This window comes from Leptodactylus fuscus, chromosome 3 (genome assembly GCF_031893055.1).
Source record: "Leptodactylus fuscus isolate aLepFus1 chromosome 3, aLepFus1.hap2, whole genome shotgun sequence".
Taxonomy (NCBI): domain Eukaryota; kingdom Metazoa; phylum Chordata; class Amphibia; order Anura; family Leptodactylidae; genus Leptodactylus; species Leptodactylus fuscus.
Window position 1 is genome coordinate 195,145,282 of NC_134267.1, and position 72,089 is coordinate 195,217,370.

At 44.4% G+C, this 72,089-nt stretch overlaps 2 protein-coding genes across 3 annotated transcripts; one reads left to right on the forward strand and one right to left on the reverse strand.

Moving 5' to 3' along the window:
• Positions 1-22,823: 22,823 nt before the first annotated feature.
• Positions 22,824-29,267, reverse strand: WDR53 (WD repeat domain 53). Of its 2 annotated transcripts, none has more exons than XM_075266766.1 (4): positions 29,205-29,267; positions 27,030-27,101; positions 25,138-25,621; positions 22,824-24,533 (listed from the first exon to the last, which is right to left on the reverse strand). In XM_075266766.1, exons 3-4 carry the CDS (start codon positions 25,615-25,617, stop codon positions 23,952-23,954), a joined length of 1,062 nt encoding a protein of 353 aa, XP_075122867.1. In that variant the 5' UTR covers positions 25,618-25,621; positions 27,030-27,101; positions 29,205-29,267; the 3' UTR covers positions 22,824-23,951. The 2 variants fall into 2 exon arrangements, with proteins under 2 accessions (XP_075122867.1, XP_075122868.1); XM_075266767.1 differs by having other exon boundaries at positions 27,020-27,101.
• Positions 29,268-29,579: 312 nt separating this feature from the next.
• On the forward strand, positions 29,580-34,719 carry FBXO45 (F-box protein 45). The gene is made up of 3 exons (XM_075266768.1): positions 29,580-29,928; positions 31,889-32,245; positions 33,944-34,719. The coding sequence occupies exons 1-3, from the start codon at positions 29,650-29,652 to the stop codon at positions 34,127-34,129; spliced, it is 822 nt and encodes a 273-aa protein (XP_075122869.1). The 5' UTR covers positions 29,580-29,649; the 3' UTR covers positions 34,130-34,719.
• The last annotated feature ends 37,370 nt before the right edge of the window (positions 34,720-72,089 follow it).

Consider the following 72,089-nt stretch of genomic DNA (forward strand, 5'->3'; position numbering starts at 1 on the left):
TGTAAAAATATTTTAGATTATGCTCTACTGATCCCTTTTTCTCAGTTCATTTCTATGCACCCTGTCCTAATAGCATGTTCTTAGCTTTCTTTTTTCTTCCCCTCTCCTCATACTCTAGTTTAAAGCCCTCCAAACAAGTGTGGCAAGTCTTCTGGCAAACATGCTTTTACCAAATTTTGTGAGATGTATCCCGTCTCTAGCAAAAAGTCCATCATATTTAAAGGGATTCTAACATTAAAACACATTTTTTTTTCTCGTTGACACGCAGGAATAGCCTTAAGAAAGGCTATTAGATGTCTTCTCCATGCCGCCATTCCGTAGAAATCCCGGTATGAGAAAACTCGGTATGCAAATGAGTTCTCTCACAGCACTGGGGGCGGGCCCCAGCACTCAAACAGCAATGCCGCAGGTGTCCCCAATGCTGCGAGAGAACTCTCCAGCGACGCCTCCATTTTCTTAGGAACATCCTCTTCACGTGCCTTCTTCCGGCACAGCTGGTCAAACTTGTAGGCCTCGGGCAGAACCAACTGTGCATGCCCACGGCCACATAAAAAATGGCTGCTTACACAGTAAGTAAGCGGCCATTTTCTTGCAGCCTGTGGGCATGCGCAGTCGGCTCTGCCCGAAGCCTACAGGTTTGACTGTCTGCGCCGGAAGAAGACGCGTGAAGAGGACGTTCCTGAAGAAGATGGAGGCGTCGCTGGAGAGTTCTCTCGCAGCATTAGGGACACCTCCAGTGCTGTTTGAGCGCTGGGGCTCGCCCCCAGTGCTGTGAGAGAACTCATTTACATACTGGCAAAAAACGGGATTTTAACCGAACGGTGGGGCGGAGAAGACATGTAAAGGTCGGAGAAGAATAGCCTTTCTTAAGGCTATTCTGTTGTCTCAACGAGAAAAAAAGGTTTTTAATTGTAGAATCCCTTTAAGAAAAGTCTTCAATTTACAGAAGCTACCAGCATAGATAAGATCCTTGAGAGGGGACAACCCCTTTAAGGCCAGGAGCTGGTGTAGATTTCAGCTATAGTTATAGTAAATCTGACATGCTGAGGCATCTCTGTTACCATCCACTATATTAGAAATCAGTGAGTGGATTAAAAAATAACAAATAGGCACATATTTAGCTCAAATCCAGGTGCACAACTAATTCTTCTTCCTCTTCTTCAAGTTTTCTGGTGTCCGTATTTTTTTTGTAAATTCCCCCTCTGTGTCCAGGTCTGTGAACAGAAACAACTTTTGTCAGACCAGAAACTACATGTATAGATATCCTTTAACATCAAGTCCACAAACCACAGCTCTTATAAAGATGACATAGGGGTGTCAATATAGATACAGTCCTATGAAAAAGTTTGGGCACCCCTATTAATCTTAATCATTTTTAGTTCTAAATATTTTGGTGTTTGCAGCCGCCATTTCAGTTTGATATACCGTATTTTTCGGACTATAAGACGCACTAAGGTTTTAGAGGAGGAAAATAGGGGGAAAAAAAAATTAAGGAAAAAAAATTGGTGAAATATTTAATAACCTAATAATATAATATTTCACCAATGTAAATAGAACCGGGGGCTTTCGGACACAGGGATACCAAATGTGTATGTGTTTCACAGTAATGTTTTTGTTTTATATGTATTCTAGGGATATGGGGGTGATTTGAACATATATCTCTATCTATCTATCTATCTATCTATCTATCTATCTATCTATCTATCTATCTATCTATCCGTCTATCTGTCTGTCTGTCTGTGTCTGTCTTTCTGTCTATCTATCTATCTATCTATCTATCTATCTATCTATCTATCTATCTATATCTAATCTATCTCATCCATGGATGGAGAGAGACACCCTGCAGTGAAGCTATGCAAGAAGAGAAAAAGGGGCGGGCCAGACGGGTGAAGGAGGTGTGGTTTTCTAAGCAAACTTGAAAACATGCCTCTTTCACCTGTCTGGCTCGTCCCTCCTTCACTGCCTCTCACATCTTGCTCCGGCAATGAAGCCACACAGACAGGGAAGTAGGGGCGGTCCAGACGGGTGAAGGAGGCGTGGTTTCAAGCTTGCCGAGAAAACCACGCCTCCTCCTCCCGTTTGGCCCGCCCCTCCTTCCCTGTCTGTGTGGCTTCATTGCCAGAGCCAGATCTGAGAGGCAGTGAAGGAGGGGCGGGCCAGACGGGAGAAGGAGGCGTGGTTTTCTCGGCAAGCTTGAAACCACGCCTCCTTCACCTGTCTGGCCCGCCCCTACTTCCCTGCCTCTCATATCTCGCTCCTGCAAAGACGCGACACAGACAGGGAAGGAGGGGCAGAGCAGGCAGGCACCGTGCTGCTCTCCTTTTGATTCACACAGACGGGACACAGACGCTGCACACGCTGCATTCGGACTATAAGACGCACACACATTTTCCTCCCATATTGGGAGGAAAAAAAGTGCGTCTTATAGTCCGAAAAATACGGTATCTAATAACTGATGGACACAGTAATATTTCAGGATTGAAATGAGGTTTATTGTACTAACAGAAAATGTGCAATATGCATTAAACCAAAATTTGACCGGTGCAAAAGTATGGGCACCTCAACAGAAAAGTGACATTAATATTTAGTAGATCCTCCTTTTGCAAAGATAACAGCCTCTAGTCGCTTCCTGTAGCTTTTAATCAGTTCCTGGATCCTGGATGAAGGTATTTTGGACCATTCCTCTTTACAAAACAATTCAAGTTCAGTTAAGTTTGATGGTCGCCGAGCATGGACAGCCCGCTTCAAATCATCCCACAGATGTTCAATGATATTCAGGTCTGGGGACTGGGATGGCCATTCCAGAACATTGTAATTGTTCCTCTGCATGAATGCCTGAGTCGATTTGGAGCGGTGTTTTAGATCATTCTCTTGCTGAAATATCCATCCCTGGCGTAACTTCAACTTCGTCACTGATTCTTGAACATTATTCTCAAGAATCTGCTGATACTGAGTGGAATCCATGCGACCCTCAACTTTAACAAGATTCCCGGTGCCGGCATTGGCCACACAGCCCCAAAGCATGATGGAACCTCCACCAAATTTTACAGTGATTAGCAAGTGTTTTTCTTGGAATGCTGTTTTTTTGGACGCCATGCATAACGCCTTTTTGTATGACCAAACAACTCAATCTTTGTTTCATCAGTCCACAGGACCTTCTTCCAAAATGAAGCTGGCTTGTCCAAATGTGCTTTTGCATACCTCAGGCGACTCTGTTTGTGGCGTTCTTGCAGAAACGGCTTCTTTCTCATCACTCTCACATACAGCTTCTCCTTGTGCAAAGTGTGCTGTATAGTTGACCGATGCACAGTGACACCATCTGCAGCAAGATGATGCTGCAGCTCTTTGGAGGTGGTCTGTGGATTGTCCTTGACTGTTCTCACCATTCTTCTTCTCTGCCTTTCTGATATTTTTCTTGGCCTGCCACTTCTGGGCTTAACAAGAACTGTCCCTGTGGTCTTCCATTTCCTTACTATGTTCCTCACAGTGGAAACTGACAGGTTAAATCTCCGAGACAACTTTTTGTATCCTTCCCCTGAACAACTGTGTTGAACAATCTTTGTTTTCAGATCATTTGAGAGCGAGATGTCCATGTTCGGCGACCATCAAACTTAACTGAACTTGAATTGTTTTGTAAAGAGGAATGGTCCAAAATCTCTTCATCCAGGATCCAGGAACTGATTAAAAGCTACAGGAAGCGACTAGAGGCTGTTATCTTTGCAAAAGGAGGATCTACTAAATATTAATGTCACTTTTCTGTTGAGGTGCCCATACTTTCGCAACGGCCAATTTTTGTTTAATGCATATTGCACATTTTCTGTTAGTACAATAAACCTCATTTCAATCCTGAAATATTACTGTGTCCATCAGTTATTAGATATATCAAACTGAAATGGCTGCTGCAAACACCAAAATATTTAGAACTAAAAATGATTAAGATTAATAGGGGTGCCCAAACTTTTTCATAGGACTGTATACCTGTATGGTGCTCCAATAATTGCCCATCATGGTGAACGTCTCATTATCCTCATGAGGCATAGGGGTCTTTTGGCCACTCAGGCAACTAAGCCCTCATGTAACCTCCACCTTTGCACCCCCAATAGTTATGACACGGTAAGCTCTTCACAGCTGTTCATACTGTCACAGACGTTACAACAGAGGCAGATACATTTTTTAGTACGCTGCGTACGCTTTCAGCATAATTTTGTTCCATATTCACATTTATATACTGTAACATTGGGCGTTCCAGCTTTCACTTCTGTATTACCATTCCTGTACCACCATGATGGGGACATACAGACAGTATTTGCAACGTGTTGTTCATGGTCTTTGTTAAAATCTATTTTGGATCATTTTGAGTGAAACAGATAAGACTAACAAATCTTTCTTTTTATTATTCTCTTTTCATGTAGTCGGCTGACTGTATCGAAGAAATGATAAAGAATTTTAGCACATGGTTGTACCATATGGAAGACATCATCAAATTCTTACAAATCTCAGATGATTTGAGCAAGTCCCACAAAGAAGCCGCCGCAATGATGAACAAAGGACGTTCTATTGTGTTCGGGTCATGCGTTCTAGGCCATGTTTTCATCACATTCACTGATCATATCTGCTTCAGTATGTTGTGCCTGTATTTAGTTTTACTTGGAGCAACTCTAGCAGCAGTGGCTTTTATCATTGATGCTGTAAATAGGAAGAAGAAATGGAGCAAAATAGTTGAGATTATAAGGAAAATTCATGAGGGGGTGGATGGTTTTGAAAAGATGTCTAAAGAATTGGATTCAATAGTTAAGACTTTAGAGTCTAAGCAGGAGAGAGGCGAGATTCCTGATACAGCGGGGGTTACAGGGGACAGTGTATTTGGTGCATCAGAGGCTGACAGCAGGATTGCACCAGACGTGGTAACTGCAGTAACTGAATTGGTACAGGTGGCAACTCAGGCGGCCGCGTCACTTAGTTTCGGTGTACACTGTTTATCACAAAAGTTTCTCCTTACGATTCCTGATTTTGCTGTTAATGGAACAAAGGAGCTTCGCACTAGGAGAAGTGAATGGGCTTCGATACAAGTAACAGAAATCTCTACGAAAACCACTAAAATATTTCAACATATCTTTAACATATATAAAGATTTGGTGCTACTGGATGAAACTAAATTATCAGAGGATGCACCTTATGTAGCTTAAGAAGGGCACGGTTTTTCTCCTTAACACTATGCTTTACGGCATCCCTACATCCTACTATCAATCTATCTATCTATCTATCTATCTATCTATCTATCTATCTATCTATCTATCTATCTATCTATCTATCTATCTATCTATCTATCGTATGTATATATCCTTGTATCTATCTATCTATCTATCTATCTATCTATCTATCTATCTATCTATCTATCTATCTATCTATCTATCTATCTATCTGGATGGCTTCGGACTTCTCTGGGCAGTAGAACACAGTGGTAAGAAGAAAGGAGGGGGAGGAGGAGGGCTTGTGATGAAGGACATTTGGGGCATTTTTTGTGGTTAATGGACAATAGTGCTGATGCAAGATACCGAACTATCAGCTGTGAGCAGGAGATCTCACTACCTACTAAAGGAACTGCCACATGTTATCATGATAGCTGCATATGTCCCCCACCTCTGCAAAAAACGTTTCTGCCTGTTATATCTACATGCTGTGACCCCCCCTCCTTGTGTCCTCCAACCACAGTCGGCTGTATTATTATTATTATTAACATCACTCCGCACAGAGAACTAAATGATCCTGCAGTGTGTCTGTTTCTGTGTTTTCTCTCTTGTTATATACTACTGTGCCATCTATGAAACTGTATCACTGAAATTTCCCCATTGTGGGACTATTAAAGGAATATCTTATCTCATCTTATATGTATGTACAGTATATATCCTTGTATCTATCTATCTATCTATCATATGTATGTGTATATCCTTGTATCTATCTATCTGAGTGATTATTATCTTCATCTCCACGGTGCATGTTTCGATAAATTCTTTAAGGTATATAAAAACAAACGTCTATAATTTCTATACAATTTTTATTGCTCTATAGAAGGCTATTTAAAGGAAATCTATAAATTAGAAAAGGACGTTCTGAAGAAATGGCACATCTTTAAACAGGCTATTCTACTCCTTCCTCTCACTCTCTTGTGCTCTCCGCAGTTTCTGTAAAAAAGTGTTTCTTCTGACATGCAAATTCTGCTCAGGAAGTATAGGGGGCGTTCCCCTGTGCTTTGAGCACACCAGCATCATCAACTGCTCACTGCCCCTTAGTGCCTCCTGTTCACTCCCCCCCCCCCCCCACATCTTCACTTTGTCTTCAGCCTTGTGTAGCCATCCAATACTGCGCTATATGTGGTTGAAATCATGTAACAGACCACCGCAAAATGGCCGATGGTGCATGCACAGTCGGACCTGCCTGAACCCGAAGTGGCTGACTCTGACTACTCTAATTTCCTGCAACCTAACCCTTGACTTCAACTTCTTCATAAAGGGCTTAGAGGGAACCCATCAGGTGTTTTTCCACCATAAATTGTCCCCATCATGTACAGGATGAATTACTTGCCTTTCCATTGATGTCCCTCTGTAATCTTTCTGTCTTTTACAATCTATCTTGAAGTATATCAATAAAAAGAACCTTATAACACACAGACGGCATGGGTTTATGAGGAATTGGTCTTGTCACACTAATCTGATCAACTTCTATAAAGAGGTCAGTTCTAGACTGGACATGAGTAATGTGGTAGATGTAGTACATCTAGCCTGGACATGGGTAATGCGGTAGATGTAGTACATCTAGACTGGACATGGGTAATGCGGTAGATGTAGTACATCTAGACTGGACATGGGTAATGTGGTAGATGTAGTACATCTAGCCTGGACATGGGTAATGCGGTAGATGTAGTACATCTAGACTGGACATGGGTAATGCGGTAGATGTAGTACATCTAGACTGGACATGGGTAATGTGGTAGATGTATATCTGGATTGGACATGAGTAATGCGGTAGATGTAGTACATCTAGACTGGACATGGGTAATGCGGTAGATGTAGTACATCTAGACTGGACATGGGTAATGTGGTAGATGTATATCTGGATTGGACATGAGTAATGCGGTAGATGTAGTACATCTAGACTGGACATGGGTAATGCGGTAGATGTAGTACATCTAGACTGGACATGGGTAATGTGGTAGATGTATATCTGGATTGGACATGAGTAATGCAGTAGATGTAGTATATCTAGACTGGACATGGGTAATGCGGTAGATGTATATCTGGATTGGACATGAGTAATGCGGTAGATGTAGTACATCTGGACTGGACAGGGGTAATGTGGTAGATGTAGTATATTTGGCCTGGACATGGGTAATGCGGTAGATAGTATATCTAGACTGGACATGGGTAATGCGGTAGATAGTATATCTAGACTGGACATGGGTAATGCGGTAGATGTAGTACATCTGGACTGGACAGGGGTAATGTGGTAGATGTAGTATATTTGGCCTGGACATGGGTAATGCGGTAGATGTAGTATATCTAGACTGGACATGGGTAATGCGGTAGATGTAGTACATCTGGACTGGACATGGGTAATGTGGTAGATGTAGTATATTTGGCCTGGACATGGGTAATGCGGTAAATGTAGTATATCTAGACTGGACATGGGTAATGCGGTAGTTAGTATATCTAGATTGGACATGGGTAATACTGTAGATGTAGTACATCTGCACTGGACATGAGTAATGTGGTAGATGTAGTATATTTCCTGGACATGGGTAATGTGGTAGATGTATATCTAGACTGAACATGGGTAATGCGGTAGATGTAGTTCTCTCTGACTCCTAGTTAATGTTAATAGAGCAGCTATAGGGGATTGGGGGGTAGCAGTCACACCTGCGCTCTGTTGTCACATAAGAAGAGACTAGTGTAATGGTAATTGGGGGACAGTTACACATTTTATAATGGAAATTCTGCTTCATGCTTTGTATAACGCAATACTTTTCCCCGCTTCCTAGTATGAGGCTGAGTTCACAAGTAGTAAAGTGGAGTGCAATCTGGCACGTATACGGCGTGTCAGAGTTTGCGTGCTCAAAAAGATCCCATTGATTTCAATGGGAGTTACGAGTGTATACACCGTGTAATTTTGCAGCCGCAAAACAAAGCACTGGGCCCGTATACGTTCTGGGCCCAGTACTTTTTAATATCTTTATAAATGATCTGGACGATGGAATTATTGGGGAACTCATAAAATTTGCAGATGATACGAAGATAGGAGGAATAGCCAACACTAGAGAGGAGAGAGAGTGTATTCAAAAGGACTTAGACACACTGGAACAATGGGCTGAAGCGAACAAAATGGTATTTAACAGGGACAAATGCAAAGTTCTACATCTGGGTAACAGAAATGTAAAAAACATATATAGTATGGGAGGAATAGAACTAAGTGATAGCATAGGGGAAAAGGACTTGGGCATAATAGTAGATCACAAATTCAACATGAGCCAACAGTGCGGTGCTGCTGCAAAAAAGGCTAATAAAATTCTGGGATGTATTAAGACAAGCATTGATTCTAGATCAAGAGAGGTCATTATTCCGCTGTACTCTTCCCTGGTCAGACCACACCTGGAATACTGTGTACAGTTCTGGGCGCCTCAATTCAAGAAAGACATCGATATATTGGAGCAAGTCCAGAGAAGAGCAACCAAAATGGTGGAAGGTCTGCAAACCATGTCCTATGAGGAGCGGCTAAAAGAACTGGGATTGGGGGGCCACACGGTGGCTCAGTGGTTAGCACTGCAGCCTTGCAGCGCTGGAGTCCTGGTGTTCAAATCCCACCAAGGGCAAAAAACCATCTGCAAGGAGTTTGTATGTTCTCCCCGTGTTTGCATGGATTTCCAGCCCATATTCCAAAAAAGACATACTGATAGGGAAAAATGTACATTGTGAGCTCTATGTGGGGCTCACAATCTACATTTAATAAAAAAAAAATAAAAAAAAAATAAAAGAACTGGGATTGTTTAGTTTGCAGAAGAGAAGGCTGAGGGGAGATTTAATAGCAGTCTACAAATATCTGAAAGGTAGTCACAGTGCAGAGGGATCTACCCTATTCTCATTAGCACAAGGAAGTACAAGAAGCAATGGGATGAAACTAAAGGGAAAGAGATACAGATTAGACATTAGGAAAAACTTTCTGACAGTGAGGGTAGTGAGAGAGTGGAATAGGCTGCCACGGGAGGTGGTGGGCGCTCCATCAATGGAAATCTTCAAGCGGAATCTGGATAAACATATAGCTGGGATGATTTAGGAAAACCTGCACTCGCAGGGGGTTGGACCCGATGGCCCTTGAGGTCCCTTCCAACTCTACCAAAAAGAAAAAAGAAAAGAAAGATGCAGTATATTTGGCCTGGACATGGGTAATGTGGTATATCTAGACTGAACATGGATAATGCGGTAGATGTATATCTGGATTGGACATGAGTAATGTGGTAGATGTGGTATATTTGGCCTGGACATGGGTAATGTGGTAGATGTACTATATCTTGACTTGACATGGGTAATGTAGTACATGTAGTATATCTGGACTACATCTATGTGAGATTGACTACCTGTAGGTTGGTGCCCCCTAGTGTACATCAAGTGCAATTCAAAATCAAACAAAAATGGAAATCGTTCTGAAAATTAGAAACTACAAAGGCCGGTTAAAGGGGAAGTGTACACTTTTTATTCATTAATACGGTTTATTGAAGCAAATATTCATTGTTCTAAAGGAATATTTTTGTTTCATTTTCTGTATATGTTATTAGGGGGTGGTCTCTATGATGAGCTGCTGGTCTCAGCGCTGAACAGTTCAGAGATCTGTCTACTTTACAGCAGATACCTGGATATTAAAAACTTAAGTCAGAAAATTACTAACTGACCTCAGTGGAAGAGGACTGTTGTGACCTATGAAGAAAGCTGCTGTGACATCACAATAGATTTCTATCAGGTAATCTGCAGTGACATCACAATAGATTTCTATCAGGTAATCTGCAGTGACATCACAAATGGTTTTCAGTCACGTTAGCTGCTGTGACTTCATAGCTGGGTTTCTGTCAAATAGCTACTGTGACACCACAAGATTTCAATCAACAACACTACTGTGACATGATAATGCCGGGGACCGGCGTTACGAAAATGCAACATTTTGGCCGCACTGGAAACACCATGGCAAAAAAACGCTGCGTTTTTACATTACCTGCAAAGTGGATGGGATTCTGACTAATCCCTTTCACACATTGAAGAAAAAAAAAATCAGTTTTTTGAAAATCGCTGAATGTCATATATACCTACAGAAATGCTTGCGTTTTCGGTATAGGCATAATAGAGGCAGGAAGTCTGCAGAGAAAAACTCTTGCGGACTTTGTGAAAAAAAATGCGGATGAAAACCAAAATGCTTTTCCATCACGGTCTTTCCGCAGCGGTTTTTCTCACTACTTGGGACCTAAAAAGGTTTTAGGTGAGGTAACCTGCTATAAAATCACAATCATCTTTCAGTTATGTAACCTATCCAGTTGTTGTCCAGGGATCTACTGTGACATCACAATTACATTTTAGGTCAGGTAAGGCTATGCTTGCATCTGAGCCCACGTGTCCATCGGTCTGGTCTGTCAGAGGAATGTGAGCGGCAGCACCATGGATAACCGAAATACATTGAAGTGACTAAAGGACACATAGGTGTTAGAGATGAGCGAACAGTGTTCTATCGAACTCATGTTCGATCGGATATTAGGCTGTTCGGCATGTTCGAATCGAATCGAACACCGCGTGGTAAAGTGCGCCATTACTCGATTCCCCTCCCACCTTCCCTGGCGCCTTTTTTGCTCCAATAACAGCGCTGGGTAGGTGGGACAGGAACTACGACACCGGTGACGTTGAAAAAAGTAGGCAAAACCCATTGGCTGCCGAAAACATGTGACCTCTAATTTAAAAGAACAGCGACGCCCAGCTTCGCGTCATTCTGAGCTTGCAATTCACCGAGGACGGAGGTTTCCGTCCAGCTAGCTAGGGCTTAGATTCTGGGTAGGCAGGGACAGGCTAGGATAGGAAGGAGAAGACAACCAACAGCTCTTGTAAGAGCTAAATTCCAGGGAGAAGCTTGTCAGTGTAACGTGGCACTGACGGGCTCAATCGCCGCAACCCAGCTTTCCCAGGATCCTGAATGGAATACACTGTCAGTGTATTCCCGTATACCCGATATATACCCCGATACCCGTTCCAACGGTGTGCCCCCCCACCTTCACCCCAGAAATACCCTGCAAGTCCCCTAGCAATAGAATTGGGGCTATATACACCCACAATTTTTACTACTGGTATACAGTGCCATTGTCTGACTGGGAATTCAAAGAATATATTGGGAATACAAATACCCTCATTTCTTGCTACTGCCATATAGTGCCAGTTTCTGACTGGTAATTCAAAGAATATATTGGGGTTACGTGCACCCACAATTTTTACTACTGGTATACAGTGCCATTGTCTGACTGGGAATTCAAAGAATATATTGGGAATACAAATACCCTCATTTCTTGCTACTGCCATATAGTGCCAGTGTCTGACTGGGAATTCAAAGAATATATTGGGGTTACGTGCACCCACAATTTTTACTACTGGTATACAGTGCCATTGTCTGACTGGGAATTCAAAGAGTATATTGGGAATACAAATACCCTCATTTCTTGCTACTGCCATATAGTGCCAGTTTCTGACTGGGAATTCAAAGAATATATTGGGGTTACGTGCACCCACAATTTTTACTACTGGTATACAGTGCCATTGTCTGACTGGGAATTCAAAGAATATATTGGGGTTATAAATACCCTCATTTCTTGCTACTGCCATATAGTGCCAGTTTCTGACTGGTAATTCAAAGAATATATTGGGGTTACGTGCACCCACAATTTTTACTACTGGTATACAGTGCCATTGTCTGACTGGGAATTCAAAGAATATATTGGGAATACAAATACCCTCATTTCTTGCTACTGCCATATAGTGCCAGTTTCTGACTGGTAATTCAAAGAATATATTGGGGTTACGTGCACCCACAATTTTTACTACTGGTATACAGTGCCATTGTCTGACTGGGAATTCAAAGAATATATTGGGAATACAAATACCCTCATTTCTTGCTACTGCCATATAGTGCCAGTGTCTGACTGGGAATTCAAAGAATATATTGGGGTTACGTGCACCCACAATTTTTACTACTGGTATACAGTGCCATTGTCTGACTGGGAATTCAAAGAGTATATTGGGAATACAAATACCCTCATTTCTTGCTACTGCCATATAGTGCCAGTTTCTGACTGGGAATTCAAAGAATATATTGGGGTTACGTGCACCCACAATTTTTACTACTGGTATACAGTGCCATTGTCTGACTGGGAATTCAAAGAATATATTGGGGTTATAAATACCCTCATTTCTTGCTACTGCCATATAGTGCCAGTTTCTGACTGGTAATTCAAAGAATATATTGGGGTTACGTGCACCCACAATTTTTACTACTGGTATACAGTGCCATTGTCTGACTGGGAATTCAAAGAGTATATTGGGAATACAAATACCCTCATTTCTTGCTACTGCCATATAGTGCCAGTGTCTGACTGGGAATTCAAAGAATATATTGGGGTTACGTGCACCCACAATTTTTACTACTGGTATACAGTGCCATTGTCTGACTGGGAATTCAAAGAGTATATTGGGAATACAAATACCCTCATTTCTTGCTACTGCCATATAGTGCCAGTTTCTGACTGGGAATTCAAAGAATATATTGGGGTTACGTGCACCCACAATTTTTACTACTGGTATACAGTGCCATTGTCTGACTGGGAATTCAAAGAGTATATTGGGAATACAAATACCCTCATTTCTTGCTACTGCCATATAGTGCCAGTTTCTGACTGGGAATTCAAAGAATATATTGGGGTTACGTGCACCCACAATTTTTACTACTGGTATACAGTGCCATTGTCTGACTGGGAATTCAAAGAATATATTGGGGTTATAAATACCCTCATTTCTTGCTACTGCCATATAGTGCCAGTTTCTGACTGGGAATTCAAAGAATATATTGGGGTTACGTGCACCCACAATTTTTACTACTGGTATACAGTGCCATTGTCTGACTGGGAATTCAAAGAATATATTGGGGTTATAAATACCCTCATTTCTTGCTACTGCCATATAGTGCCAGTTTCTGACTGGTAATTCAAAGAATATATTGGGGTTACGTGCACCCACAATTTTTACTACTGGTATACAGTGCCATTGTCTGACTGGGAATTCAAAGAATATATTGGGAATACAAATACCCTCATTTCTTGCTACTGCCATATAGTGCCAGTGTCTGACTGGGAATTCAAAGAATATATTGGGGTTACGTGCACCCACAATTTTTACTACTGGTATACAGTGCCATTGTCTGACTGGGAATTCAAAGAGTATATTGGGAATACAAATACCCTCATTTCTTGCTACTGCCATATAGTGCCAGTTTCTGACTGGGAATTCAAAGAATATATTGGGGTTACGTGCACCCACAATTTTTACTACTGGTATACAGTGCCATTGTCTGACTGGGAATTCAAAGAATATATTGGGGTTATAAATACCCTCATTTCTTGCTACTGCCATATAGTGCCAGTTTCTGACTGGTAATTCAAAGAATATATTGGGGTTACGTGCACCCACAATTTTTACTACTGGTATACAGTGCCATTGTCTGACTGGGAATTCAAAGAGTATATTGGGAATACAAATACCCTCATTTCTTGCTACTGCCATATAGTGCCAGTTTCTGACTGGGAATTCAAAGAATATATTGGGGTTACGTGCACCCACAATTTTTACTACTGGTATACAGTGCCAATTTCTAACTAGGAATTCAAAATGCGCAAGGCTCCCGGAAAGGGACGTGGACGAGGCCGTGGGCGAGGTCGGGGGAATGGTTCTGGGGAGCAAGGTAGCAGTGAAGCCACAGGGCGTCCCGTGCCTACTCCTGTGGGGCAGCAAGCATTGCGCCACTCCACAGTGCCAGGGTTGCTTGCCACATTAACTAAACTGCAGGGTACAAACCTTAGTAGGCCCGAGAACCAGGAACAGGTCTTGCAATGGCTGTCAGAGAACGCTTACAGCACATTGTCCAGCAGCCAGTCAGACTCTGCCTCCTCTCCTCCTATTACCCAACAGTCTTGTCTTCCTTCCTCCCAAAATTCCGAAGCTTTACAGAACAATAACCCAAACTGTCCCTGCTCCCCAGAGCTGTTCTCCGCTCCTTTCATTGTCCCTCAACCTGCCTCTCCACGTCACGATTCCACGAACCTAACAGAGGAGCATCTGTATCCAGATGCTCAAACACTAGAGTCTCCTCCATCTCCGTTCGATTTGGTGGTGGATGACCAGCAACCCACCCTCATCGACGATGATGTGACGCAGTTGCCGTCAGGGCATCCAGTTGACCGGCGCATTGTGCGGGAGGAGGAGATGAGACAGGAGTTGGAAGAGGAAGTGGTGGATGATGAGGACACTGACCCGACCTGGACAGGGGGGATGTCAAGCGGGGAAAGTAGTGTGGATGTTGAGGCAGGTGCAGCACCAAAAAGGGTAGCTAGAGGCAGAGGCAGAGGTCAGCAGCTTAGGCGAAGCCAGGCCACACCCGGAATCTCCCAAGATGTTCCAGTTCGTACCCAGCCCCGAAAAACTCCCACCTCGAGGGCACGTTTCTCGAAGGTGTGGAGTTTTTTCAAGGAATGCGCCGAGGACAGATATAGTGTTGTCTGCACAATTTGCCTCTCGAAATTGATTAGGGGCTCTGAGAAGAGCAACCTGTCCACCACTTCAATGCGCCGTCATTTGGAATCCAAGCACTGGAATCAGTGGCAGGCAGCAACGGCAGGACAAAGGCCGACTGCCGTTCACGCCACTGCCACTGCCTCTGCCTCTGCCACTGCCACTGCTGACTGTGCTGGCGATGCACTCCAGAGGACGAGCCAGGACACCACTTCATCTGCCTCCGCCACTTTGTTGACTTCTACCTCATCCTCCCCTGGTCCTGTCTTATCTCCTTCTCCTGCACCATCAAAGGCACCATCAGGCGTTTCTTTACAACAACCCACCATCTCTCAGACATTGGAGCGGCGGCAGAAATACACTGCTAACCACCCACACGCGCAAGCCTTGAACGCCAACATCGCTAAACTGCTGGCCCAGGAGATGTTGGCGTTCCGGCTTGTTGAAACTCCCGCCTTCCTGGACCTGATGGCAACTGCGGCACCTCGCTATGCCGTCCCTAGCCGTCACTACTTCTCCCGGTGTGCCGTCCCCGCCTTGCACCAGCACGTGTCACTCAACATCAGGCGGGCCCTTAGTTCCGCGCTTTGCACAAAGGTCCACTTGACCACCGACGCGTGGACAAGTGCATGCGGACAGGGACGCTACATTTCACTGACGGCACACTGGGTGAATGTAGTTGAGGCTGGGACTGCTTCCCAAACTGGCCCGGTGTACCTCGTCTCCCCGCCTAACATTCCTGGCAGGGACACGAGAAGAACACCCCCCTCCTCCTCCTCCTCTACCGCCTCCTCCTCCGCCACCGCCTCCTCCTCCGCCACCGCCTCCTCCTCCGCTGTTAGATTGACCCCAGCTACGAGTTGGAAACGTTGCAGCACTGGCGTTGGTAGACGTCAGCAGGCTGTGCTGAAGCTGATCAGCTTGGGGGACAGACAGCACACTGCCTCCGAGGTGAGGGATGCCCTCCTCGATGAGACGGCAATATGGTTTGAGCCGCTGCACCTGGGCCCAGGCATGGTCGTTTGTGATAACGGCCGGAACCTGGTAGCAGCTCTGGAGCTTGCCGGACTCCAACATGTTCCATGCCTGGCCCACGTCTTCAACCTAGTGGTGCAACGTTTCCTAAAGAGCTACCCCAATGTTCCAGAGCTACTGGTGAAAGTGCGGCGCATGTGCGCCCACTTTCGCAAGTCGACAGTAGCCGCTGCTAGCTTAAAATCTCTCCAGCAACGCCTGCATGTGCCACAACACCGGCTTTTGTGCGACGTCCCCACACGCTGGAACTCAACGTTTCAGATGTTGAATAGAGTGGTTGAGCAGCAGAGACCTTTGATGGAATACCAGCTACAAAACCCTAGGGTGCCACAAAGTCAGCTGCCTCAGTTTCACATCCATGAGTGGCCATGGATGAGAGACCTTTGTGACATCCTACGGGTCTTTGAGGAGTCCACAAGGAGGGTGAGCTCTGAGGATGCGATGGTGAGCCTTACAATCCCGCTCTTGTGTGTTCTGAGAGAATCCCTGATTGACATCAGGGATAACTCAGATCACACAGAGGAGTTAGGGATAGCATCCGATCCGTCACAGCTGGAGAGTAGGTCCACACATCTGTCCGCTTCACTGCGTTTAATGGAGGAGGAGGAGGAGGAGGAGGAGGAAGAAGAGTTGTCCGATGATGTGATGGTGATACAGGAGGCTTCCGGGCAACTTCGAATCGTCCCATTGTTGCAGCGCGGATGGGTAGACATGGAGGATGAGGAGGAAATGGAGATTGAACTTTCCGGTGGGGCCAGAGGAGTCATGCCAACTAACACTGTGGCAGACATGGCTGAGTTCATGTTGGGGTGCTTTACAACCGACAAGCGTATTGTCAAAATCATGGAGGACAACCAGTACTGGATCTTTGCTATCCTTGACCCCCGGTATAAAAACAACATCTCGTCTTTTATTCTGGTAGAGGGGAGGGCCAATCGCATCAATGCTTGCCACAGGCAATTGGTGCAGAATATGATGGAGATGTTTCCAGCATGTGACGTTGGCGGCAGGGAGGGCAGTTCCTCCAGTAGGCAACCAAGTTCTCACCGGTCCACACAAACGAGGGGCACACTGTCTAAGGTCTGGGACACCTTGATGGCACCCCCTCGCCAAAGTGCCGCCACGGAGGGTCCTAGTGTCACCAGGCGTGAGAAGTATAGGCGCATGTTGCGGGAATACCTTTCCGACCACAGCCCTGTCCTCTCCGACCCCTCTGCGCCCTACACGTATTGGGTGTCGAAGTTGGACCTGTGGCTTGAACTTGCCCTATATGCCTTGGAGGTGCTGTCCTGTCCTGCCGCCAGCGTCCTATCTGAGAGGGTGTTCAGTGCAGCCGGTGGCATCATCACTGACAAGCGCACCCGTCTGTCAGCTGAGAGTGCCGACCGGCTCACTTTGATAAAAATGAACCACCACTGGGTAGAGCCGTCATTTTTGTGCCCACCTGTGTAAAGCACCCCAACATGAAACTCCATGTCTGTACTCAACCTCTCCAATTCCTCCGCATCCTCATACTCATCCACCATAAGCGTTGCACAATTCTGCTAATACTAGGCTCCCTCCACCCTGATTTCCCCCAACTCTGCTGGTTAGAGGCTCCCTCCACCATGAATTTGCCCAAACTGGGCTGTTTAGAGGCTCCCTCCACCATGAATTGGTCCAAACTGGGGTGGTTAGAGGCTCCCTCCACCATGAATTGGTCCAAACTGGGGTGGTTAGAGGCTCCCTCCACCATTAATTGGTCCAAACTGGGCTGGTTAGAGGCTCCCTCCACAATTAATTGGTCCAAACTGGGCTAATTAGAGGCTCCCTCCACCATGAATTGGTCCAAACTGGGTTTTTTAGAGGCTCCCTCCACCATTAATTGGTCCAAACTGGGCTGGTTAGAGGCTCCCTCCACAATTAATTGGTCCAAACTGGGCTAATTAGAGGCTCCCTCCACCATGAATTGGTCCAAACTGGGTTTTTTAGAGGCTCCCTCCACCATGAATTTGCCCAAACTGGGCTGTTTAGAGGCTCCCTCCACCATGAATTGGTCCAAACTGGGCTGGTTAGAGGCTCCCTCCACCATGAATTTCCCAAAACTTGGCTGTTTAGAGGCTCCCTCCACCATGAATTTGCCCAAACTGGGCTGTTTAGAGGCTCCCTCCACCATTAATTGGTCCAAACTGGGCTGGTTAGAGGCTCCCTCCACCATGAATTTGCCCAAACTGGGGTGGTTAGAGGCTCCCTCCACCATTAATTGGTCCAAACTGGGCTGGTTAGAGGCTCCCTCCACCATGAATTTCCCAAAACTTGGCTGTTTAGAGGCTCCCTCCACCATTAATTGGTCCAAACTGGGCTGGTTAGAGGCTCCCTCCACCATGAATTTGCCCAAACTGGGCTGTTTAGAGGCTCCCTCCACCATTAATTGGTCCAAACTGGGCTGGTTAGAGGCTCCCTCCACCATGAATTTGCCCAAACTGGGCTGTTTAGAGGCTCCCTCCACCATGAATTGGTCCAAACTGGGGTGGTTAGAGGCTCCCTCCACCATGAATTGGTCCAAACTGGGGTGGTTAGAGGCTCCCTCCACCATTAATTGGTCCAAACTGGGCTGGTTAGAGGCTCCCTCCACAATTAATTGGTCCAAACTGGGCTAATTAGAGGCTCCCTCCACCATGAATTGGTCCAAACTGGGTTTTTTAGAGGCTCCCTCCACCATTAATTGGTCCAAACTGGGCTGGTTAGAGGCTCCCTCCACAATTAATTGGTCCAAACTGGGCTAATTAGAGGCTCCCTCCACCATGAATTGGTCCAAACTGGGTTTTTTAGAGGCTCCCTCCACCATGAATTTGCCCAAACTGGGCTGTTTAGAGGCTCCCTCCACCATGAATTGGTCCAAACTGGGCTGGTTAGAGGCTCCCTCCACCATGAATTTCCCAAAACTTGGCTGTTTAGAGGCTCCCTCCACCATTAATTGGTCCAAACTGGGCTGGTTAGAGGCTCCCTCCACCATTAATTGGTCCAAACTGGGCTGGTTAGAGGCTCCCTCCACCATTAATTGGTCCAAACTGGGCTGGTTAGAGGCTCCCTCCACCATGAATTTCCCAAAACTTGGCTGTTTAGAGGCTCCCTCCACCATTAATTGGTCCAAACTGGGCTGGTTAGAGGCTCCCTCCACCATGAATTTGCCCAAACTGGGCTGTTTAGAGGCTCCCTCCACCATGAATTGGTCCAAACTGGGCTGGTTAGAGGCTCCCTCCACCATGAATTTCCCAAAACTTGGCTGTTTAGAGGCTCCCTCCACCATTAATTGGTCCAAACTGGGCTGGTTAGAGGCTCCCTCCACCATGAATTTGCCCAAACTGGGGTGGTTAGAGGCTCCCTCCACCATTAATTGGTCCAAACTGGGCTGGTTAGAGGCTCCCTCCACAATTAATTGGTCCAAACTGGGCTAATTAGAGGCTCCCTCCACCATGAATTGGTCCAAACTGGGTTTTTTAGAGGCTCCCTCCACCATGAATTTCCCAAAACTTGGCTGTTTAGAGGCTCCCTCCACCATGAATTGGTCCAAACTGGGCTGGTTAGAGGCTCCCTCCACCATGAATTTCCCAAAACTTGGCTGTTTAGAGGCTCCCTCCACCATTAATTGGTCCAAACTGGGCTGGTTAGAGGCTCCCTCCACCATGAATTTGCCCAAACTGGGCTGTTTAGAGGCTCCCTCCACCATGAATTGGTCCAAACTGGGCTGGTTAGAGGCTCCCTCCACCATGAATTTCCCAAAACTTGGCTGTTTAGAGGCTCCCTCCACCATTAATTGGTCCAAACTGGGCTGGTTAGAGGCTCCCTCCACCATGAATTGGTCCAAACTGGGGTGGTTAGAGGCTCCCTCCACCATTAATTGGTCCAAACTGGGCTGGTTAGAGGCTCCCTCCACCATTAATTGGTCCAAACTGGGCTGGTTAGAGGCTCCCTCCACCATTAATTGGTCCAAACTGGGCTGGTTAGAGGCTCCCTCCACCATGAATTTCCCAAAACTTGGCTGTTTAGAGGCTCCCTCCACCATTAATTGGTCCAAACTGGGCTGGTTAGAGGCTCCCTCCACCATGAATTTGCCCAAACTGGGCTGTTTAGAGGCTCCCTCCACCATGAATTTGCCCAAACTGGGCTGTTTAGAGGCTCCCTCCACCATTAATTGGTCCAAACTGGGCTGGTTAGAGGCTCCCTCCACCATGAATTTCCCAAAACTTGGCTGTTTAGAGGCTCCCTCCACCATTAATTGGTCCAAACTGGGCTGGTTAGAGGCTCCCTCCACCATGAATTTGCCCAAACTGGGGTGGTTAGAGGCTCCCTCCACCATTAATTGGTCCAAACTGGGCTGGTTAGAGGCTCCCTCCACAATTAATTGGTCCAAACTGGGCTAATTAGAGGCTCCCTCCACCATGAATTGGTCCAAACTGGGTTTTTTAGAGGCTCCCTCCACCATGAATTTCCCAAAACTTGGCTGTTTAGAGGCTCCCTCCACCATGAATTGGTCCAAACTGGGCTGGTTAGAGGCTCCCTCCACCATGAATTTCCCAAAACTTGGCTGTTTAGAGGCTCCCTCCACCATTAATTGGTCCAAACTGGGCTGGTTAGAGGCTCCCTCCACCATGAATTTGCCCAAACTGGGCTGTTTAGAGGCTCCCTCCACCATGAATTGGTCCAAACTGGGCTGGTTAGAGGCTCCCTCCACCATGAATTTCCCAAAACTTGGCTGTTTAGAGGCTCCCTCCACCATTAATTGGTCCAAACTGGGCTGGTTAGAGGCTCCCTCCACCATGAATTGGTCCAAACTGGGGTGGTTAGAGGCTCCCTCCACCATTAATTGGTCCAAACTGGGCTGGTTAGAGGCTCCCTCCACAATTAATTGGTCCAAACTGGGCTAATTAGAGGCTCCCTCCACCATGAATTGGTCCAAACTGGGTTTTTTAGAGGCTCCCTCCACCATGAATTTGCCCAAACTGGGCTGTTTAGAGGCTCCCTCCACCATGAATTGGTCCAAACTGGGCTGGTTAGAGGCTCCCTCCACCATGAATTTCCCAAAACTTGGCTGTTTAGAGGCTCCCTCCACCATTAATTGGTCCAAACTGGGCTGGTTAGAGGCTCCCTCCACCATTAATTGGTCCAAACTGGGCTGGTTAGAGGCTCCCTCCACCATGAATTTGCCCAAACTGGGCTGGTTAGAGGCTCCCTCCACCATGAATTTCCCAAAACTTGGCTGTTTAGAGGCTCCCTCCACCATTAATTGGTCCAAACTGGGCTGGTTAGAGGCTCCCTCCACCATGAATTTGCCCAAACTGGGGTGGTTAGAGGCTCCCTCCACCATTAATTGGTCCAAACTGGGCTGGTTAGAGGCTCCCTCCACAATTAATTGGTCCAAACTGGGCTAATTAGAGGCTCCCTCCACCATGAATTGGTCCAAACTGGGTTTTTTAGAGGCTCCCTCCACCATGAATTTGCCCAAACTGGGCTGTTTAGAGGCTCCCTCCACCATGAATTGGTCCAAACTGGGCTGGTTAGAGGCTCCCTCCACCATGAATTTCCCAAAACTTGGCTGTTTAGAGGCTCCCTCCACCATTAATTGGTCCAAACTGGGCTGGTTAGAGGCTCCCTCCACCATTAATTGGTCCAAACTGGGCTGGTTAGAGGCTCCCTCCACCATTAATTGGTCCAAACTGGGCTGGTTAGAGGCTCCCTCCACCATTAATTGGTCCAAACTGGGCTGTTTAGAGGCTCCCTCCACCATGAATTGGTCCAAACTGGGCTGGTTAGAGGCTCCCTCCACCATGAATTTCCCAAAACTTGGCTGTTTAGAGGCTCCCTCCACCATTAATTGGTCCAAACTGGGCTGGTTAGAGGCTCCCTCCACCATGAATTGGTCCAAACTGGGGTTTTTAGAGGCTCCCTCCACCATGAATTGGTCCAAACTGGGGTTTTTAGAGTCTCCCTCCACCATGAATTGGTCCAAACTGGGGTTTTTAGAGTCTCCCTCCACCATGAATTGGTCCAAACTGGGGTTTTTAGAGGCTCCCTCCACCATGAATTTGCCCAAACTCTGCTGGTTAGAGGCTCAATCCACCCTGATTTTCAAAACAAATGTTGGTGCCAACCTCAACTTACTACAAGGGCCAAATTCACTGCTGGTGACAAGCTCTCCTCACTGCAAGTGCCAAATACACATGTTTCAAGGTGTTTTCCTACTGTCAGAGAGGTGGTATTGAGTGTGTAAAGTGTGTAGTTGTTAGGCTGTGATGTTGGGGTAATAGAGGGTCTTTGGTGTGTTAGATGCCCCCAGACATGCTTCCCCTGCTGTCCCAGTGTCATTCCAGAGGTGTTGGCATCATTTCCTGGGGTGTCATAGTGGACTTGGTGACCCTCCAGACACGGATTTGGGTTTCCCCCTTAACGAGTATCTGTTCCCCATAGACTATAATGGGGTTCGAAACCCGTTCGAACACACGAACATTGAGCGGCTGTTCGAATCGAATTTCGAACCTCGAACATTTTAGTGTTCGCTCATCTCTAATAGGTGTAAAAAAGGAAAGATGTAAAAAGTGAATATACAAGCAATACAGATGAAAACCTGTGCAACTGCAGAAAAACCAGGATCATGTGCCAGCTGAAAATGAAAAACAGAGCAGTCACTTAAATTTTATTTTATTTTTTTATAGTTTTCTCGGTTACAAGATAAGGGTGCATGCACACTACGTAACGCCGGGCGTGTATGAGAGCCGTACACGCCGGCGTTACAGCAGGGCTGCCGAACACTTCCCATTCACTTCAATGGGAGCGCTCGTAAACGCCGCTGTTACGAGCGCTCCCATTGAAGTGAATGGGAAGTGTTCGGCAGTCTGCTGTAATGCCGGCGTGTACGGCTCTCATACACGCCCGGCGTTACGTAGTGTGCATGCACCCTAAAACTTAAACTTTCTGATATGCATATGCTACATGATAAATAGATATTTATTAAACCCTGCATTTTCTGTAATTATAGCACACTCAGTACAGGGCCGCAGCATAAAAGAGTGCAAAGTGGCAGCGTAAGAGATACCTTTGGGGCATTTCCTTTTTAATCACTGAAAGGGAAAAGTTACAAATTCTGATCAATCTCTGAGCAGCATGTTATAGTGCAGGAGGAGAAGACTCATATATAGTATTGTGTGAAAGGAGTCATTATAGCTTGTCATTTATCCATTGAAATGACTGCGATGTCCAGGAGGCGGTCCTACCAGTGATTGACAGCTGTGTCTGTACAGTCATAGTGAGGAGGTTGCCAATCACTGACCGTTCTTGACTTCTCAACATAGAAAGAACAGACATTTCAATGGACAAAGAGTTAAACTGAATGTTTTCCAAGTACATTATTGCGCGCAGCTACTCCAGTTCTAGATCATGAAGCGCACAGTTTGCACTGCTTTTATCATGTGACAGGTTCCCTTGAAGTAGACAAAAATAAGTGTGCCATTTAGCCTCTATGTTTTAAAATCCATAGCAAGCTGCACACGGACGTTCACTAGCAAATCCATCAGACATGATCTCTAGCCCCTTCTTCTTAACCTAAATATCTTCCAAGCTGATTTAGGACCATAACAAAAGTTCAGCTTTGATTTGCTCATAACTCAGCTCAGATTATGATTCAGGAGCAGTCAGACGGCGGCTGGAGATCATACAGGCAGCCAGCTTACTAGTGAACAGCATTCTGCAGCACGTTATGGACTGTGAAATGCAAAATCTGCAAAATTTTAAATCAAACCCATTACAAAATTGATGCAGGTCTGTAGAAAAAAAAATGCCCCTCAAAAGGTGTCCATAGCCTTTAACTTGTTTCACCACTATTTGAAGAAATTATATACTGCTGAAGCTCTACCCCACAGGAGATGTTAAGCATCAGCCTCTATGTAGCATATAATAATGCTTAGTAAGGCACTGCATATAGATCCCTGTCACCAACACATCAGTCTATCAGTGTAGCTCAGTTGGGCATGTCCATTGCTATCAAATCTTAATATGGTCAAAGCACCGTAAATGATGCCACTCAGCAATCTACAGTTCACCAAGCTGATACACGGATATGGCATTGCTAGGGTCAGCAACTAACACCACTTTAGACCCCTGAAGTTCAGCTCCTAGAATCCAGTTCACTTTTTCTCCATGTTCAATACAGAGACTTGAACTAACTTTTGGAGATGCCTCTGCCATTTGTTTCGCTTTAACTTTGGATGCCGCCTTCTTTGGGTGGTGAGGTTTGTGTGATTTCTGAGGTTGCACAGTGTCTTTTCCGAGATTCCATACACACACTCTGCCGTCATTGCCTCCAGAGAGTAACAAAGTCTGTCCGGGATCTTGTCCTATAAAACTGACTTGGGAAACACCTTGAGTGTGAGCCTTAAAACAAAGTTCTTCCTCAAAACGAGTTCCTGCTATCCGAAATGAGCGGATTTTACCGTCCTCAGCACCGCAGCAAAACACATTTCCACAGCTAGATACTGAAAGTGAATGAGCCAGGGGTGGATTAAAGAGCTGACCCGGGGACTGGTGGAGATCCAGATCTTCTTCGTCTTGAGCTAAGTGTTGCAGATTTGTCAGCCATAGCGGTCTTGCTTTTTGCACATTCCAAAGCATCACCTAGTGTTAACAGGAAACAAAATTTGTAACATAATTTAGTGAATGAGGCCAATCAACACTGCTGGGGTTTCATCTATAATGAGAATGAGGATTGTGACACAATGGTGGGGCAGACTGTGCTCCTTCCTTTGGCCTCCTTAGATACTGCAGTGATCACAATATCTAAGAAATTAAAGAGGTAAGAACAGCGTTATTGCCAATCTCTGCTATTACAGCAGGAGCCGAACTGTCCATCACTGCCAGTTTACATATGTAACTAGACAGCAAGGTCTGCAAACTACCTGGCCCCTTGATATACAACAAAGTGCAAGGGGTTAAATTGGTATTATGGTTTCTGCACTTAGAAGGTCACTGTTTGCAGAATGAAAATTTTCACAATTTCCCAGTGTTGATCCAGGCAAAAACCCCATGAGGCTCATGCCAATTGCCCCATTTCAAAGGAAAAAAATCCTTCCCGACTCCAATCTGGCAGTCAGTATAAAAATCCTGGATCAACGTGTCCTTAAAATCTAGAGTAATATTCACAGGTTGTCAAGTACTTTCAAGCTCTAATACTAATGACTAATATCAATGGCCTGATCCAGCGGCACAGATAAAAACTTACCTGCATATCAAGCCCACATGAAATAAGGCTTTGTGGCCGGTGAGGTCTGAAAGCAACTGCTGAGCAGATGTTAGTATGTCTCTGCAGGGTTCGGCAGACTTTCTTACTCTGTAGGTCTAAGACTTTCACAGTACCAGAGTCATCGGCCGCCGCTAGGAGACTGTCCGTTTCATTGACAGAAATACAATTGATCTCTTCTTTGTTGACACTGAATGTCTCCACTGGTTCTCCTAATGCTCTGATGTCCAGGACAGCGACAGTCTCTCCATGAGAAGCATAAAGCTTAGAGGAAGAAACTGGGGAAAACGTGACTCCCGTTACATCTTCATCACCCTTCAGGTGTAATTTGCCGATTGGCGTTCCTTGCTCACTCCAGATGGTAAGTTCTCCATTTTCGGCACCAGAAGAAACTACTTTGTCCTTGTTGATTGCCAGGCTCAACACAGGATTGGTATGACCAGAGTCCCATTTGGCAGCCATTATTCTGGTAGTGACAAATTAAAAACACAGACATTAGAAACTAAGTTCTTATTGAAAATCATTTTGCCAAGAGAAAAAAAAAAAAAAAGTATACTATGTACATAACATCTACATAAGACATCGGATAGCTTGCGTCTTAAAGGGAACCGGTCAGGGATATTTGGGTCAGTAAACCACCCACAGGTGCTGACAGACCAGGGGTTGTGTGTCCCAAATTGTTCCACATATAAATTTATATATAAATTTGTTATTGTCGTAATCATAACAACCCGCAGAATACAAGTAACATGTCATTTTGGCTGCACAGTGAGCAGCATAAAGGCAGAACTTAAAAGGAAGTGGCACAAATTCTGTTTTTCTCTAATTCCAGCCCATTCTGATTTTTTTTTTTAAAGTTTCCCAGTACACGGAATGGAATATTAAATGGTACCACTATGAAGTATAATTTGTCTTGCAAAAAATAAGCCCTCATACGGTGCTTTGAAGGGAAAAATAAAAAAAAAAGTTGTGGCTTTTGGAAAACACTGAATAAAAAAAATGTTGCTTTGTTTTTATTTTTAAGCAAAAGCCAAAAGTGTATCCTAAGGACTTGTTAAGTAGAAAGACCCCAATCTCTATAATACAGCATGTCTGAGAACGCCATGACAGGGACCCTAGAGCACTAGCCTTTCAAGAGTTTGAGCGTATACGGCCATCATGGAGAAGAGGGAATAAAGACAAAGGGCCCCTTCACACAGCGTAAGCGTGCCGCTCATGCCGATATACGCGCGCTTCCCATTGAAATCAATGGGCTCTGTTTTGAAGTGCCGCGCTCGGACACGAGTCTAAATGAGCGGCGTGCTTACGCCGTGTGAAGGGGCCCAAAGTCTTACAAAAAAAAGGCCCAGTGGATATTCAGGACTAAAAGCCTAAAGCCACTGGGTCTCAAGGATGTTATCTTGTATATCCGCTTCATTTCATGGTTTTACTGCGCATGCTGATCTATATGATGGAGGTCATCATATAATGCAGCATATATAAAATGGCCCAAAAGAGGAGGGGTCTGGGTTTTCGTCCATTCTTCAATCTCTACAATGCATACAGTGAGATTTATGAAGACTAGCATTTTCAGTGCGAGTCTTCATATTTCCTGAACCATGGTGTGCCTCATTTATTAAGAGGGACACCCTCCACTGGACCTTGCACCCAAACACTGAAATCTACATCTACAAGCTGGCGTACATTTTCAGGGACGTAGAGGATAATAAATCCGGTGGGGTTGGTGGACCCTCCATATCACTTGCCAGGCTCCCTTCCAGGAAAGTGATAGGAGCGGTACAAAAAACACACAAAAAAACTGGTGTATAAGGCCTAATAAATCACTCATTGTCTCTGAACTAAAAACAAAAGAATTGTTAAAAACTAATTCTCACCTGAACTGGGATCAATATTCAGTGTGGACTCCCAACATGTGCAGAAATCCTTCCAAACATCTCCAGGGAGATCTGCAGAAGAAGAATGGACAGACTTATTAGCTGACAATTGGTATTACTGGACAAGACAGACAGACATTCCAGAAACTTGCTAAATCTTTGGTAACAAAACACAGAAAACTTTGCGGCCATAGACTTCAATGTTAATCATGTGACTGCAAGACTTGAGATTTTGTCCTTTTCTGACAAGGAAATTATATATCTAACAAAGTCATGTGACAGCAGGCAAGCGCTTTAATATGCTGCCTGAAGAAAGCACAGGTTCTCACTGAATCTCCTGCTAATGTCATGGTGGCAGATACCACAGGACACCTTCAGCAGTCTTGTGAAGACCGTGCCTTCTAAGGTCAGAGCTGCACCTACAGTCCTGTGACTTAAAGACAAACATTGCTTGACTTCTTTGTGACTTAAGTACCGCTGTGTCACACTAGGGGTCACAATACAACGCCCTTCACTAACAATAGTGAAAGAGTCAAAGGGCAACCCAGAGATCTTTAGTTGTGGCCAAAATTGGCATCTAGTCCTAACCTCATTTACATTGTTGTAGAAGTCACATTGCAACCCAGAAGTCTTTGGTCACACCTGTGAGGTCATGTATCTCTTATCTGCCATTTTGTTCTATAAACTCTAATATTAATGTCATCCATTTTGAATCCTAACACATAGACTATGAGATGAGGTCACTGAGAGTGTGAAGCGATGCAGACACAGACTTTCTGTAGGCCATTGTTCAGGGAGTAGTCTGGCACCAGCAGGTCATCTTAACTCTTTTGCCATGATATATACATCTAAGATGTCAGCTCACACATAAGTGTTTTGTATCTTTCTCTGTTTCATGAGAAAGTCCATCTCAGCCATAAAGAACCTGGGAACTGTGAATTGTTCATTTGTTTTAATATGTATATAGTAATAAGCCCCTCCCTCCTGTAATCCTATCCCTGTGTCCAGTTATACATAAATATGCAGCCTGCAGAAAGTGTTTTTAGATATATCTGAAGAAGCCAGGAAGCTTTGAAACGTCATATTCTGTCATCATTATGAGTTAGCCATTAAAAAAGGTATCACCTACTGAAGACTCACAAGTTTTTTGTTTTTTATATTGCATACCCACTGGCTAACACGGTACAAAAAGAAACGTTTTCCTCATCCCAGCTTGGAAAGTTATAATGAGCTGCAGATTACATTAGGCCTCAGCCAATAGTCATGTGCCAGCCTCATCTTATAACTCTACAACCAATCCTGTTATAATAATTAGAATAGCCGCGCCAGCTCTTTGTCTGAATTGTACTAAACTACCTTTATCCCCCATTAAAGCAGAACACTTTTGATATCCGGAATGTGTGTGCTCTGTATTCTGTGTTCTCCCGAGCTCGTGACATAACACATCTTTCCCAAATTCAGATACCGATGGCATCTACCCCGGGGCATTCCCCAACACACCCAAAGTCAATGAGTAAGCCTAGCCTTAAAGGGGATGTCCAGGACCAAGACAATTGATTAGTCTTGATAATTGAAGCAAAATCATGACAGTAATGTGACGGTTCTGTTAGTAGCGGTCGCAGAGCGGTCATGTGAGATTTCACCACTCTTACGATATACTAGGCAGTATCTCCCATATGTCCTCTCTGCACTGTGTGTACTGAGATTGGTCGCGCATGTGCCATACATACTGGCGCCATACATACTGGCACCATCACACACAGCAGATGTGGGGATTGGGAAGAGGAAGCAGTACCTGCTGTAGAAGACAGAAAAGGAGATGTAAGTGCCTGGTATACATGACGTCATCAGAAGAGCAGAGGAAGGTCATGTGACCACTCCACTAATGGAATCAGTACAGGACTCTCATGATTTTGCTAAAATGCTGCACTTAGCTAATAACGTCTGCGTCCTGGGTAACGCCTTATGTGTACTGTCCGTTATAGAGCCTATATTCACATGTGTACCTGACTAGAGCACCAGAGCCACAGCAATGTAATCCCCAGGTCAGTAAAGAACTCCAAGTCCCAGCATGCACTGCCCCTCTGAATTAGCCAAGAGTCACAAACCCATCGACCGCTCTCCGATTCCCCGTGGCAGGTAAACACTCTCCAGAAGAGAGCCCCGATCACTCACCTCGCTCTCCGGAGTTAATGGCGTCCTCACATGTGCGGCTCAGCGCGATTGGCCATATTCTTTCCGCAGAAGTAAAAGGCACACTCTGATTGGTTAAAAGGCCATAAGTCATGGGTCGTAAGGCGTGGTTACCCATGTGAGACGCACGCGCCGCGGAGCCCCTCGCTGTGATTGGTCCACACACTGTCATAAGGAGGCCGGCTCTATCGCTGATTGGTTGCTTAGCTGTGCCGCTGAGACAAGCAGGGTGGAGATAGAACAGGAAGAATCTTAGAGCCCTGCTAGTATCTGGCATTTCATTGGTTGGCTTCCTATTTATTTTTGTAAAGGCTGGTGCTGATTGGCTCGTGATTACGTGATGCAGCAGGATGTTGCTTGCTTGGCGCTGGGAGATGAGGGAGTGTGGAGGGGTTTGAGTCGCCGGTAACCGGGAAATAGGGAGGGAATGGCGGCAGCGGCCGCTCCTTCTGCGGCTCCCGCTGTACCTCCTCCACCACCTCCTGCTTCGGGTACGGGAAGATTACCGAGCCGTGTGCTGGAGCTGGTGTTCTCCTACCTGGACCTGTCAGACCTCCGGAGCTGCGGCCTGGTGTGTAAACACTGGCACCGCTGTCTACACGGGGATGAGAATAACGATGTGTGGAGGAGCCTGTGCTTGCGGACAGTCAGCGAGGAAGCTCTGCGCACTGACGTGCTCTGTAACCTACCCACATACAAGGCGAAGGTGAGAGGCAGCACTCGGCTCATTCATTCTATGGCCATAGAGACTGTCACATAATGCAGCCAATCAGATCACAGCTCTTATAGTCTAAGCCTCATTGGGAAAATGCAAGCAGCAATTTGATTGGCTGCTGGCTATTATGCATTACACCAGCTGTCATTATGTAGCAGAGGCCATTCATTCTATGGAGTCCTCCATGCTGTAACTTACAGGTAGCTCTAAGTGAAGGCTAAGTCTTCTAATCTAATAATAAATGTTATTTATATAGTGCCAACATATTCTGCAGCGCTGTACAATTTGTAGGGTTCAAATACAATATTAGGGTTTGTAGGGTTCAAATTCTATATTATCAGCTCTGTCAAGTACTGCCAGTCACTACATATCCTTAAAGGGATCAACCCAGTGACAGTTGTATCTCACAGCCCAGTGACAGTATGTACTTCATATCCACAGGATAGGTAATGAATGATTACTGGTGTGAGGATCTACTACTGGAACCCCACCAATAGGGTGAACGGGGGAGCAGTGAGATGGTGAGACCCCTGACTCATTGACTTCTATTGGATTGACAGGTCACAGTACTTAGTGATCTCTATTATGCCCATAGTAGTGAATGGAGTGGCTGTAATACCTGTGCACTAGAGCTCCGTTCATATAGAGGAGTTGGGACTCCTGATGATCCCTGGCACCCTCGTAGATCAGACTCTTATTTTCTATGCTAATGGCAGGAGATACTTGGCGTTAGAGGGAAAACCTCCTTAGGCTAAGGTCCTACATTCCAGAAATACTGTTTTTTACAGTACCAGCAAAGAAAATGAGATTTCATCACATTCACACATTGCAAAAACAAAAACTGCACATTCACAAGTGGTTTCCCCACAGCAAAAACACTGCTGGAGAAAATGCAATGCATTTTATTTTTTTTTTGTGTTGTGCTATGTGGGGCATAAGCCCCAGCCATATTCCCAGGATAGCATAGAGCTGTATTTTGGCTATCATTGGAACGCTCATTGAAATGAATGGCTTTGTGAACATGGTGCTGAACAGGGGACAGAAATCCCCCATTCTTTGTATTGGGGTCTGAGTGACTGGATGATGGTGAATAAACTTATTTTGCTGGGAATGTAAAATGAATTAAAAAAGCCCAACATGTAGATCTGCTAAATGCTGCACACCATTGGATCCTGAGAGACCTCATTGACTATATAATCAGGGTCTGTCAGGTTTGTTCTATTATCTAGGCGTCATGTTGCTGGACATCACAGTCCTGTGTGCAAGTCTGAGATTTTTAACAGTCTTGGGCTCCGTTCAGATCATGTTTAGCAGATATGTTTTTTTAGGGGTTATTAACTTTATAGCTGTAATGGCTTATTAGGTCCTCACAAAACTGTAGCTGTGATTGTAGATGCTGCAGCATTTCCCAATAACTTCGAAGGGACAGAGCTGCAGTACCAGCATTCACCACTAGTTTCTAGATCTTAGGGTCCAATCACACGGAGTAAACGTGCTCATTTTGGCAAAATACATGTGTAAAAATAAGACTCCCATTGACTTCAATTACATTTTACACGTGTATTTTTGCCAAAATGAGCATGCGTTTACTCCATGTGAATGGACCTTTACCAATAGTCTTTCTGTACAATTATTTGTGGGGATCTCGGGTGTCAGACCCCCACAGATCTAACTTTGATGGCCTATTCTAAACATAGTCCATCAGTTGTTTGAATGGACACAAGAGTATGGTATACTATATTTTTACTCCTCCAAAAATCAAGCAGTTTTTTTTTTTTTTTTTATTCATCCATTAAACAAGTCTGCTAAATGGCTGTACATAGTGATATGAATGCAGCCTCAGCTGTGAACATATTCTAACTTGTATTTCATTCACTTACCTTTGTTGTATAAACCTAGTCTGATTTCTCTTGAACACCATTTATTAGCATCCACCTCTTCATCTCTACAGGTCCGAGCCTTCCAGCACGGCTTCAGCTCCAACGACTGCTCTAGAAATGTTTTTATTAAGAAGAATGGTTTTACTTTGCATCGGAATCCGATTGCTCAGAGCACTGATGGGGCACGCACCAAAATTGGCTTCAGTGAGGGGCGCCATGCCTGGGAAGTTTGGTGGGAAGGGCCACTTGGTACAGTGGCGGTTATTGGCATTGCAACAAAACGGGCTCCCATGCAGTGTCAGGGCTATGTAGCGCTCCTTGGAAGTGATGATCAGAGTTGGGGCTGGAATCTAGTTGATAATAACCTATTGCACAATGGAGAAGTCAATGGAAGTTTTCCACAGTGCAATAATGCTCCCAAGTATCAAGTAAGTGGAAGCTAACCTTTATTCTTTACAGCTCTTCCAAGTAGCCAGTGGGCATATGAAACTTTAAGGCATGTTTCTATAGGATAGAGAGAGATTTCCTCATACACACAGTATTATTTTGTAGTTTTTTTTTTTTGGGGGGGGGGACTATAAGATTGTGTAGTGTCCTCACTACAGAGAATAGAGGCCTCTGTGAAAGGAACCTCTTCTCGTACATCCAGGATACAGTGTAGATTTAAGCATAAATCTAATTTCATTGCAGTGATAAAGGTTCTTCATCTATCCTGTGAATCGTGTTACTGGACATCACAGTCCTGGCAATTGGCAATTTTTTCTTTTTTTTTTCTTTCAGCCTTGTGCTATAGAAGTGAAGGGAGCATTAACCTTTAAGTACTATCATAGTGTCTATCACACACCACTATCATACACATATAATTGATAGGCACCATGATAGTACTTAGAGGACCTTTCATCAGATTGGGCACAGGCAGTTTCATATACTGCTGGAAAGCCGACAGTGGGCTGAATTCAGTGGACTATCGGCTTTCCCGATCTGTGCCCCGGGTAAAGCGCTATCGGTCCCGATACCGTAGCGGTTTACAGTCAGAAGGCGTTTCTGACAGTCTGTCAGGAACGTCCTTCTCCACAGCAGTGCCTATCGCGCTGTACTGTGGAGCGGGGAGGAACGCCCCCTCCCCTCTGCTCACACAGCTTGTCCATAGACTAGTATTATCAGGAGGGGAAGGGGGCGTTCCTCCCCGCTCACACTGTGCAGTGCGATAGCCGCTGCTGTGAAGGACGTTCCTGACTGACTGTCAGAAACTCCCTTCTGACTGTAAAGCGCTACGGTAACGGCACCGATAGCGCTTTACCGGGGCACAGATCAGGAAAGCCAATAGTGCCCTGAATTCAGCGCACTGTCGGCTTTCCAGCAGTATATGGAACTGCCTGTGCCCAATCTGATGAAAGGTCCTCTTTAAGGGTTAATGTAACTGCATCACACAATTGCTATGAAACGCAGCGTGTGATGTGAAGAGATCGCCTTCAGAAGTCCTGCACCTTACTTGGAATAAGGGGGCAGGAGAAGTCTATACCAGCGTCCTCCTCTCCGTTCCCGTGCTGGGCTGGACACTGCCTCAACTACTATTTGTATACACAGTGGCTGCCATGGGACAGCTGCAGCCGAGCGCTGGTGTCAGCAGTACATAGCAAAGAGTGGTGTTTGGCTCCAGCTGTGCCGTCAATGTAACTCCCCCCCCCCCCCCCCCTGTAAGTGTTCAGTATACATAAAGGGTAAGGGTACGATGCCATGTATACAGAGTAGCTGCAGCAGTTAACTCATGTTGGCTAACCACTGCCCTTGGCTGTATACTGTGGAGACTGGTGTTTGGCCCAGTGTAGTGTAGTGGTCCCATTGCAGCCACTGTGAATACTGCCTGCATGTAGTTCTATAATCCTGGATAGCCCATTAATTTAAGGTGTGTGCTTATAAACTAAATGTCTTCCCCCCCCCTCCCCAAGATGTTTTCAGTTTCCTGTGTTGAATGTAACTTTGTATGTCTGTAATGTCATAGGGGGCTATATTGGATTATATACAACAGAAGATTGACCTGTATGATTGATGTTAGGACTTGTAGAAGTATAACCTGACCGTTTTGGCTTCCACTCAGTATGTACTTGTTTCCCTTTCCATTGCAGATAGGTGAAAGGATCAGAGTCATCTTGGACATGGAAGACAAGACCTTAGCCTTTGAGCGTGGCTATGAGTTTTTAGGAGTGGCTTTTAGGGGACTTCCAAAGACCTGTCTATATCCAGCAGTTTCTGCAGTGTATGGGAACACAGAAGTGACTTTGGTCTACTTAGGAAAGCCACTGGATGGATAATGTGTTTCCTGAAGATGGCTGTGGCCAGACAGGAGGGGCTGTGCATGCAATGGAGCAGAGGGCGCTACCCGCTCTGTGGGTACCCACAGGACAGAAGCAATCGGGGAATCCTCCTTCCTTACGCAAGACTCAGAAGGCTTTCCACCTTGTCTCCGTGTGGTCCGAGAGTCTGTGGGTTGTTGCTGTGTGTATGGCGATTATGGGTTTTATTTTTTATCCCAGTTGTTGACAGTCTGTTATTGTGTCGGTTTGGTGATTGTGCAATGGAAACCAGTGTCTATAGCTAATGGATGCAGCAATGAGGGGAGCAATGTATATCGCTCCCTCTTTCCAGTGAGGGTTTCTTGTATGGTGTTTTGTTTTTAATCTCTTAAGCCGTAACATCTGGCATAGGGTTTATGGTGGGGTTTTTATCCATGTCGCTGTGTTTAAGCCTCCATTTTTAAGCGGTATCTCTAGGGTACTTTTTATTTTTTTTATTTTAATTGCCACAAATTGAGCCACCAAATGGCTCACTCAGGTCTGGTTTTGTTAAAGGGAATGGGACGTTATAATATCAGCATTTTCATTGACATTGGATATTTTATTTCATGGAGTAGGCTTGTATATGAAATTTTTTTTATTTAAAGAAAAAAATCACTTTAGGCAAACTTATGATGTTATGTCTAATGCAGGGTCCGGGGATGCCAGTACATGACTGATTCATGCACTTTCTCCCTTGGGACCCGCATTAAACCCAACACTGTATTAGCTTTGCCCTGCATCTTACTTTTAGTGCATGCCATAGATAAAGTACAACTTGGTGTAGAATGCATTTTCTTAAACCTAATTCTAGAAATGAATGATCAACAAGAAATATGGCTGACCTCACTGTTTAAGTCTGAACATTTTCTGGATAATCATGATCACCGCAAACTGTCTGTTCTGTTTAATCGTTGGTTAGGGCTTGACAGACATTTGTACTGGAGTTGGAACATCAGGGACACTCCTGATCCAGCCAGTTGTCTTGGGGGACCCATTCAGTTGATGAAGAGGCATTCAGGTGACCTTCCCTCTCAGATTGCTCTGTGTTACAACCCTCTGGCTCTTTTCACCTGGCGCCCTGCAGTGAAAAGCCAAAGCAGAGCTTTGGCCTTCAGTTGCTGATCAGTCTGGGACGAATGGGGCTGTTCAGTTAGTGCTCTCGCCATGGGTCCTGCAGCTGGTCAGCTGCAGAATCTGTGGCAAGATCAAGCTGGCTGCTCCATTCTCTGCCTTCCATTGAAAGCAGAATTCACCTTGAAATTGAACATACCCTTAGTCTGTCACAGAACGGTGAGGAGGATGTGAGACATGGCTGACTTTCTAAGTAGTACGTCACAACTTTGTCTTTTATGTTCAAAACCGTTTTTACTAGAGATGAGCGAACACTGTTCGGATCAGCCATTCTGAACAGCACGCTCCCATAGAAATGAATGGAAGCACCTGGCACGTACACTTTGCCGGCGGCCGTTCGCTGTGCCAGGTGCTTCCATTCATTTCTATGGGAGCTTGCTGTTCGGAACGGCTGATCCGAACAGTGTTCGCTGATCTCTAGTTTTTAAGCTTTACATAAACCATTACCTTTAGTGATTTTTACAAACGTAGCAAAATCCTAAAAATATTATGTCTGCTAGGAAGATCATTATAACTTACATTGTATACTTTACCCACAGACGCACCAGATGAGGACTGAATACATTGTGTGCATGATAGGTCGGTGTCTTCATCAGATTGGGTTGTGTGTTTCTACCAGAATGCTTCTGATCATGTACTTTCCTTAAAGCTGTTGTTAGATTGACCAGGGGGGTAAATAGTATTCAGAGAAAGGGGTGGCACAATTTTTAATTGTTACTATTAGAATTTAATTTGCTAACTAGACCATAAGTGTTGACCACATCCTCTGATTTTGAGTCCTTGGTTGGGGGGAGGGGCAGGAGCATTAGCAGAGTTTGATCTGGCTTTTTTTTTTTTTTTTTTTTTTTTTTTAAGCCAAATCTAGGAGTGGCTACAAAAGCAGTAGGAAATTTAAAGGAAGCATTTGTACAACAACTTTTCTACTCAATTCACCCCTGGATTTGCCTAAAAAAGAAATGGTACTTGTGGGACCTTACCTTTTTGTGAGGGGATCTCAATAAAGCAATAAAGCCGCATGCATTCAGGACAATCTGGTCGAGAAAATCCAAACCTAGTCAAGGAAACGGGACACCTTGCTGCATACTCACATGGTGATCTATGCTGGGAGTCCCTGCCTCCTTGTGGCTTATATGACAATATATAGTATCAGACTGTAGTGCTGTGAGGAAGCAGGGACTCCTGGTATTATAGCTTGCTATGATGCAAGGTGTCCCTTCTCCTGACTAGGTTAGTGCATGCGGTGTAATTGTCAGATCAACAAGCATTTAGCTGTCTCCTCTTTGAAATGTGTAAAGTTTTCAAATACCATTATAAATATATAGTCTCTAAATAATCTGAATGTACCAGGTTGATAATCCTGTTGCTTCATCCAATCTGACTCTGCAGTTTTGTCTTCTGCTACTGCTTGTAGTGGAGGAGGCTGCACAGGGAATAGAACTGAGCTCTGAACTTGCAGCTTCACAAGCAAAATTGTTGCTGTTGCTAAAGATTTGTGAAACTGATGCACACTGGTTTAGTAAGGAACTAAGATGGACACAAAGTTGAACATCACAGGTTAGCCACAACTAGAGTTTGTATGTTTCCACACAAAGTATGGGATAAAAGGAAGAAATAATTAGGCCTTATTCACAGGACCATTCCTTTTTCTCATGGACTTAATGTTTGCTCTGTATGTCATGACAAGGAGGCAGAAACGGTGAGAAAAAGCAGTGACTGTTTCCTTATCCCTTGTGCACATCAGTGTTTGGATTCCGTCTGGGGGCGTCCACATGAGGATGGAGTCCATGTGCTTTCCGCCAGATCTCCGCAGGGATCTTGCAGACAGGAAAGTAGTTCACCATCATGATTCGTGCGTGGCAAGCACACAGACCCCATTATAGTAAATGGGGTCTGTGTGCTTTTATAGTGCTTGCAATTGCATTTGTATTTTGGGAGGGGGTCCCCATGTGGACTCCCCTGGACAGAATCCAAACGCTGATGTGAACGAGGGCATAGAACCCATGAAAGTCTATGGGTGTACTCTTTTCCTTCAGTGTGGACAAATGCAGAGCATGGCAATTTTTTGATTGTTACTGATTGTTCTGAAAACTGTCAACCCACATCATGTGCATAAGGCCATAGACTGCAGGATTACACTATACAGAATTTGTATAGTCTGCATAGGTGCTGTAGAAATAAAATAGGAAATTTTAAATAGCTCTATTGGAACAAGCCCACCTAGATTTTAAGCCATCACCAGTTAAAGTGAAGTTGCATATACTTACAGCTTCACTTCAACCTGTATGCAGAAAACCTTTTATTATTGATTGGTTTTAGTCTCCTGTATCTGACTTCAGATAACCCCCAAGGGAGAGATGCTGATCACAGCACCCGAGTCCTTTACAGGAAAAAGTGAATTCAGCGTGAACGCCCTTTAAACTTGCAAATTTAATGAATTGATATATATGTTTTTAAAATTTTTAATTTATTTATTTTTTGTACATATTAGCCCTAATAAAACTAAAAAAGGAACAACACTTAAATAAAAGTATTTAAAAAAAAAACAAAAAACAAACAAACCTTGCTATGTGTCATGAAATAAGTCTGGTAGGCCAAGAAATAAAATTGAGGGCCATTGAACTATCACATTCCCAACATAGTGTTACCATGCATTTGTCTTCTTTTGTTCAAGCATTAAATTATTATTATTTTTTTTGGTCACCCTGGTTTTCTAGATGGACCCAATACGTAACCCGCTGGATACTTGAGAATGAATTAACCCCTTTGCTGTCAGGTGTAGTGCACCTTTAGTAGCCGAAACAGTTTTCACTAGACATGAGCGAATAGTATTCAAAACTATTCATCGAATGCCTCCACTCCCATAGAAATGCATGTAAGTGGCCGAACACCAAGGGGCTAAGCGCTGGCCGCTAACACGCATTCCTATGGGACCGAGGTATTCTTATACTGATTGAAGAGATAGTGGGCAAAAATGTCTATTCAGACTTGTATATAAATTTTATATATATATATAATTTTTTTTTTTTTTTTCTCCCCTCTTCCATCTGCTAAATGTATTAGACGTTCCTCTCTCCTATAATTATTCTGGTAGCCTGTAAGAGATCTAGTTACAGTGGCTGACATATCTTATACTATTAGTTTAGGTATGAGCACCTTACATACAGTATAAAGTACAGGCCTTATTCATGTTTGTGTGTCTGGTACAAATGCTTGGTGTCATTTATTTGGTGCTGCGATCTGGACGCTGGTAAATCTGGGCCATGGTGTCGGTAACTTTCACATAATTCAATCATTTACTAAGTATGAGGGAAATAATCATGTTACCCCCTAATATTGTCTACGGTTATCCTGCAGCCTGGCAGCTCCCATATCCCTCTGCCATATTGTGCATCAGCAGGTGGAGGGGAGGAGGAGTATTTTAAATGGCTATATCTTGGGATCTAGAGCTACAAATAGGTGATCTGATGTGTGCCAGCTGTTACCGAAGGAATTACTAACGCCATAACCCTGCATGCATGGATTGGCTGAACATTTGTTGGTGTATAGTGAGGGGAGGTTAAGTTGCTCCCAGACTCTTGATGCCTTAGGGTTGCACACGCTGTCCATACTGTGGAGCCATAGGCACTTCATGTTCTGCTATATGGTGCCTCCATAGGGTCCTGTGATAAGGGATGGCACTACTAATGTTTGCCACTGATTCCACATGAACCCATGAGAAAGGCCTCCATGTGATCTGTCATCTGATTTCTATGAAGGGGGAAGGAAGGTACACTAACTCATCATGTCCAGTTAGACCTTAAGGTACTCCTCTTATGACCTGTATTCAGACGTACTGTGAGGCCTGGTGTAGAGGTCTTCAGGGGCTTATACTGTATGCAGTATGTAGGTTGCAGTGGTATAGACCTATAATAAATGAATTACGCATGCTTATTCATTATCGCAACATATCTTCCATGATAATGGCTCTTTATTGAATGTTCTTGTCATAGATGGTGTGGGTCTCTTTAGTAGTGAAACTGAGACCTATTGACTGTATCATTAATATGGTAATGGACAAACCCCCAATGAAGTAGATGTAATCCAACAGCTGAGAGGATGTTCTTGTCCAGCACTTTCATTAAGTACTTGGTATATGTTCATTACATTACACGTGTATAAGGATACGTTCACATCTGCATTGGAGACTCCCTCACAGTTTGCATCTAAAATCACAGCATTTCACAGCCAATTTCCGTTTTAAAGGACAGACTCCTAACTGAACCCATTATAGTTTTAATAGGGTCTATCTGGGCCATATTTGACCACAGATGTAGCGGTTTGCCTATCTATTTTGTTCCTCGAACGGAAAGGCTGAGGGTAGTGTGAACATAGCGCAAGTTCTTATTTTGGAAGTGGTAGCTGCTGATCTATTCAGTGTAGCTGTATACTCACTACAGACAGGAGGGACGTCGAAAATGGGGCATGTTACCTTTAGTGTTTGTTGATTATGCTTATCCTTCTGTCACTTAGCTTTTACAACGTTCATTTTTGTATATCCATTTGTAAACTTAAGTTGGCATGGACAAGTCTGATTCAGAATAATCCAAGATATACCTGTGATGTTAAAGGGGTTTTCTGGCCACAAATGTATTTTTCATACTGCTCTTCAGTATGCGATGTGTCCAGAACCCTGTCCACTGTATAGTGCTGCTGGGGTACTGCAGTTCTGTTCCTATTACTTGGGTAGGAGCAGACCGCATTTGCCTCTACTCTGGCAGCTGACCTCTAGGGGTCCTGTGGTCGGACCTCCGCAGATCAGATACTGATGACCTGTGCTCTGGATAGGTCATCAGTACGAAAAGTGCATTTGGGGCCAGAAAGCCCTTTATAATTTTTCCAACATGTCTTTGCATATATATATATATATATATATATATATATATATATATATATATATATATATATATATATATATATATATATATATATATATATAGGTTTTCTCACTTAGAAATGCAAATATACATATTTCTCTTATATTTACGTACTCTTTTAGTGTAGTATACGATGAAGCGGGGTCCTCAGACTTCTGTTAGCAATGACGAGCTTTCTCACAACACATTTGTGCACATCAGAAAATGGAACATTTGCTGCCAGATTCCCTTCTAACATTACAGAAGGTTAATGGGGGTCTCATTGGTACAAGACAACCTGTAAATAGCTAAGCCAAGTGGAACCGAGGTGTTGTAGGTGTTCTGTACAGTATTAATGGCCTATACGTTACGCTAGGTTATTGATATTAGATCAGCGAGGGCCTGACTGTTTGCATGCCAGCTGATCGGTGCTGCTATGGTGTTAGTGCTGCATCCTATCCACTATATACATTGTACACGTAGCTGCATATAGGACAAAGCTGTAGTATCCAGAACAGTGTGAAAAATGAAGAGGCCTCAGCATTCACCAGAGGACTGCTTGGTCAGGGTCTTTAGTGTTGGACCTCCACCAAGCTGATATTAATGGCCTATCCTAAGGAGAATAGGGGCTGCAGTACAATAGTATTAGATATTGGTTCACAATCTCAGATCATGTTTTCCTTAACAACAAATGTCATAAAGTTGTGGGCTGTAACTCTATAAGAGTCTAGATCCTGCAGAATCCAATGACAAATCAGTTTGACAAGATTCTTCCACCTTTTAAAATAGGTAAACTGAATTACAATAGGAATGTCCAGCAGGAGAAGAGCCCCCATTACTAACCTAGCCACCATGTGCACTACTGGCGCCATTTATATATGGCATGGTGTACCAACCAATGTTTTGTGTATATTGCATATGATCCGAAACCTGTCATGTTATGTAGGAATTTCAGCCATTTTCTTGCCAATGGAAAGACAAAGAACAATATCCTAACTTTTCCATTAACCTACAGTACTGTGCAAAAGTTTTGGGCACAACGCTGCAAGTAGGAATGCTTTCAAGAATAGATGTTAATAATTCATAGGGTGGCTTCTACACTTTCCAAAAATGTATTTTTAATTCTGCATTGCAGCTCCATTTTCGGGAACCCACAAATGGAATACCGAACGCCTGAAAAAGTGGTGAGCAATGAAAGCACACGGAGCCCATAGGCTATAAAGGGGTCCGTGTGTTTTCCACATGGTGTCTACATGAATTGTGCAAAGAGAAAAGTAGTGCTTGAAGTACTACTTTTCTCTCTGCATGATTCATGCGGAAAACACATGGACCCCGTTATAATCTATGGGGTCCATGTGCTTTCATTGCTCACAACTTGTTAATGCATTTGGTATTCAGTTTGGTGGGGGGTCCCTATGCGCACTCCCTGAACGGAATACCGAACGCAGATGTGAACCAGGCCTCATATTCATTTACTTGGTTTATTTTTGTCAATTAACAAAATTATTACCTCTATTTCTGAAAAGCTTCTTACTTTGCAGCATTTATTCCACACCTTCCTTAGACTTTTGCAGTCAGTGTTTGCTGTGGTGAGATGGGACTATTCTAGTTGATGCTTTATGACCTTGCCGTCATTCTCTGGGACAGAAGCTGCTGTGGCGGCGGTATATGTGACGTTTACATTCTAGACTATGAAGTATTCCCTGTATGTTGCTGTTAGTCGCTGGTGAACTGCTGTATAACCGATGAGCTGTGGCTTTGCTACTTTTTGCAGATATGTAAAAAACTTGGCTTGTGATTTTCTTTACTTTAGGACCAGAATTTGTGACTTTGACAAGGGATCAGCGATGAACTCTGTTTAGAGAGATGTAAATATATATACTGTTATATTTATTATTTATGCCTTGTGCTTTTAAAGGGAACTGGAAGCCTAAGCCGTAGTCCTTGGGCTTGAAAGTTATACATTAAGGTGTGCTTCAGCATTCATGACACAAAATTGGGTTCTTCCCACTCTGATATCATGGTTTTAATTTTGTTTTTTCGCAATTTGTCTATAGACATTGAGTTCTAGCTGGAAAAATTTGGTCTCGTGGCAAAGCCTCTTAAGGCTGGGGCCCTGTGTGGACATGAAGCTGTCCAAAAAAAAAAGCAGCGTTTTACAGCCACTGCATAGTAGATGGGGGATTCTACTGAATCTCATCCACACTCTTCCAAAAAACGCCATGTGTATTTTACTGCAATCATAGCATGTCCATTATACCTACGGAAGTGTACGCGGTTACCCTATAGCAGTGATGGCGAACCTTTTTGAGACCGAGTGCCTAAACTGCAACCCAAAACCAAATAAATTATCACGGAGTGCCAACACGGCAATTTAACCTTAAAACTCTGTGGGTCCACAATTGCGGACCCACAAATTACAGTCATGTGACTGGGGCTTTACAGATCTTGTACTGAAAGGTAAAGGTCTCTGCATTCTGTACTTTTAAACAATTAATTTTCACTATTTACATCGCACAGGATCTGTTTTATAGTTTACCGTGCAATGTTATTACATCCTGTACTAATTTCACGTCTGCTATAAAACAAATACTGTGTGATATACATAGTGAGGGGACCCCACACAGTACAATCTGCCCCTCAGTGGCCCCCCCACACAGTACAATCTGCCCCTCAGTGGCCCCCCACACAGTACAATCTGGCCCACAGTGGCCCCCACACAGGATTATACCTGTATACTCCACAGTAGCCCCCTCCCACACAGCATGAACTGGTCCACAGTAGCCCCCTCCCACACAGCATGAACTGGTCCACAGTAGCCCCCTCCCACACAACATGAACTGGTCCACAGTAGCCCCCTCCCACACAACATGAACTGGTCCACAGTAGCCCCCTCCCACACAACATGAAATGGTCCACAATAGCCCCCTCCCACACAACATGAAATGGTCCACAGTAGCCCCCTCCCACACAACATGAAATGGTCCACAGTAGCAGCATAAAATGGTCCACAGTAGCCCCCTACCCGCACAGCATGAAAGGTCCACAGTAGCCCCCTCCCACACAACATGAACTGGTCCACAGTAGCCCCCTCCCACAGAGCATGAAAGATCCACAGTAGCAGCATAAAATGGTCCACAGTAGCCCCCTCCCATACAGCATAAAATGGTCCACAGTAGCCCCTTACCCACACAGCATGAAAGTCTACAGTAGCACCCTCCTACACAACATGAAATGTCTACCGTTGCCCCCCTCCCCTGACAGTGCAAACAAACACAATATAGTTACCTGAAGAGCTGCCGGGTGTTCTCTCTTCTGTTCACTGCGCGCGCTGATGACTTACGTCATCACGCCCGCGCTTGTTCAGAGGTCACACTCTGTAGTCAGTGTAGGCCGCGTAGTACGCGTGGCCTACACTGAGCTACACTGACAGCTTTCAGCTGGATGCGCATTTGCACAACCAGCTGAAGGCAGCAATCGCTCACTAACGGGGAATCCTGCATCGGATTCGCCGTTAGTGAGCGATCAGGGCGACAGCACGCGTGCCAGCAGAGGGGGCTCTGCGTGCCCTCTCTGGCACGCGTGCCATAGGTTCGCCATCACTGCCCTATAGGTATAATTGGAGCAGAAAGTTCGCAGACTTTCTGTAAAAAGCGTTGTGGGAGAAAAAAGTGATGCTTTACCGCAGCAGGTTTTTTTTTTTTGTTGTCCCCCCCCCCCACACACACACACACACACACACATTTTTTTTTTTTTTTTTGCTGTGGCCATGTAGGACCTTAGCTTAAAGGTGGATTTGCCCTTTAAAAATGTATTATATCCACATTGATTGGTTCTTTAACACAAAAAAGTGTTGGCATTGAGTTCACACAATATGATAATGGAAAATAAATTGGGGGGGAACAAATTTCTTCCTCCTAGCCCAGGGGTAGGGAATGTACAGCTCTCCAGCTGTTGCAAAACTACAACTCCCAGCATGCATACTGGCTCTGCTGTTCTTGGAGCTCCCATGGAAGTGAATGGCGCATGCTGGGAGTTGTAGTTTCACAGCAGCTGGAGAGCCAAAGGTTCCCTACCCCTGTCCTAGCTGTTTCATGGGTCCGACCACTGGGACAACCAGTTATCATAGGGACTTTGGTAGGGGTCCAGAGTTTTGTGTTTGAATATAGAAGTGGTTGCATCTGCATACAAAGTGTATATATAGGAGTGACCAAGGTAAGAGTCCTGTACTCCATCTCCTTAGTCCCATAGAGATTGAATAGACTGGCAGTGCTCATGCTTGACCATCGCTTCATTCAAATGTGGGGTCACAACCCCTATTCTCATGATCTGGAGGGGGTCCCAGTGATAGGACCATCAGATGATCGATTGTTGTTATTGGGAGGAAAACCCCTTTAAGGGTATATCTCCTAAGTCCTTTTGGGCAGTTATGTTCTTTGGAGATAATGGAAATCTGTAGGACTTCTGAGAGATTCCCCTTTCTCCTATAAATGACCCTTTTAGGGGAGAATACATCCATAGTATAGAGCCTGATTGAAAGGGGCACACATTTCTGTTGTTCTATTGTAAGCTTCAGTATGACCTGAGGTATACGGTGGTAGAATAAGGCCCCATAAACACGTCGGCCATATGCATGAATTCTTACGTTGGCCATAACTTAAACTCAATGACTTTTACTTTTTTTTTGTGTGTGTGTGTATTTACGCATTTAATTTATTTTGTCGCGATGCTATGGCATGCACTCAATAGTATGTTCTACTCTCACACTTTACTGTGATCTGTGGGGTTTACAAATGCTTTCTCTCCTCCTTTTATTCATCTATTCTGAGCATTGTATTTGATGTTTAAACCTTACTTGTTCATCTCTGTACCAAAATGTACTATATTATATATAAGATGGCGCATTCTACTCTATTTAACAAGGGCAGACCTTTACGGAAGATCTTTTTGTTAACGGACTAAAACAATGGACACTCTCCAGATGTACATTTAGAACCAGACTGCCAATGAAGTGGAAATCTCCCGTGAGTATTGTCCTGTGTAACTAGTGCCCTTCCTTGAGCAGACCTGCAGTAGACCAGGGAATTGATCAAACAATCAAGCTCAAAATATGCTTTCATATTGAAAATAAAGGGATGCGTCTCAAAGGGAATTGGGTCTGGTCTTCGATCATTCGTTCTCAATCGCTGAGAATGTGTATGCACTAAGTTATCAGTCAGGCTGTAGGACAATGCAGCACTTTGTTAGGCTGGAGTCACACTTGCAGATTTGACTCCTTTTTAGACAACGTGGGAGTGGATAGAAGATAGGAGACATCTGTCTGTCCTTTATGGTTGGGTCTACGTTTGGCTTTGGCTAAAAATCCACTTAAAGAACTGCAAATGTAACTCCAGCTGAAGACTACTGATGGCTTATACCTTCAGGCCATCTTCTCGCCTCTTCTGGCATTGACTCTAGTTTCCAGTGACGATGAAAGGCCTTTTACTCAGTTGCCCAATGAACTTTGTATTTGTTTTGGTAAGACATAACTGCTGTAAAATTGTCTTTAATAAACTCTGATCTTAACTTCTTTGTCTGTCTGGTTTCTGGTGTGATGGCGTGGGAATTACCGCAACACTCCTCACTTGCTCAACATTGACATCTTCTAACATTACATGAAATGGTCGGATGCCAAAATAAAGATGCCTGGTTCTGGCCAAAACTTCAAGTACAAACATCAGTTCCATGCTCACATCCTTTGGGATGGTATATTGGTCGCAAGCAGCTATGGGGTGTTCATGCATGGCAGGGAACCCCTGTCCTTTCACCCTCTCACCAGGCTGTGAAGTTATTAGGCCAAGAACCGACTTCGACTACTGTGTTTCCACAGCTGAATTTCAACTTTTTACTGAGTGGGTGATGGCCATGGTGAGACAGAAGCAGTACATCTCTGACCATACATCTTATTATACTACACTGATATGTGTCCTATAAATGAATCCTCTTAATCTGAATCCAGGGTTGGTAACTCTCAAAAAACTGACTCCATTATATTAGGAACATGGGAAGAATATGCAAATCTGACTTCCATGATGTAATTAGGAAGCCAGTGCCTCAAGAATGCACACCAATAGAGGGCGCTGACTGAGAATGTGCAAGTCTATCTTCCATGATGTAATTAGGAAGACAGAGTCTCAATCAAGACATCCAATAGATGTCTGTCTTCCTAATTACATCATGGAAGATAGACTTGCACATTCTCAGTCAGCGCCCTCTATTGGTGTGCATACTTGAGGCACTGGCATGCTAATTATATCATGGAAGTCAGATTTGCATATTCTTTCCATGTTCCTTTGCACAGTGGAGTGTTCGTGGCTTAATAAGACTCCACACACCTAAATGGTGGTTCTCTCCCTATGGCGTAACGATATCCCCTCAATCCATTATATTAAGTCAGTTTAGTAAATACAAGTGTATATAATACCCACAATTTAGTAATACATCTGTAAAGTACATACAGTAGTTATACTGACATGGCCTAAACTACAACAGTGTCTTCTATTTTCTCTACTCCATCCAACACCCCCTGACTTGTGCTACAATTGCAAGGGTCATTTAAGACTTTTATGTCTTTGACCTCTGAATTTGAGGTACTATTAATTCTATATACAAAGCAAAGAAAACTGAATTTTCCTACCTTGTAACAAAAAGAAGAAAAACAACAAACATCTAAAACGAAAAGCACCAGTTATATATCTGATCCCTGATAATACGGAGATCTGCAATGTCTAAGGATGTTTACATATCTGGAGCCGATCTTGAGGTGAATTTTGTTTCAAAATTGTCTCTAAATTACATCCGGAATCTAACTCGCTGTTTTCAGGGTGCTGAAAAAGTGAGTCCTGTTTGATCTTGGTGTGGATTTTGTGCTGTTTCAGTCACAGGACCCACAAGATGAGACTATATCTTATTAGGCCCATTGTGTCTGAAGCTAAACTAAAAGGAAAGCCAAAGCCGTGCTTCCATTTTCTGACATAGGATACACAGCGCCAGAAAGTGGAGCGGAATCCTAAACTGAAGACCACCTCAAATTTCACTTCATGTACCTTGCTTAAGTTGTAAGTCTGTTATCTGCCAGTGTGGAGAATTTACGAGGCCTCATCATGAGTAATGGGTGTAACATTATTCGTCAGGAAATCGAAGCTGAAACCATGAACTTCCTCCTTGAACAGTAAATAGACAAAGGCTTGACATGCAGAAATTTGATGGATTTTGAAAACTGATGCAAAAAAAAAAAGTACCAAAACTCTGAAGTGTCAATATGGATAGAATAGATAGCATCCTGAGAGTTGGCAACAAGATGACGGTGTTCACAGAAACCGTTTAGCTTTTTAATAGATGCTGGAAGTATACCCTGAAATGAGTTTGAGGCTCTACCATCAATAGAGGGACAATGTTGTGGTGATAGTCTACCTACCCACATGGTACCCAAGATGGAAGTCGCTAAACAGAATATAATTTTATGGTTATGTTGTATTTATTAGGTCAATACAGTAAATACGCATGTATGGTGAAACTTATTTGAGCCGACCACCCAAATTTGCACAAAAAAAAATTGTCTTTTATGGGGATGGTCTCCTGATGGAGTCGGCAACTATGAATATCCGCACCACTCGCATATTACAGAGATCCAGGAATCACATCAGCATAAATACACATAAGCATATCACACAGAACCAGGTTTGTACAAAGTGTAATAAAATAGTCATGGTACTGTACATAAGTTACTACAACCCACACATAACCTTTCTTACTCCCTGGTGAAGTGCACATTTCCTAGTTCCAGACAGTTGTATGATTCTTGGTCCCTAGTATGGCTTTCTTGTTTCTAGGTCCCAGCCTGGCTCCTCCTCTCATACTAGTCCCCAGCACGATATCCCTTTAAATAATGGTCCTCAGTAGAGATGAACGAGTACTATTCGAAACTTCTGTTTCGAATAGCACGCACCAATAGGAATGAATGGACGCAGCCGACACACAGGGGGTTAAGCGGCTGGCCGCCGGCAAAGTCTGTGTGCCAGCCACTTCCATTCATTCCTATGGGTGCGTGTTATTCAAAACAGCCGTTTCGAATAGTACTTGCTCATTTCTAGTCCTCAACAATATTGCTTAAATCTTGGTCCTTAACATGGCTACCCATCTCATTCCTGGTTCCTAGCATGGTTCTCCTCTAATTCCTAGACCCAACATGACTCCCCTTTCACCCCACATTGCTAACCTTGTCCAGTTAAAATTGTGACTGTTGGCATGTAGATGGCGCCTCAGTTGCAGACTGCATTGACTATGACATGGACTCTGCTCCAGTGTGAAAATGGTCATTTTTCTATCCTAATATCCCTTACAAGTCTCCTGCTCTTTGTTACTGCAGTCCAGTGATCGGATAAAGCATAGAGCTCCATCCATATTGATCTACCTGTGTATGTGTGTCCAATGTCTGGACTTTTATATGGACTATAGAGTTCAATAAGGCAAAGCTACAGTACCAAAACCCGCTACTTACAGTATGTAACAGGGGTCCTCGAACTTTTTAAACAGGGGGCCAGTTCATTGTCCCTCAGACCATTGGAGGGCTGAAATATAGTTTTAAAAAAAATTTAAGATTATACGCTACACAGTAGCTCCCCCAACAGTATTATACACTCCACTGCAGGTACCCACACAGTATTATATGTTCCTCAGTACGCCTCCCCCCCACACATAGTATTATCTGCTCCTCAGTACACCCCCATACTGTATTATATGCTCCTCAGTACGCCACACGCACACTAATATATGCTCCACAGTACACCCCCTACACACACACACCATTTGCACATACAACTGAAAGCAATCGCCCACTAACGGGGAATCCTGTACCGGGTTCCCCGTTAGTGAGCGATCAGCACGTGTGCCAGCAGAGAGGGATCTGCGTGCCCTCTCTGGCACATGTGCCAGAGGTTCACCATCACAGCCCTAGGAGCTTCATTATAGGTGCGCCACTGCTGGTGGGCCAGAAGAATGTCCTCAGTGGGCCGCATGTGGCCTGCAGGCCGTAGTTTGAGCACCCCTGGTATGTTCAATGAGTGAACAGCAAGGCTCCTGGCATGTAAGCAATACCGGGAGCTGTGTTGTGTGAATGGCTCCAGCATCCAGGACTCGCACAGATCTAATATTGATGGCCTTATGGTAAGGCAGAAACTGAATTTCAGAAAATGAATTATCACCACAGACATTTTTCAATCTCTTTTGTGACTCCCTGCCTTCCAAACCCCATAACTTTTCTATTTTTTCACAGAGGGACTTTGTAATGTACTTTGTAATGTACTTTGTAGTGGTAGCATTTATCATTCTATACAATGTATTGAGAAGCTGGAAAAAAAATTCAGATTGGAGTGGAATTGAATAAAAACTTTCTTACGGGCTTTGTTTTTATGGCATTCATTCTGCAAATTTATATAGTTTTATTTACGTTTTAACCCCTTAAAAAAATACAAAAATTTGTGGAAAAAAACTGTAGAGAAGCCATATTCTGACACCCGCAATTTATTATCTATATCTGTGGGGATACATAGGGCATTTTTTGCAGGGCCAAATGTAATTTTTAGTTATGCCATTTTGGGGGATGGCCATTGCTTTGAATACTTTTCATTCAAATTTTTATGAGAGCCAAAACAGCGGTTTTATCTCTTTTGATTTTTTTTTCCTCTACAGTTTTTGACCATATGCGAAAAATATTTTTATGGGGTGAAATTTGCATCAAACTTCACATATATCCTGCTGTGGATTTGCTGCAAATTTGCAGTGAGCATACCTCCCAACCGTCCCGATTTCCGCGGGACAGTCACGATTTGGGTGACATGTCCCGCGGTCCCGGTTGGAGGGAGGTATGTCCCGATTTCAACTCAGATCTGCGTCCAGAGGAGTTATTAGGTCAGCTCCTCGCTTCGCCGCTGCCCGCCTCTCTCCCTGACACATGCGGCTGAAGCTGCTCGCGTGCTCGCTTCGCCGCTGCGTCTCTCTCGCTGACACATGCGGCTGAAGCGAGGAGCTGACCTGTGTCAGCTCCTCGCTTCACTGCTGCCGCCGGCTCCTGGCTTGTAGACGCGATGTACAAGCCAGGAGCCGGCGGCAGCGGCGAAGCGAGGAGCTGACACAGGTCAGCTCCTCGCTTCAGCCGCATGTGTCAGTGAGAGAGAGACGCAGCGGCGAAGCGAGCACGCGAGCAGCTTCAGCCGCATGTGTCAGGGAGAGAGGCGGGCAGCGGCGAAGCGAGGAGCTGACCTGTGTGAGCTCCTTCCTTCAGCCGCATGTGTCAGCGAGAGAGGCGGGCAGAGAGCGGCGAGGGAGCGGAGGAGAAGGTAATTTTAATGTGGAGGTGGAACGTGAATCTAGGGGCAGATGAAGGAGAGGACGGCATGACACTGGGGGCAGAGATGGAGTGGACATGAAACTGGGGGCAGAGATGGGGGACATGAATCTGGGGGGCAGAGATGGAGAGGACATGAATCTGGGGGCAGAGATGGAGGACATGAATCTGGGGGCAGAGATGGAGAGGACATGAATCTGCGGGGCAGAGATGGAGAGGACATGAATCTGGGGGCAGAGATGTGGGGACATGAATCTGGGGGCAGAGATGGAGTGGACATGAAACTGGGGGCAGAGATGTGGAACATGAATCTGGGGGCAGAGATGTGGGACATGAATCTGGGGGCAGAGATGGAGGGACATGAATCTGGGGGCAGAGATGGAGTGGACATGAAACTGGGGGCAGAGATGGAGGGACATGAATCTGGGGGCAGAGATGTGGGACATGAATCTGGGGGCAGAGATGTGGGGACATGAATCTGGGGGCAGAGATGTGGGGACATGAATCTGGGGGCAGAGATGGGGGACATGAATCTGTGGGGCAGAGATGGAGAGGACATGAATCTGAGGGCAGAGATGGGGGACATGAATCTGGGGGTAGAGATGGAGGGACATGAATCTGGGGGCAGAGATGGAGGGACATGAATCTGGGGGCAGAGATGTGGGACATGAATCTGGGGGCAGAGATGTGGGGACATGAATCTGGGGGCAGAGATGGAGGGACATGAATCTGGGGGCAGAGATGGAGTGGACATGAAACGGGGCAGAGATGGGGGACATGAATCTGGGGGCAGAGATGGAGAGGACATGAATCTGAGGGCAGAGATGGGGGACATGAATCTGGGGGCAGAGATGGAGAGGACATGAATCTGGGGGCAGAGATGGAGGGACATGAATCTGGGGGCAGAGATGGAGTGGACATGAAACGGGGCAGAGATGGAGAGGACATGAATCTGAGGGCAGAGATGGGGGACATGAATCTGGGGGCAGAGATGGGGGACATGAATCTGGGGCAGAGATGGAGAGGACATGAATCTGGGGCAGAGATGGAGGGACATGAATCTGGGGGCAGAGATGGAGGGACATGAATCTGGGGGCAGAGATGGAGAGGACATGAATCTGGGGGCAGAGATGGAGGGACATGAATCTGGGGGCAGAGATGGAGAGGACATGAATCTGGGGGCAGAGATGGAGGGACATGAATCTGGGGGCAGAGATGGAAGAGGGACATGAAACTGGGGGCAGATGAAGGGTGTATATGAAACTGGGGGAGAGATAGAGGGGGGACATATAATTTACGGGTGACTGTAGGAGGATTATACTGTGTGCGGGCACATGAAAAATTAACGAGTGGGCGGAGTCAACACAAAAGTGGGCGGGGCTAAATTTGCTGCGGCGCGCTACGCGCGCCACACATTTTGTCCCTCTTTCGGTTCTTCAAAAGTTGGGAGGTATGAGTGAGGTCTGTAGCAGAAAATTTGTATCTGTTAATGAAGAACAGCCCAAACAGACTCCATATTGCTGGTGTAGGTGCAGCATCGCGGTGTGGGCACATATCCCTCCTGCACAGAGCTAAGAGGGCTGTAGTTGAAGGGAAGAACCAGGCAGCAGAATACTGACAGGGTCCCAGGACAGAAGGGGCAAGGGCCAGGCAGCAGAATACTGACAGGACCCCAGGACAGAAACTATCAGGGACAAGGGCCAGGCAGCAGAATACGGGGACTTTATTGCTGACACCCTGTGTTTTCTGTAATATATAGAGCGGTGGGTGATATATATTACAGCAAAATGGGCCCTTTAACCCCTTCCTGCCGATGGCATTTTTTGATTTTTGTTTTTGACTCCCCTCCTTCTAAACCCCATAACTTTTTTATTTCTCCGCTCCCAGAGCCATATGAGGTCTTAATTTTTGCGGGACAATTTTTTCTTCATGATGCCGCCATTATTTATTCTATATAATGTACTGGGAAGCAGGAAAAAAATTCAGAATGGGGTGGATTTGAAGAAAAAATGCATTTTTGCGACTTTCTTACGGGCTTTGGTTTTACGGCGTTCACTGTGCAGCCAAAATGACATGTCCCCTATATTCTGTGTTTCGGTACGGTTCCAGGGATACCAAATTTATATGGTTTTATTTACATTTTGACCCCTAAAAAAAATTCCAAAACTGTTAAAAAAATTTTTTTCTAAAAGTCGCCATATTCCGACGGCCGTAACTTTTTTATACGTAAGTGTACGGGGATACATAGGGCGTCTTTTTTTGCGGGGCCGGGTGTACTTTTTAGTTCTACCATTTTTGGGAAATGTTATTGCTTTGATCACTTTTTATTCAAATTTGTATCAGAATCAAAACAGTGAAAAAACGGCGGTTTGGCACTTTCGACTATTTTTCCCGCTACGGCGTTTACCGAACAGGAAAAATATTTTTATAGATTTGTAGAGCGGGCGATTTCGGACGCGGTGATACCTAACATGTATATGTTTCACAGTTTTTAACTACTTTTATATGTGTTCTAGGGAAAGGGGGGTGATTTGAACTTTTAATTCTTTTTATATTTTTTTATATTTTTTTTAACTTTTTTTTTTTTTTTGCATTTATTAGACCCCCTAGGGGTGTTGAACTCCAGGGGGTCTGATCACTAATGCAATGCATTACAATTCTAATGCATTGCAATGCATTGCAAAAAAGCATCCTTTCTTTTGCAGGCTGCATAGACCAGCCTGCAAAAGAGAGGATTTGCAGACAAGCAGTAGACACCCGGCGGCTATGGCGGCCGTCCGGCTCCCGGGCGGTCGCCATAGTTACAGACCCGACATGCGCCGTACTATTACGGCGCATGTCGGGAAGGGGTTAAATGTGTATCATGATATATCATGGCTCTTACATGTTGTGCTATGATACAGTTATAGTTATTAATCTGTAATGGTGATCATATACATGATGGTTTTATGGTGCAGATTTCTGCTGCATTGTAGACACCACATGACATCACAGGACACATGACATCACTGGACACATGACATCACAGACACATGATGTCACAATTGGTGTAGAATCTGTACAGGTCTTAACCTGAAGAAAGAAGAGGACGCTACAGATGAAGAGGACAGTGGATCAAGATCACATACATCAGTGTGCCAGACTGAGGCATGAAGAAAAGGGAGTATGGCAGAGATTTATGAAGACTGGTGTATATAGCGCCAGCCTTCATATCTCCTGCAGGAGAGGTGCCGGCCTCTTCATAGATCAGGCGCACCCTCCACTAGGCCTTGTGCCTGCACACTGAGATCTTCCAGATTTCAGGGATCATTTAACCCCTTAACGACCGGCCCATAGGGAATCTACGTCGGCAGTGACATGTCCTTCCTGACTGCCCTATAGGAAAACTACGTCGGGCAGTCAGGGAAGGATTCCCTGTCAGTGCCGACGTAAATGGAGCGGATCTTAGCTGTATCTTACAGCTAAGACCTTGCTCCATAACCCCTCATCGGAGGGGGCTCCGATGGGGGGGGTTTAACCCCTTCAGTTCCGTGATCAAACATGATCACGGAACTGAAGCGGTTCCGTGATGGTGCCGGTCAGATCGGCACCCCCTGCGGCGAGATCGGGGGGTGCCTATATGAAAAACATGCAGTCTGGGGTCTGGCCAGTGACCCCAGACTGCCTGAGCCCCCCGTTACCTGGTTGATCCTGCCCCATACTCAGGAAGCCAAGCGATGCGTCTACATCGCTTGGCTTCCTGTTACAGACTGGAGACACGTGCAGCCTGTGTCTCCAGCCTGTAATACTGATTCAGCAATGAAATCATTGCTGAATCAAGTGTCCTAAAAGGGACACATAAAAAGGTTAAATAAAAAGTGAAAAAAAGTGAAAAATAAATAAATAAATAAAGCTTTTGAAAAAAATGAATAAAGTTATAAAGCCCCAAAAATCCCCTTTTTTCTATACAAAATGAGTTATGTAAAAAAACCCTAAAAATTAATAAAAACAATGCATATTTGGTATCGCCGCGTCCGTAACAATCTGTACAATAAAACTGAAATAATATTTAATGTATACGGTAAACGTCGGAAAAAAACCCCGGAAAAAACGGAAAAACCCGCCGGAAGTAGTGATTTTTTGCCATCTCACCTTAGAAAATATGCTATAAAAAGTGATCAAAAAGTCATATGCACCCCACAATAGTACCAATAAAAAGCGCAGGTTGTCCCACAAAAAATAAACCCCCAACCAACACTGTCAACTATACTGTGAAAAATAAAAATGTTATGCCTCTCAGAAGATGGCGATGCAAAAATCACTGATTTATGTCCCCAAATGTGTTTTTCCTCTGCAGACTTAGTATCGCATAAAAAAATACTATAAATGAGGTATCGCCGTAACCGTACCGACCCGCAGAATAAAGGTCACATGTTGCTTATACTGTACGCTGCATGGCGCAAAATTTAAAAGGGAAAATTCAATGCCAGAATTGATTTTATTTTTTTAAATCCAGCAAAAAAAGAGTTAATAAAATGTATTCAATAGATTGTAGGCACCCAAAAATGGTGTCATTACAAAATGCATCTCATCCCGCAAACAACAAGCCCTTATATGGCCACGTCACCAGAAAAATAAAGAAAATATAGCATCTAGTGATGCGAGAACAAAAACCCGCAAAAATCGCCAAATCATTAGAACACAACTGGCTGCGGCAGGAAGGGAATGTATAAGCTGTGCGAGCGAATATCAGGGGACACCCCAGATTTACAGCTGATGAGGGAACAGACACCAGAAATGACCCCCAAAGTGACCCCCAGAGTGACTCCCCCATTCATAGGAGCTACTGGAACATAGTAGGGAATTTGGTGTCTGCAATGTTCTCCGCACAGCTAATATATTCCCTCTTCACCATCCGCTGTGCAGTCACGTCTGGGATACTAATACTCACTACACACCCTGATAAATACTTTGAGGGGTGCAGTTTTCAAAATGGGGTCACTCCTTTGGGGAATCCACTTTTCTGGTACCTTACAGGCTCTACAAACATGACATGGCGTTCAGATACCAAACATCTGAATCTGTACTCCAAAAGCCGCATCGCGCTCCTTCCCTTCTGCGCCCTGCTGTGCGCCCAAACTGCAGTTTATGCCACATGTATGACACATGTATGACACTGGTGTACCCGGGATAACGGACGTAATGTCATATGTGGGAATAAACTGATATTAGGGCACAGCCGGACACAGAAGGGAAGAAGGGTTATTGGGGTTTTGGAGCACAGACGGTTTGGTTTTTGGATGCCATGACACTTTTGTAGAGCTGAAACGCCAGTAAAGTGGAATCCCCTGATATGAGACCTTATTTTGGAAACTACACCCCTGAAGGATTCATCCAGGGGTACAGAGAGCATTTTTAACCCCCAAGTGTTGCTATAACTTATTATCCATAAATGAATACGAAGCTGATTGTGTGAAGTGAAAATAACCATTTTTCCAGGAATACGTCATTTCAGTGCGTAATATGTTGTGCCCGACTTGTATCAGAGATGAACGCTCTAAAAGCTGTTGTGCCCGGGATACCCGCTTACCAGTTTTTGGAGTGTCTCTGCAGACATAAGTTGGGCACAACATATCGGGCACTAAAATGGTGAATCTCTGAAAAACTTTCATTTTTAACTTCTCATTATCAGTTGCGATTTCATTTCTAGAAACTAAATAAATGCAACACTCAGGGGTTAAAAATGCTCGCTACGCCACTTGATAAATCCCATCAGTGGGGTAATGTCCAAAATGGGGTGACATGTCTGCAGATTCCACTTTATTGGCAATTCAGGGTCTTTGCAAAAGTGACATCCAAAAACCAAAATAGCGCTCCTTCCCTTCTGTGCCCGAACAGCCGATTCTACCCACATATGGCATTAAGTCCGTTATCCGGGGTACACCAGTGTCATACATGTCGGCATACACTGCCATTTGGGTACACAGCAGGGCGCAGATGTGAAGGAGCGATATGTGCTTTTGGAGTGCAGACTTAGATTGTTGGTGTTTGGACACCATGTCACATTTGCAGAGACCCAAAATTGCCCCTACAAAATGGGGTCACTTCTTGGGGAATTCCAGTTTACTGGAACCTGGAACCTCCAGGGCTCTGCAAAAACATCATGGTGCCCAGAGGGTCCCTCTAAATCTGTACCCCAAAAGCTAAAAAGCGCAGTGCTCCATCTCTTCTGAGCCCTGCTGTGTTCCCAAGCAGCAGTTTACACCCACATATATCATTTTTGTGCAGGTCTCTGACAACACAAAGTGGGGGCAACGTTTTGGGCACCGAAATGGCATATTTCTTTCAAAATTTCAATTTTCATTTTGTACATTAATTTTTGGGAAGCATTTTTAGGCTCAAAATGATAATACGCTTTGATACATTCTTTGATGGGTGTAGTTTTTAAAATGGGGTCACTTTTGAGGGGTTTCTATTGTATTGATACTTTAGGGGCTCAGCTAATGCGACATGGCACCTGAAAACTATTCCAGCCACATCTGCCCTCCAAAAGCCAAATAGCGCTCTTACAATTCTGAGCCCCACCATGTACCCATACAGCAGATTATGGCCACATATGGGGTATTGCCGTGTTCAGGAGAAATTGTGTAACAAACTGGGGGGGGCTTTTTCTCTTTTAACCCCTTGTGAAAATGAAAACTTTGGGGATAAAGGGACATTTTAGTAATTTTTAACCTACACATCCCAAGGTTAGTAAAATCTGTGAAACGGCTATAGGGTCAAACTACTCACTATACCCCTCAATGAATACCTTAAGGGGTCTAGTTTATAAAATGGGGTCATTTATGGGGGTTTTCAATTGTTTTGGTAACTCAAATCTTGTTTGAATGTGCAATGGGCCTAAAATATCTGCAAGCAAAATTTGTGTCTTGAAATCCAGTTGGTGCTCCCATCTTTTTGGGCCCTACCGTGCGTCCGTACATAGGATTAAGGCCACAAACTGTACATTTTTGAACACGGGAGAAATGGGGTAATCTATTTTGGGGTGTTTTTCTTTATTTTCATGCCTTGTGTGCAAAAAAACTGCCTTTAGAGGGCATTCACACTACGTATACTGAAGCTTATTCTGAACGTAAAACACATTCAGAATAAGCGCCGTATAAAGCAGCTCCATTCATTTCTATGGGAGCCGGCATACGAGCGCTCCCCATAGAAATGAATGAGCTGCTTCTTTCACTGCGAGCAGTCCCATTGAAGTGAATGGGAAGTGCCGGCGTATACGGCAAGCTCTGCTCATGCCGAGCTGTACACGCCGGCACTTCCCATTCACTGCTTTTTTGTTTGACAGAAATTCTTTTAAAACCTATGGGGTCAAAATACTCATTATACCCCTCAATGAATACCTCAAGGGGTCTAGTTTATAAAATGGGGTCATTTATTGGGGTTTTAAATTATTTTGGTAACTCAAATCTTGTTTGAATGCTCAATGGGCCTGAAACATTTGGAAGCAAAAATTGTGTCTTGAAATCCAGTTGGTGCTCCCTTCTTTTTGGGCCCTACCGTGCATCCATACATTGGATTAAGGCTACAAAGTGTACATTTTTTTAACACAGGAGAAATGGAGTCATCTACTTTGGAGTGTTTTTCTTCATTTTCTTGTGTTAAGTGCAAAAAAACTGCCTATAAAATGACACTTTTGTGTAAAAAAATATGAAATTTTTTTGTTTGATGTAAATTCTCTAAAAACTTATGGGGTCAAAGTACTCACTATACCCCTCAATGAATACCTTAAGGGGTCTAGTTTATAAAATGGTGTCATTTATGGGGGGTTTCAATTGCTTTGGTAACTCAAATCTTGTTGAAATGTGCAATGGGCCTAAAATATCTGCAAGCAAAATTTGTGTTTTGAAATCCATTTGGCCCTCCCGACCTCTTGGGCCCTAAGGTGCGTCCGTACATAGGATTTAGGCCACAAACTGTACATTTTTTAACACGGGAGAAGTGGGGTGATATATTTTGGGGTGTGTTTCTTCTTTTTGATGTGTTGTGTGCAAAAAAACTGGCTTTAAAATGACACATATTTGAAGAAAATGAAAATGTAATTTTTTTCATCATTTGTAATAATTCTTGCAAAACAATATTTGTTTGATCAAAATGCTCACTATACCCCTCAAGGAATACCTGAAGGGGTCTAGTTTTACAAATCGGGTCATTTAATGGGAGTTTCTGTCATTATGCCACCAATTCCTGTCTGCAAACATAGCTTGGTACAGGAAAAAAATCACAAACTCCAAATTTCCAAAATTTGCTTATAAACTTGATAAACTTCTTTCCCCATACGTCCAACACAGCAGCACAACAGATGGGGTATTCCTGCCCCTGCACGCAATTAGGACAGGTGGAACTTTTGCTCAATCAATAACCTCCCCTATAAGAGGTCACCAGACCTCCCCCTCCACGTGTTTTTTTCTGTCCTGCGGACAGGGACAGGTGGTGGGGGGGGAGGCCGGTGTCCTCTCCCCCTGTGATAGAAAGACGGTATGTCCACGGTCCAGCCCGACTGGACCCTGTTGACAACAGATGCCTCCCTGGTCGGATGAGGAGCGCATCTGGGGGAGACCCTAGCACAAGGAACATGGGGCCAATCAGAGAAGATCCAGTCATCAAATTGGCGCGAGTTGCGAGCAGTGTATCAAGCCCTGCTTCACTTTGCCCAGGAGCTCCGCGGCAAGGCGGTAAAGATCAGGTCAGACAACATTACAGTCGTCCTTTATTTGAACAAACAGGGTGGGACAAGGTCCACCTCTCTTCTCAGACTGACGGAGCAGATCTTTGCTTGGGCAGAGAGAAACCTAAGCCACCTCAATGCGGTGCATATAAGGGGACACCTGAACGTGCTGGCAGACCAGCTCAGCAGGGGAGAAGCGGTGTCAGGCGAGTGATCCCTCAACCAAGAAGTGTTTGCGCAACTAACTCAGATGTGGGGTCTCCCCGAGGTGGATCTGATGGCCACCCAATACAATGCCAAGGTGGAGAGGTTCTGTTCCCTCTACCAGGAGGACAACCCCTTGGCAGTAGATGCCCTATCAATACCCTGGAGGTTCAGGCTGGCGTACATCTTCCCTCCACTTCCCATGATTGCGAGGGTATTGGCCAAGATCAGGCAAGACCAGGTATCGGTGATTGCCATCATCCCGTTCTGGCCGAAGAGGGCATGGTTTACCCACCTCATACAGATGAGTCGAGGGAATAACTGGAGGCTTCCACTTCTTCACAACCTGGTAACCCAAAACAAGTGGCTATGCCAGAACCTGAAGAGGTTCAACCTGACAGCCTGGAGGTTGACCGCACCCTATACGGACATGACGGATTGTCACAGGCCGTGAGAACAACTCTGGCCTGTGCGAGGGCAGAATCCACAAATCGAAGTTATTTGAGAATTGGAAGAATTTACCAGCAATGGTGCGCGGAGAGACAGCGCCCATTAACACCAATAGAGTCAATATTGGAGTTCATGCAGAGTGGGCTGGAGAAGGGTCTCACCCCAGCAACACTAAAGGTACACATAGCTGCCCTCTCAGCCGTACTAGGGGTCAGATTGTCTCAGAATCCGTTGATAAATCAATTCCTGAAAGGGGCCACTAGGCTCCGACCTTCGGTGCAGTTCCCAGTACCACAATGGGACTTAGCCACGGTACTACAGGGGCTTTGTGGGCCCCCCTTTGAACCCCTACAAGAGGTGGGGTTAAAGTTTCTTACATACAAAGTGGCGTTTCTGCTAGCCGTTACTTCGGCTAAACGTACAGGGGAATTGCAGGCGCTGGCAGCCTCGGAACCCTATCTGTTGTTCTTTCCAGACAGGGTACAGTTAAGATACCTTCCGGGGTTTATACCAAAAGTCCCTTCAGGTCAAAATATTAACCATACAATTACTTTACCTACATTCTTTGCATCCCCCTCCTCCCCAGAGGAGGAGAGGTGGCATACCCTAGATCTGAAGAGGGCTTTGCAGATCTACCTGGAACGTTCCAGGTCCTTCAGGAAGGCGGAGAACCTGCTAATAAATTTTGCAGGTAGATATAAGGGATGTAGAGCATCCAAAACAACTTTGGCACGATGGATCAAAGAAGCCATCTCTCTGGCGTTCTGTACCCAGGGACTATCGCCGCCTGGGTTTGTGAGGGCTCATTCGACCCGTGCGGTTGCCGCTTCTTGTGCAGAGAGACATGCTGTCTCTCTGGACCAGATCTGTGCGGCGGCAACCTGGAGCTCTCACCTAACCTTTGTTAGGCATTATAGACTAGATAGGTTTAGCAAGGAGGCAACTGCCTTTGGTCGCTCAGTTTTGACGTCAGTATGTCAGGAAGTCCCACCCTAGGGGGATTTTTCTTGCTACCTCCCCATCTGTTGTGCTGCTGTGTTGGACGTATGGGGAATGGAGGATTATGTAGATAATCTGTTTTCCCATAGTCCAAACAGCAGCACAAAGCTCCCTCCCTATATATTTGGTTTGACATTCTGAAGGTTTTTTTGAAATTTATACTTTATAATTAACACGTGGAGGGGGAGGTCTGGTGACCTCTTATAGGGGAGGTTATTGATTGAGCAAAAGTTCCACCTGTCCTAATTGCGTGCAGGGGCAGGAATACCCCATCTGTTGTGCTGCTGTTTGGACTATGGGAAAACAGATTATCTACATAATCCTCCAAAATTGTCTAAATTACTCAAATATGTTAAAATTATTTCAAATATGCTTGAAACACAAAAGGAACATTTGGAAGTATATAACTACTAACTTTTTTGCCCTGTGTTATTGTGCATATGTGAGATATCGCAGCTGAAAGTGGAAAACATTGAAAAATTTTAAAAATTTTCAGCATTTCTTCTTTTTGATGTGTTGTGTGCAAAAAAACTGGCTTTAAAATGACACATATTTAAAGAAAATTAAAATGTAATTTTTTTCATCATTTGTAATAATTCTTACAAAACAATATTTGTTTGATCAAAATGCTCACTATACCCCTCAAAGAATACCTGAAGGGGTCTAGTTTTACAAATCGGGTCAGTTAATGGGAGTTTCTGTCATTATGCCACCTATTCCTGTCTGCAAACATAGCTTGGTACAGGAAAAAAAAATCACAAACTCCAAATTTCCAAAATTTGCTTATAAACTTGATAAACTTCTAAATTGTCTAAATTACTCAAATATGTTAAAATTATTTCAAATATGCTTGAAATACAAAAGGAACATTTGGAAGTATATAACTACTAACTTTTTTGCCCTGTGTTATTGTGCATATGTGAGATATCGCAGCTGAAAGTGGAAAACATTGAAAAATTTTAAAAATTTTCAGCATTTGCGAGTTTTTTAATAAATTTACACAAGTTATATCAGTCTAATTTTACCTTCTCAGTAAAGTACAACATGTCACGAAAAAACAATATCAGAATCGCTTGGATGCCTAAAACTGTTACAGAATTATTCACTGATAAAGTCACACAGGGCAAATTTCCAAAATTTGGCTTGGTCATTAAGGTCCAAAATAGACTGGTCACTAAGGGGTTAATATAATAACTGTTACAGAGATTGTATGGAATTAGGAAACGTCTCTTTTATTAGACACACTGTTACCCTGAATCCAGTACATGGAGCTGAGCTGAGACAAACCATTAGCTGATATTGTTTCCAAAAAAGCAGATCCTTTTGGGTAACACTTCATGTAAGTCAGTAATAAAAGCTTATATTTTTTATGAGACATCTTTAAAAGGAGTCTGTCATCTGAATAATCAATGTTAAGCTACCACAGCGCCTTACAGGTCTCATCCCCCTCACCAAGCTCCTACCTCCATACTGGTGAACTGATTCTACGTTACTGGGGAAAAAAATTTCAGCAATATGCTAATGTGCTACAAGGTTCAGAGCCCGACATTACCAGTTTAGGATCTCAGCCAAAAATACTGCCTAGCACTGCCCTCCTAATCACCATTGACAAATTGTCAAGCAGGGTAAGCAGGACTCTCACTGTCTCCCCTAAGAGTCCTTTCTGGATTTACTCTACTTCTTAGGGAGCCTGCACACGGAGTAAATGCTCGCTCATTCTGAACGTAAAACTCGTTCAGAGTGAACGGCTTAAAAATCAGATCCCATTGACTTGAATGGGTGCCGGCATACGCAGGCTCCCCATTGATATCAATGGGAGGCTTTTTTCCCTATTGCTTTCAATGTATTACGCGCATATCACATTGAAAGCAATAGGTAAAAAATCCTCCCATTGATTTCAATGGGGAGCGTGCATATGCCGGCACCCATTCAAGTCAATGGGATCTGTTTTTTACACCGCTCACTCTGAATGAGTTTTACGTTCATAATGAGTGAGGGTTGGTTCACACTAGCGCTTGTATTCCGTCCGCAAGGAGTCCGCATGGAGAACCCCCAGACGGAATACCAACGCTAATGCAAGCGCTGTGCAGTTAAGCACACGGAGCCCACAGACTATAATGGGCTCCATGTGCTTGCCGCGCACTCCCCGCACAATTAATTTGTGCGGGCAGTACGCAGCAAGCACACAGAGCCCATTATAGTCTATGGGCTCCATGTGCTTCGCAAGCACATCGCTTGCAATTGCGATTGCATTCTGTCCGGGGGTCTCCATGCGGATTCCTTGCGGACAGAATACAAGCGCTAGTGTGAACCAACCCTGAGCGTTTACTCCGTGTGCAGGCTCCCTTACTTAGAAAACCTGTACCAAATCACACAAACCTATATATCACAGGGCATAGCTTTTCTCCTGCTCTTACATAGGACAGCACATCTGAGCGGTGTTGTGGTGTTAGATTTTCCAAAATTTATGCTTAAACTTCTATGTAAGGTCTTGTTAAGTCACGTTCCCAAGTATTTGTGTACAATTTTCTTTCTCTTCACATTTCCCTGCAGGAAGAGAAGATGATGCGGAAAAGGAAGAGAGAACGTATTTCCCAGTAAGTGCGATAGTGTATATCACTGTATTACAAAGATCTGTCAATGGTGGCCTGTCTTTAGAATAGGTCATCAATATCAGATCAGTAAGGGTGAGTTCACACTGAGTATACGCCAGCTTATTCTGAACGTAAAACACGTTCAGAATCAGCGGCGTATAAAGCAGTTCCATTCATTTCTATGGGAGCCGGCATACGAGCGCTCCCCATAGAAATGAATGGGCTGCTTTTTTCACTACAAGCAGTCCCATTGAAGTGAATGGGAAACGCTCGCGTGTACGGCTCGGCATGAGCAGAGCTAGGGTGTCATAGTGGACTTGGTGACCCTCCAGACACGGATTTGGGTTTCCCCCTTAACGAGTATATGTTCCCCATAGACTATAATGGGGTTCGAAACACGTTCGAACACTCGAACAGTGAGCGGCTGTTCGAATCGAATTTCGAACCTCGAACATTTTAGTGTTCGCTCATCTCTAATAAATAATACTTGACTTCAGGCACAAAATGAACAAAATAAAATACAGCCTTAACTTCAGGCAAAAATAAAATCCTGCTCGTTTGAGCGGCTAACTAAACAGAAATTCTATCCTAACTATACATGTGGCTTACTATTAGCCACATGAACAAAACAAACACAACTTTTTCTCACTGGACTCAGGGTTACAGGACAGACCCAGGAGCCTCCTCTCACTCCCTGGATCTGCACTGGAGTGCAGGATCTGCAGCCTTTCTGGCTTATTAATGAGCCAAGTTATTGTTGTTAGGTGAGGTTCTCCAAGAATAGATAGATGAGGACATCATTTTCCACATTGGGCCCTTCTTTTTTTTTTTCTTCTAGTGTGTGTTTCAAAGCTTGTGAAGGCTCCCCGGCCTGTCATTCAGTACTTTCTATTGCAGCCTACTCTATGTAGCCTGCAATAGAACTGCTGTATTTTTTTCAATGCATTAATGATCAGACCCCCTGGGGTTCAAGACCCTTAGGGGGGTCTAATAAATGAAAAAATATAAAAATTTCAAATCACCCCCTTTCCCTAGAACACATAAAAGTACTTAATACTGTGAAACACATACACATTAGGTATTCCTGAGTCTAAAAACGCCCGCTTTACAAATCTATAAAAATATTTGCATGGGGACCCCCGAACAGACTACCAAATGCACTGGCAGGCGGTGTGCAGTGAAAGCGCATGGACCTCATAGACTATAATGGGGTCCGTGTGCTTTCTGCGTGCTGCTCCCCTGAATTATACGGACATGAAAGTGATTGTGATCTACTTTCCTGTCCGCATGTTCCATGCAGGCAGCACAGGGAGAGCACACGGACTCCATTATAGTCTATGGGGTCTGTGTGCTTTGACTGGCACACCACTTGCCAGTGCGTTTGGTATTCTGTTCGGGGGTCCCCATGCAGAACCCCCCGACGGATTACCAACGCAGATGTGATTGAGACCTTAGGATGAAGATAGTAAACTGATAAGAAGGATTCTTCTGTAATATTTTGAAAAGAACGACTTTTAGTAGAGATGAGCGAATAGTATTAGAAACTAGAGTTTCGAATACCTCGCTCCCATAGGTATGCATGGGACTGGCTGTACAGCAAGGGGTTAAGTGCCGGCCAGCGAAACTCTAGTTTCTAATACTATTCCCATCATCTCTAACCTTTAGGTATTAAGTTTGGCAGCGTTCTCAAGAGGACTCCATTGGGTAGAAATCTCAAATACAGGCTTCTGGAGTATAAGGCCTGTAGTTCTCCCAGCCTTTTAGCAGATGTAATGGCGACTAAGAAAACCACTTTGCAGGATAGCTGTTTTATATCTACTTCCTGGAACGGCTCCAATGGATGGGATGTAAAGAGCATTGAAAACAACAAACAAGTCCCAAAAAAGCACAAGAGGTTTTACCTCCAGTCTCAGGTTCCTAATTGCTTTGAAAACTCTTGATATTAAAGGATAACCAGAGAATTTACCATCAGTCACGGCATTAATGGCAGTCATACGTACTTTAAGAGTAAAAAAGGATTTTGCTGAGCCAGGAAGAGAATTTAGACCAATTTTTCTAAGTCTCACAGGCTGCCAATAGAGTATTAATAGCTGATGTAGATAACACTATTCTTCTGTCTCAGTCCTTCACATTCCAAGCTGAAAGATGGAGTTTGCTCAACTCTGATATTCAGAGATCCTTTTATATACAGAGCTTTTAAGTCCAGCAGGGAAGATTCTGCTGGTTGGAGAATCTCCATGCATTCTGTCATCAGTAACCTGCTTTGTGTCCCACCCTGCTTGGTCTAATAATAGGCTGTCTAAAATAGGTTGTCTGTCTGAATTAGGACTAATTTGTCCTGAATTGATGGTTTGAAATGCAGATGTGCCAACCTGACAGCTTTCATCTCCTGAAAATTTGAGGAATGGAGCCCATCTAATTTGTCCCATAGTCCTTGAGCCCAAGAAGTTTGCAGATGAGCACCCCAACCTCTCATGGAGGCTGGAGAGAAGGAGTTCTTATACCATTCATTATGCTAATTACCTGTCTCATTGTTACGTAGGTGGGCCGGTCCTGGGAAAAGTTAAGGACGGGATAAAGACCCTTCTATGCTGCCTCATGACTGGAATATATTCCAGTATAAACTATATGTATAGTCTCATCATTTTATGTCTCCAAAGTACAAGAAAAAAAATTCATTACGCTTGTCATAATAATTATAGCAATTTATAACACTGTTCATTCTTTTTCTTCATGATTTTTAGTATATTCCTATTAGAGGCTCTGAAACGCAGACATGGCAGACAGATGGGCACTGTTAAAGGGGTATTCCCACGCCGCATACTCACCAGTCTTCGCTGCTATAAAATCTTCTTTCTTCCTGCTTTGTTGCGTCATTGGTGGGCGGGGTTACATATGCAAAGCCAGTGGCGAGATGACGTCACTTCTATGCCGCTGGCCCTGCGTGCGCGCTCATAGATGTTGAGACCAGTCAGTTCCCCAGCCTTCACAATGCCAATACAGACACGGCATCCGCCTTTCTATTACAGCGGATGCCGGGTCTGTATTGGTGGCCCCTGTGCCGGGTTAGACGCCGGCACAGGTGCCAGCGACATCGCTACGCTCCTGCCCTGCATTAAGCCAGCAGCGGCAGGAGCGGTGCTGCTATTCCGGGGAGGGGGGGCGGAGGAGCGGAATAGCAGCATAGCAGCATCGCTCCTGCCGCTGCTGGCTTTATGCAGGGCAGGAGCGTAGCGTTGTCGCAGGCACCTGTGCTGGTGTCTAACCCTCCCCGGCATCTGCCTCTCTATTACAGCGGATGCCAGGTCTGTATTGGCGGCCCCTTCCCCCCAAAGTATAAACTACCCCCCTCCCCCTCCAGGCTCGCTCCCGTGCACTTAGCCCCTTCTCCCTACCCCCTGAGAGCAGCAGATACATCACTTGACTTTTGACCAGATAAGTCAAGGGCTGTGTCAACAAAGAAATGAATAAAGTAAGATAGTGGACAAACAAAGCAGTTTTGCTGAAGCAGTGTATTTAGGAAAAGTCTTACATCCACATTAGCAAGCAGTATAGATAGGATTCTTGTGATGGGACAACCCCTTTAAGAATAGTGTGTATAACATTACACGACGCAACCTTCTTTATTCCTCCACATATTCCCAATAAAAGCTTGTTACATTCCTAGAGTCATTCTAATGGGGCAAGCTGTAGTACTATATTGGTATTGCTTTGGGTTATATACCACGTACAAAGTCATTTTTATTTTGAGCATAGGCTTTTTAGACTCTTTCTTCATGTTAGGGAGCCTTCACATGGAGTAAACGCGCGTGTATTTTTGCAAAATACAGGTGTAAAAATCAGACTCCCATTGACTTCAATGACATTTTACAGGCATATTTTTCCAATTGTAAAAAATATCATTGAAGTCAATGGGAGTCTTATTTTTACATGTTTATTTTTACACGTGTATTTTGCAAAAATACACGCGCGTTTACTCCGTGTGAAGGCTCCCTTAAGCCTCATTTCCTTAAATATGTAGCCGTGCCAAAACTGTAGACTGGTTCACACCAGCTTTCCGCCCCAGACGTCTCTTAAAATTGTCAGAGAGAAGTCCTACAAGGAGGACTTTTCTCTTTGACGGTTTAAGTAGGGTCTGTGGGTTTCCACGTGTAACTGCTTTTTAAGCGGATTGGGTTTCTGTCTTTCAGGTCCATGTCCACTTTTTATACTTTCTTCCATATAAAAGCACTTTTATGGGAGAAACAAGGGATTAAGGCTTTGTTCAGAATTGCTTTTTTTTGATCCAGCAATAAATAAAATTACCAGACTAGTTAAAAAAAAACCTTAGTAAGATGTAGTGGAAGCATATTCCATCCTGACTCCAAATATGGCTGTTGGAAAATAATGCCTGGATCAAAAGGCCATAAATATAGTCACCTAATGTACAGCCTATGTAGAGATGGAAATACAGTAGGAGTCCAGGATTGATGGGAAGATGGATAATCGAAGTCCTCCAAGCCTAAGAAATCTGAATAGCTGTCAGGACCATACCAGAGATCCATTGATTCAGAGCCAAGAGTCTGAACCAGCAATATAAAGTCATTCATGTCACCAAATAAGCAGACCAAGGTGACGTCCAGGGCAAGCTGAGGTCTAATACACAAGCAACAGGCGAAGGAGGTACAAGGTTTGTGAGCATGTCGCCAGGCCATGATTGCTCTGCACTGACGGAACATAGATGTCATCCATGTAACACCCGTGCACCACATTGCCAGTGAGCATGATCCACAAAACGGACAGGAATAGGACCTATCCTTAGTTTTGCTCATGACCCCAAACACCAAGCTGTGAAAATACTCGGCCATAGGGGGCCATAGTAATGAATGGGTCATGAAAAACACAGCTAGCACATTGACTGTGCGCCTGGTTGTGTATACGAGGCCTTATTGTATAATAAGAATACAGATGCACGCACTATCGGCCATGTGTAACATATTTATACTTTAGGCTCTTTACATTTCTCTCCTGACATGACTTTAATGTTAATGTTTTTGATCTGTTTTTTTATATGTGACTTTCAATGCTGAGTTTTTCAAAATTTCTATTAATTGTCAGGATCTCATGATACAGAATACATGTAATATATTTTACTGCAGTATAACTGGCACTGGCCTGTGCCGCATGACTTATCCTGGCATGTGCCGCAAACATCAGCCAATAGAATCCCAGCATGCGGCTACAAACCTGGAAAAGAAACGTCAGTTGGTGCCAGTCAGCGATTGCTCTTTTAGAGAATAGACCGGCTCCCTATTGCTCCCAGAAAGCGACAGAAAGCGACAGAAAGCGAGAGTTTTTTTTACAGAGACCTGATCGACACCTGAGGATTACGAAGAGAACTGCTAATAGCGAGACACCAGAGGTAAGATATCATCACTTTATTGTGAAATCTGGATTTATGTCACCTGGAAAGTGACAGTGATGGGACCCCAGTTTTTAGGAAATAGAGATGGTGTACACTGTGTGAGATATAGTCGCTGGATTGGATGCACACGGATAAGCCAGGGGGACTATAGGATGACAAAACAGAATTTTAGAAACTTGGATTTATCCATATGAAGATATTTAATCTATGGTTACATATATATATATATATCAGGGGCGTAACTACCGTGGTAGCAGCAGTAGCAGCTGCCACAGGGCCCGGGCCATTAGGGGGACCGGTGACAGCCGCTACCGCTGCGTTTTTTTTTTTTTTTAAATAGTCCGTTACGGGTCCCATTCACTTGCCGATCCTGGCTGGGCCGGGATCGACAAGTGACACCGCGGGCCCCACAAACACTATCATTATACTCGGGGGTCTTTGCAGACCCCCGAGTATAATGATCAGTGGACCGGGAGACGTAAGGAACATAACAAACAGTGTTACTTACCTCTCCACGATCCTGCCTCCGGCCTCCCTCATTCGTGTCTGACGTCTCTGACGTCACATGACCCGGGTCTGCTTCCCGGGTCATGTGACGTCCGACGTCATTAATGCAGGACAAGAGCGGCAGCCGGCAGCCGACAGCTTAGGAGCCGGGCACAGGTAAGCAACTGTTTTGTTTTTTTTTAAATGTTTTTATTCCCCCGGGTCTCCGATTATTATGCTCTGGGGTCTGAAAAGACCCCAGAGTATAATAATTGTTTATGGATGTCCACAGTGGGACATAATACTGTGTGCAGGGGTCACTATTGGGGTTAATACTGTGTGCAGGGGCCACTATTGGGGATAATACTGTGTGCAGGGGCCACTATTGGGGTTAATACTATGTGTGCAGGGGCCACTATTGGGGTTAATTCTGTGTGCAGGGGCCACTATTTGGGTTAATACTGTGTGCAGGGGCCACTATTGGGGTTAATTCTGTGTGCAGGGGCCACTATTGGGGTTAATACTGTGTGCAGGGGACACTATTGGGGTTAATACTGTGTGCAGAGGCCACTATTGGGGTTAATTCTGTGTGCAGGGGACACTATTGGGGTTAATACTGTGTGCAGGGGCCACTATTGGGGTTAATTCTGTGTGCAGGGGCCACTATTGGGGTTAATTCTGTGTGCAGGGGCCACTATTGGGGTTAATACTATGTGTGCAGGGGCCACTATTGGGGTTAATTCTGTGTGCAGGGGCCACTATTGGGGTTAATACTGTGTGCAGGGGACACTATTGGGGTTAATACTGTGTGCAGGGGACACTATTGGGGTTAATTCTGTGTGCAGGGGCCACTATTGGGGTTAATTCTGTGTGCAGGGGCCACTATTGGGGTTAATACTGTGTGCAGGGGCCACTATTGGGGTTAATACTGTGTGCAGGGGCCACTATTGGGGTTAATACTGTGTGCAGGGGACACTATTGGCGTTAATACTGTGTGCATGGGACACTATTGGGGTTAATACTGTGTGCAGGGGACACTAATGGACATAATACTGTGTGCAGGGGACACTAATGGACATAATACTGTGTGCAGGGCTTACTAAGGGACATAATAGAGTTCTGAGGAGGGGGTCGGTTGAGGTCTTCGGCGTCGGTTTGGGGGGGCCCCATGTCAAAAGTTCGCCACGGGGCCCCGCCATTCCTAGTTACGCCACTGATATATATATATATATATATATATATATATATATATATATATATATATATACAGTCCTATGAAAAAGTTTGGGCACCCCTATTAATCTTAATCATTTTTAGTTCTAAATATTTTGGTGTTTGCAGCAGCCATTTCAGTTTGATATATCTAATAACTGATGGACACAGTAATATTTCAGGATTGAAATGAGGTTTATTGTTTATTGTATCTTACAGCTAAGACCTTGCTCCATAACCCCTCATCGGAGGGGGCTCCGATTGGGGGGGGTTTAACCCCTTCAGTTCCGTGATCCAACATGATCACGGAACTAAAGCGGTTCCGTGATGGTGCCGGTCAGATTGGCACCCCCCGCGGCGAGATCGGGGGGTGCCAATATGAAAAACATGCAGTCTGGGGTCTGGCCAGTGACCCCAGACTGCCTGAGCCCCCCGTTACCTGGTTGATCCTGCCCCATACTCAGGAAGCCAAGCGATGCGTCTACATCGCTTGGCTTCCTGTTACAGACTGGAGACACGTGCAGCCTGTGTCTCCAGCCTGTAATACTGATTCAGCAATGAAATCATTGCTGAATCAAGTGTCCTAAAAGGGACACATAAAAAGGTTAAATAAAAAGTGAAAAAAAGTGAAAAATAAATAAATAAAGCTTTTGAAAAAAATGAATAAAGTTATAAAGCCCCAAAAATCCCCTTTTTTCTATAGAAAATGAGTTATGTAAAAAAAACCACTAAAAATTAATAAAAACAATGCATATTTGGTATCGCCGCATCCGTAACAATCTGTACAATAAAACTGAAATAATATTTAATGTATACGGTAAACGTCGGAAACCCCCCCCGGAAAAAAACGGAAAAACCCGCCGGAAGTAGTGATTTTTTGCCATCTCACCTTAGAAAATATGCTATAAAAAGTGATCAAAAAGTCATATGCACCCCACAATAGTACCAATAAAAAGCGCAGGTTGTCCCGCAAAAAATAAACCCCCAACCAACACTGTCAACTATACTGTGAAAAATAAAAATGTTATGCCTCTCAGAAGATGGCGATGCAAAAATCACTGATTTATGTCCCCAAATGTGTTTTTCCTCTGCAGACTTAGTATCGCATAAAAAAATACTATAAATGAGGTATCGCCGTAACCGTACCGACCCGCAGAATAAAGGTCACATGTTACTTATACTGTACGCTGCATGGCGCAAAATTTAAAAGGGAAAATTCAATGCCAGAATTGATTTTATTTTTTTTAAATTCAGCAAAAAAAAAGAGTTAATAAAATGTATTCAATATATTGTAGGCACCCAAAAATGGTGTCATTAGAAAATGCATGTCATCCCGCAAACAACAAGCCCTTATATGGCCACGTCACCAGAAAAATAAAGAAAATATAGCATCTAGTTATGCGGGAACAAAAACCCGCAAAAAAGGGGCCACACGGTGGCTCAGTGGTTAGCACTGCAGCCTTGCAGCACTGG

What these genes read in the sequence shown, in the direction of transcription:
- WDR53 (XM_075266766.1), bottom strand. Translation starts at nt 25,617, where the DNA reads ATGGCTGCCAAATGGGACTCTGGTCATACCAATCCTGTGTTGAGCCTG. An exon ending in CATGTGGGCTTGATATGCAG is followed by an intron (nt 24,534 to 25,137) that starts GTAAGTTTTTAT and finishes TGTTAACACTAG; the next exon opens with GTGATGCTTTGGAATGTGCA.
- FBXO45 (XM_075266768.1), top strand. Translation starts at nt 29,650, where the DNA reads ATGGCGGCAGCGGCCGCTCCTTCTGCGGCTCCCGCTGTACCTCCTCCA. An exon ending in TACCCACATACAAGGCGAAG is followed by an intron (nt 29,929 to 31,888) that starts GTGAGAGGCAGC and finishes TCATCTCTACAG; the next exon opens with GTCCGAGCCTTCCAGCACGG. An exon ending in ATAATGCTCCCAAGTATCAA is followed by an intron (nt 32,246 to 33,943) that starts GTAAGTGGAAGC and finishes TTTCCATTGCAG; the next exon opens with ATAGGTGAAAGGATCAGAGT.